Raw genomic sequence first — 71181 nt, 5'->3', positions numbered from 1 at the left:
GTCCAGAGAGGGAGCAAGATAAGAGCTGTAAGAGGGAGAGAGGATGTGATAAAGAAGGTCAGGAAGAGAGAGACCAAGTACAAAAGAAATGAAGGGATCAGTGAGGAGGGGATGAAGATGAAGAGATTGAACTGAGCGGCTCGGGGCTGTCAGGAGGACACTCGAGTCTTTCACAAATTAGAAATGGTGGTGAAAAGAGACACACATACACACATTGTGAAGACACACATACAGCCAAAGCGAGTGCAGGCTTTGATGTGGGGCAGGTGTGATGTCATAATCTGTAAAATACTCTCAGTTAAAGTTAAACCAGGACTGAGCAGCAGGTAGAAATAATCCTCAGCGTTTGTTTGAACCTCCTCAAAGTGCAACAAGACTGAAGATTTGACTGATGACTGGTGATCTGACTTTCCACTGAATCTCTGGAAGAGGATGTCACCACCCATGAGGTGCTCAGGCTACGTCCACACTTAGGCTCTAAAGATAAATGCATGACGCCAGCACCGCAGTCATGTGACACCTATTGCAGGGATGAGCTCATCTCAGCTCATTTCCCTCATCTCTGCAAATGTATGTTTCTGCACTAGTATTTTAGCTGCGTCCACGTACAGAGTCATGCAAGAGAAACAGCTTTGCAGACTATAAACTTACAACAGAGACTCACAATGACCACAAACCAAAACATGTGATAGAAGAGGAGGAGGGTGATAGAGCAGCTTGACTTAAAGTATTAATCTAGAAGATTTTCATGTAAATAAATGTCTCTTAAGTCACTATCTCCGAATGAGGTACCAGAATGCTGATTGAGCCTGTGGCCCACTGATGAAAGCCTTTGCATTTGCAGTATAGGATTATTATGGACTGGGTGTCTGTGGTGACTTTCGCAGAATAAAAATCCCAAGCAGCGCTCAGTTAGTGACGCGTTTTCCATCAGCCAGCAGTGGTTGGTCTGCCAGAGAGGGTAGGCGGAGCTAAGCGGCTGCTTTTCCGGTCTCCGTTAAACAGTAATCTACTATGGCTGAACAAACAAAGAAAAGATGGATGACTACAGATACAACTTCAACAATAAGTGAACATCCAAAGAACCAAGCGTCTACACTACCCTGGGACTTTTGAGCTCCTATAACTGAGACTTTTAAAAACGCAGCTGACCTGTTTTAGTTTGAAAAACCCAGGACTGTATTTTTGTCTCAGATTTTGTAAACGATGTTACACACCCATCTGTCTGCTTGCTGATTTGGTATAATCAGTCATGTCAGGTGCGGATCTTATAAAACGTATGTTTACATTTCAGTAAGAGTTTCTCCTCCACTATTTTTTGCCGCTGCTGTTCTTCCTTCGTAATATTTTCTGCAACCAAAGTAGACAATCTGCTTCCTGTTTACTCTGGCACGCGCAGTCCCATTGTATATGAATTGTCATGATACGCGTTTTCAGCTTTCGAAAAAACGCTGCTAAAACAGTCGTTTGACGGAGATCAGAAATTGTATTAGTGTGGAAGAAGCCTCAGTGAAGGCAAGAAAACACTGAGAACTATTTACAAACTGTTTCACATCATGAGGCTGGTTTGTGTGCAGACGCTTTCTAAAGTGCTGCCAGCCTCAGGGAAGATTAAAAATCCTTACAGATGCAAACACAACTCCAACAAAAACCCTGAGAAGAACTGGATGATGTGTTTGAGGTCAATCCTCCACTTTCACTGTCTGTAAGGCAGGGAACAAGCTGATGTTAGTGGTCGTGATAGAGGAGGCTTGTGTGGGTTGATGAGCAGAGCAAGGCCCGGGTTTATGAGGGCTTAATTTAAAGGTTTGTACGAGCTTTTAAGATGATCAAACACCTGTTTGAGTTTGCCATATGGTCACTTACACACACAGTGAGACAGTTGAGTAGACAGAAGTTCACACTATGGTTTAATATTTGAACAGTGGACTAAGTTGATAATATGTTCAGGGGCTGTTGTGAGTCAGGTTTGTGAGTGAGGGGTGTGTTTGGTTTTGGGTGCAGCTGTGGGGCTTCAGACAGACACACATGAAACAAAACACAAACACTTCAATGTCCCATGCTGTGGTCTAACCTGCGGCCCTGCCCCGAGGCTCTGCACGAGAGTTACGCCCCCGGGCTGCAGAGAGGACACACACACAAACACATTACAGTATGTCCACTACACACACACACACACACACACACACACACACACACACACACACACACACACACACACACACACACACACACACACACACACACACACACACACACACACACACACACACACACACACACACACACACACACACACGACATATAGAAAAGACATCATCACAATGTAAACATTCATTTTTCTACTGAACCAAGAGATGCAATAAAATCTTTTTTGTTTTTGAGATCTGCTCTTCAACCAGCAGAAAAGAAGAGCAGCATTAAAGATGCAAAGCCACAAAAACAATGTAGTGACTTTAGTTTAAAGCCGTCCTGGGATTAACACAGTCCCACAGTAAATTATTCTATCACCCGGACGAGTGAAGTTACCGACATGCATTGGCTTAAAGTCAAGTCAAGTGAGGAGAAAACGTTAGAGTCCCGGTGTGTTAAACTGAGCCGTTCTCCAGGTAAAATGGCATTTACATAAAAGAGCCAGGGACTCAAATTAAGCTAATTGTTATTTACAAAGTTTGAACCTTTTTTATACACATTTATCCATTTTAAAATTAAACTACATTTTCTGGGATTTTGGCTCCAGGTCAGAAAAAGTTTAAAGACATCTCTTTCTTGTTATTGAGAAGGCGACTAATTAATGAGAAAAATACTTATTCTAACTGTTAAATAGATAAAGTATATCTTTTGGCTGGTGAACGATGGTCAGGGCTGTTTATATACTTATTGTTTTAACCTTCACTCCTCTAAAACAGTGCATCAGTTTGCACCCATAAGAGGAGAAGCGGGAGCTTGTGCTCCTCTCAGATCAGCTCGACTGCGACTTCAGAGGTTGGTTTGGACTCCAGGGAAATACAGCAACATTTACATAACGAGCTTAATCAACTCTCATTTACATAAAGGTCTTAATTAGCAGGAGAGGGGAGGCAGTGTTGTGTCCTGTGATGTGTGTTTGGTGTTTTTGATGTGTGTGTGTGTGTGTGTGTGACGACAGGTCAGAGTGACATCGTGTCAGACGAGTGGAGACAAGGGATGGAGAAGGATGCTGCTGTCCTGGTCCTGAAAGATGTTGTGTAACCACAGCAACAGCAGACTAATGACGTGTGTGTGTGTGCGTGTGTGTGGACTTGCCTCTCCTGCTGCCCTGCTCGGGTGTGATGCCCTCTGCAGCTGCACATGGGTCCTCCTTGAACCTGTGAAAAAGCTGCAGGGTTAATATCACCAATTATGTGAGCATCCACTCTGAGTGTCAGCTTCAATAAAGATAACAACAAACACTTTCAATTGTGTTGACATGTCCTCTGTCTCTGTAGGACAAGCTGACGACCTGATGGAGACTCGAAAAGCTGAAATTTGATGTGTTTAGTTTAGTTTTAGAGCTCATTAGTTTAGTGCAGACACAAGAGACATAAAGAAACTGTTTAAAGTCAAAAACGGACCTCTGTAGCTACGGTGTGCAGACAGGCTCAAAAAGGTGCTTCCAGGTTTGAAATGATAAATGTCTGATCCTCAAACATGGTTGAGATGTTCTCTAGTGAAAGCATCTCCCACAAAACACGGTTAGAGCAGAAATGTGAAAGTTATTTGCTCTTTCTTTGGGACTTACTTACGATGCCCCCGAGGTTTGTCGTAATCTTAATACTGCTTAAGTCCTCATTTGTCTAGATGTGCCTGAGATAAATTACTTTTTAATAACTATACAACTAAAGTAGAGCTGCAACAATGACTTGATAAACAGAAAATTAATAATCTGCATTGGATTTATCTCTTAAGTCAGTTTTTTCAAGCAAAACGTCCTTAACGGGTCAAGCTTCCAAAATGTGACATTTTCTGCTCGTCTTTGTCGTATCTGATTGTAAATTCATGTTTGGGTTCTGGACTGGTGGCAAAACCAAACAAGTAATTTGAAAACATCATCTCTGGCTTTGGGAAATTGTAGTGGGCACCTTTCATTATCTTATGGCATTTTAAAGACTCTCTATAAATCAAGAATTTACCCTACAGATTTATAGATAATGACAACAATCATTAGTTGCAGGCCTGGATCGAAGAAATCTAGCACTTCTTGGTGGAACAGTGGGGAGCAGTTAGAGTGCAAAAATAAAGATTCTGGATCACATGAAGAAAAGAAGATATGGTTCCTTAAATAATGATTACTTAAAAAAACATGAAACAACATAAAACCCTCCCCTCCCTCTTCTCACATGCTGTCCGTCTTCTGTGCGTCCCACTCTCGTCTCCACTGGCCGGTGGCGTTGCGATGGCGAGCTAGCCTCTCCTCGTCAATCTGCTCTCGCTCTTTCTTCCAGCGCAGGTACTCCGCTCGCTCCCGGCCGGTCATCGACATCGTCATGTCCATGGAGCCTTTGGGACCCGGCCTTCGACTCTGCAGAGACAGGAGGGTCACATAGTCAAATCTGTGGCAATGACTGGGCCGCCTGGAACTTACACCCCTTTTTAAAACAATGCAGATACTCACGGTCCACTCTTTCTCCAGCTCGGCTCCCGTCTTCACGTTGTCAAAGTCCAGCCCTCCCCAGTTTCGTACATGTCTCCTGCTGCCCTCTTTGCGGTCTATGTCCGGCGCTGGGCCTGAACGTCTCGGGTCGTCCAGGAAGTTACGGAGGGGCTTGTCTCCATCAGGCTAAAGAGAGAAGTTCTCAAAGTTACGCTCCATGTTCATTAAGACCACAGCCTAGTTGGTATAAAATGTATTTGTATAAAATGTTGAAGCCTGGTTAGTCTCTCCACAAAGCTCTATTCACAATGTTTAGTATTTGTATTTTGTTCTACACAATAAAGACTGTGAAGACTGTACAGGGCAAAACATCACTACAAACTTTCTCAGTTACGTTCTATTTGGCGACACCTCATGACTCCTTTTTAGACTTTTGCCTTCATCTGAGCGTCAATTTGTTTCTTTCTCTTGGTTTGTTCAATTATTTTTGAAGTTGTATCTGTAGTCATCCATCTTTTCTTTGTTTGTTCAGCCATAGTAGATTACTGTTGCAAACAAATTACTTGCACTTATTACAAGCGGAAAAGCAGCCGCTTAGCTCCGCCTACCCTCTCTGGCAGACCAACCACTGCTGGCTGATGGAAAACGCGTCACTAACTGTGATTTTTTCTGTGAATGTCGCCACAGACACCCAGTCCATAATAATACTATATACTGCAAACGCAAAGGCTTTCATCAGTAGGCCACAGGCTCAGTCACCATTGTGTTACCTCATTCGGCTACAGATAGTGACTTAACTGACATTTATTTAAATGAAAATCTTCGAGATTAATACTTTAAACTCTGAATAAAAGCAGGCAGGAATCTTTGTAGTCATGTAGGTTTACGATTATAAAACGAATCCAAAGAACTACAAACGCAGCCCTAAGATGAGTAAAAACACGGTCTCTTACCCGCTGTCCTCTCTCATACTCGGCTATTTTCTCCATTTCTTCATTCATCTTCTCGATGTTCTGTCGCCTTTTCTCCTCCCATTCCTGAACACACAACAACAACAAAGCAGGGTTGTGTCATTGTAAACTAAAGAATCATAATCCATCACAAATACAGGAGGTTAACATTTGCATTCAGACTGAAAACAGAGAGGATTTAACAACTTAGGAAAGTTCACAGCAGCAATTATTTTAACCGTCCTCACATTAATCAGCAGGTAAACAAGTGTGTGGTGTTGTTTGACAGAGGAGGTCAAAGCCGGACACACAGGACAAACACGTGGGATACATCAGTATAGTGTCTCATCTGCACTCACCTTGGATTTCCTGTCCATTCCACCTGGTGTCCCTCCTACTTCTCCTCCTCCACCGCCTCCTCCTCCTCTTTCACCTCCTCTTCCTCTCCTTCCTCCTCTACGTCCCGGTCCTCCTGACTCCCCAGGTTCTCCTTCTCTGGGCGTCCGTGGTTCCCTGAGTTCCCTGGGTTCCCTGGGTTCCCTGGGTTCCCTGGGTTCTCTGTCTCTCCTCTCCTGGCGCCCTCCTCCTCCTCCTCTCTGACCTCCCCGACCCATTCGTCCTGACCCCGTCCTCCTGGGGGGGCTGCTGTGGCCGTCGCTCTGCCCTCTGGGATCGTCGCTCTGCCCTCTGTGGCCATCGCTCTGCCATCTGAGACCATCGCTCTGCCCTCTGTGGCCATCGCTCTGCCCTCTGTGGCCATCGCTCTGCCCTCTGTGGCCATCGCTCTGCCATCTGAGGCCATCGCTCTGCCCTCTGTGGCCATCGCTCTGCCCTCTGTGGCCATCGCTCTGCCCTCTGTGGCCATCGCTCTGCCATCTGAGGCCATCGCTCTGCCCTCTGTGGCCATCGCTCTGCCCTCTGTGGCCATCGCTCGGCCATCTGAGACCATCGCTCTGCCCTCTGTGGCCATCGCTCTGCCCTCTGTGGCCATCGCTCTGCCCTCTGTGACCCTCTCCCTGCCCTCTGTGACCCTCTCCCTGCCCGCCGTGACCCTCTCCCTGCCCGCCGTGACCGTCACTCTCCTCTGACGTCTTCCTGCCACGAGGCGTTCCAGGTTTCCAGTCGTTCACAACTCTCTTCTCCTGCAGGACAAACACAGTGATTACAGCCTGGACAGCAGTCATGCTTACGGAGCACCAGATTTTGATTACTTCAGTCAGTATGCAGCAAGCAGACAGTCTCTACATGACGGTCAGCAGCTTCAGGGAGACGTCAGGAAAAAGACATGGTCAGATGATGAAAAAAAAGATACAACCCATCCTCTTTAGATTTTAAGGATAAATTCTATTTTATTGTAATCCACAGAGATTCATAGGCGGCGTTTTTATTGAACATTTTTGTCTCCAGCACGTATCCCACCGGGGTTTGTGGATGTTTCTACCACTAATCCATCACCTTCTTTTATATTTGCCTTCGAATGAAGTGTTGAAATGTTTGTGAGCTCTGAAAATTCAGCAGCCAGCGGACAAATGGGGGGACATGAATGTGCTGCCTCTGCACTTTTAACTCAAACAGAATCAATCTGTAAGATTTGTTCCATACAATAGATTAATCATGGATATGGATTATGCAAAACAACATGATGAACTCAGAGGGAGGCTGGGAGGTGAAGGAGAAGAAGAGTTTCATCAGTTTCTCAGAGCCCTTTAAGCGCAGGGATCAGGCGTCTATTGTTAAGATTCAGAGAAGGTTAAACTGACTAATGAACCAATTGTGACCTTTTGACCCTCAATCAATATCCATTCAATCAGGTGCACATGTGGAGCAGAGCCCCCCCTGCTGTCCTCCAGGGCTGTTTGTCTTGTAACCTTTCCTGGACCTCAGCGGGAGCTGACTGCATCGCTACACCCCCGTCTCTCCTGGACCTGATTAACTAACTGTCCCGCTGCAGCTCACAGGAGGCTGATTAGAGAGTTTCTATGAATTCTAACTGCTACAATTGTTATTTAATGCAACCCAAGGAGAATTATCACCTGAATCTCCTCGCAGATTAACAGAGCTTTATAAAGGAGCATTAGTCAAAGCTGGTGTTCTCTGTAATCGATAGAAGCAATAATATTTGAAATTGGCGCCATAGCTGTGGAGAAAGTTGTACAAACAGCTCGTGGTTTCGTCCATTCTACATTCCTATAACACCCAGCATGCATTGCGCCCCTCCCTCTGAAAGGAACGGCCCAGCGAGAGATGCTGGAGTGAAATACTACTGTTGTCCAGTCAAGGACATTGATCGCTGCAGGCGATGGGTCAGAGCGGTACAGAATCTGAAATACGACGAGAATATGCCGGTGGATCGTCTAAAAAATCTTCAGCCTGCAGTCTACATTTCAAACCTGACGATTTTGAACGAAACATGACATCGGAGGCGGGCGTCCTAGAATGAGAAGGTGTAGTTTAGCAAGCTCCCTGGCCTGGCGGAGGTTTTCCACGGCCCCTTGGAGAAGCGGATAGCGTCCTCCAAAGGCACAGAGAGAAATTGCATTTTTTTCCTACCATAATGGCATTAGCTCCTCATGATAGCATGATAGGACTGAGGTTGAAAATCTGCGAACTGGCCCTTTAAAACGTACAAAGAAATCTTACATGACACTCAAAGCTGCCGTCCTTGTTTCCGATTAAAGTTTGTCAAACAGTTAGTGCAGCTGACAGCATGATCTGTTTGTCCAGTGTGTCTTCATACAGCGCTGGTACTCTGTTTTACGTTAGCGTACAGTAACAGACTTAACAAACTGAACTGAGCTGCGTGTTGAGCATAAGACGACGGATAAACTGATCACAGAGTTTGTTTTCCAGGACGTTTGTGTTCTTTAAATATGTTGATTAAAGTTCACTCTGCACCAGCATCTTTTGTTACCACATTATGTTGCCATAACAGGTACAATCATGTCAGACAACTGCATGAAAAGATTTCCAAATGTAATCTGTGCACAGGAGCGGCAGAGCTGACAACACAGAAACACACTAAACAGAAACAGATGGAGCCTCGTTGCATGAACTCTCGTGTGCTAACTTTCAGTGTTTTCAGCCTGAGCTTTGTTTTATTTTCATGCCAACAGCTTGATTGTTTTAAGCTATTAGTCCATGACGTATTTTTTGTTGTGTATAATGTTATATGTGCGTCTTGTACGCTATTGAGATACAAAAGAGACCTTCAACAAAGATATGTCTTAGGTTATCCCAAATGCAACTGCCAGCCTCCACACATGAGTGGGTTGAGACGTGGGCAGGGGACTGACGCAAGGCATGATGGGTAGACTGGCAGCGAGTGGAAAACAGATCACAGTAATGAGAATCTGTCGGTGTATGAGGTGGATGAAATGTGTGTTATGGATCCATCATGTCCTACCCCAGAAACTTTAGAAAGGTCGACAGTGACGGTGAAGTTATCCTTCTCCGTCTTCCTCCTGTCCGTCTCCGGCTCATGGGGGCGTGGCTTACGGGGTGTTGTCACGGCAATGCCCTCCTGCTCTGCCTTCTTCTTGTCCTCCTCTATTTCCTGTTGAGATTGAGTGACAGCGTGAGTGACACAAGACTAAAGCTGTGTACCAAATCCAAATTCCAGACTTATTCTTTGCACTTTTTGAGCATGTCCACATTGGAAGAGGAAACAAAATTAAGTCTTCTCATAGCCATCAGCACCCCCCCCAAAAAAATAGATTTGGGTTTGTGGTTGACAAACCACATGCTCTGATGCACAGACAGTTATATGCTACTGTGTAGTACTCTCTACCTGGTATCTCTTGACCAGAGCTTCATTCTTCTTCCTCAGAGCTTCGATTCTTCTGTCCAGCTCTGCATCCTTCTCCTCCTTTGTCTTTAGATCCACCGCTGAAGACTGAACACAGGGGAGGCAGGTTAGGAGGCCAATAAAACAAGGAGAAGGTCCGTCGGTCCTAAATTTAATGCTAGGAGGATATTGATAATAATGTAATCTATGTCTAATTAATCAACTGTTAGGATGAGCAACAGTCTTCATAAATACTATTTAGTTGTTAAAGAGGTTAAAAAAGTAACAGTCTTTCAGATTGCATTTAATTAACACTGTGAAAGAGTCACTTTGTTAAGACAGCTGAGTTTTGTTTTTGACATCTTCTTGCCAACATGAATCCCAACTTGACCTCAGTCTACAATATTGTTCTGACAGTGTTTTGGTTTTATCCATTTCACTCACCATGGCTGCCTCTGGCTTGTCTTCATACACAGGTGGCTGACTGCTTGTTCCTCCTGTGGTGAGGAAAATAAGGAGGATACTGATGATCATTTGTCCATTAGTTGCTTTATGCCCCCCCTCTGCCCACAAAGTGTTCTGCATATCGTTCCTTGTCTTGGATGTTTTGTTCACTGTGCAGAATAAGGGATGTGCAGAGTTTATTTAGACTAGTTAACTTCTGTTTAAGGATGTATATCCAGGCATGATTTAGTGACTTTACAAGTAGTTTAGATGGCAATGATCGTCATGGATGAAATATTAATAACAACATTATGTTTTATAATGAAGTATTCGGAATTTTCCACTAAGAGAGAATGGGTAGATTTACAATAAAGGGGGTGTGCATAACCAGACATGTTGTTACTCCAAGCAGAGTCATTTTTTAATAATTAAAACATGTCTGGGTGTGATCCTTTAATTTGATATATAATCGTACTTGGTTATGAAATTACTCATGAGAAATGTGACTTTCCCTCTCTTTTCCATTGCAGAACAGAAACCATAATCCACAGACTAACCAATTAATACTTGTCTACCTGTCTAAAGGGTCCACTGGTTACTGACCAAGGTTAAATAGTTAATCACAGGTGAGGTAACAGCCAGGTGTGTGTAAGTGGAACACAAGAAACCAAATGAATAAATCCTTGATGCGTTGCCAAAGCTGCTGTAAGCGTATTAGAGCTGCAGTCTGGATGCAAATAAGTTACCTGACCCACGATGAAACACTGCACGCATACTGCGCAGGATATACATCACATTAAACCCTCACTGTCCTCTTACAGACAATTACTTTGATTTATCGGTCGTACTCTGGTCTGCTGGGAGAGGTAATGTAACCACACTGAGCCATGTCTGCTCTCATACAAGGCGCCGAAACCGAAACCTTCGCTATAAAAACAACATCGACACAGACAACATACAAAAAAAACACCAAAGCAGATGTTCATGTGTGTTTAAACCACGCTGTGTTTAAATTACCTGTGTTTGTGGCAGTTGTACAAGGTGTAAAGAGCAATGTTTGGTCTCGTTGCTCTTTGCCAATTCCTGCTCCTTAGTGTGTCCTCATTAATCGACTTCCTGTTAGCTGCGGCTAACTTCCTGCCAAATAGTGACCCCCCCTCTCGCTGGCGGTGTTTTTTAAAGACACAGCAGTGTTCTTCAACTCGTAGATTAAACTCACCGTGACCGTGCTACTACGTATTAACTCAGGCAGCTAGAAATTGTTGCCCTAATGACTATGTTACAGATTTGGTGAACTGCTAGAAAGTTAACCGAAACAATTGATACTACGTGAAGTTTTTGAGGTTATATAGTTCGTGAGCTGTCCACCAGAGGGCGCCAGCGCCCAGCAAACGAGCTCGACCTGATGACCCAGCGGTGATGAGGCCAGATCCTGCCGCCAAACTCTTAAAGGTAAACACACCAATAACCACAAGTGAACAAGTAAACACTGAAACTCTCTACCTGCAAATATTTAAACACTATCAAACACTGGTGTACAATAACTGACTACACCTACAAAAGTACTGCTCGTAGTAATCCACGCATAAAGTACTGTCGCTGGAGTATTTCAGTTTTATATCTGATATTTTAAAGGGTCATCTAGTGACAGGCCTTGGAAATCAGCAGTAGCTAAAATGATGGGAAACTTTGCATTTGATTGTGTAATTATTTTGGATCAATACCTATCAATTATGTAAAATAAATAAACAGTACATTGTAAGTAGTAATGGTGGAATGTATCTAAGTACAGTTATTTAAGCACTGTTCTTAAATCTATATTCTGAAGAAATTGTACTTAAGTATTTCCATTTTATGTGACTTTATATTTATTCTCCGCTACAGTTGTAAGTCAAATGTATTATTTTTTACTTCAACAGATGAAATTCATTTTTAGTTCTTATACTGCAGATTTAGATTGTCAATACAAAATATAAATAATCATATATTGAATAAATGCCCAGCAGAAGTAGCCTAATTAAAGTGTCCCTCTTTAACCAGTTGCAACATTCATTCTAAAATGGGTAATTATGCATAGTGAGTATATAAGATAATGCAATCATTTTTTTTTTTTTCTTCTTACTTCATTTCAAAATTGACTTTTGTTTGTTTTGTCTGTGTCACTCAAACATCCTCACACACACAAACACACACACAAACACACACACACAAACACACACAGATGACAGACTATCCTGTGGCCCAGTTTCAGTGTTCTCAGTCAAAACAAACAGCTACACTGTTGTCAGGCAGCACACTGAGTAATGACCACGCAGGATTTGTTAATCACTTGATAAGATCGTGCAACTTGAGCCTGGCGTCTGTGTCATCATATCACTTGCAGACATTCAGAAGAGACCTGCTGCCACGGTACAGGTGGAGACAGGTGGAGGGACACAACAGACGGCAGCGTCAGTTACACTGGTATGACTGATGTAATAGAGAAAACCAGGGTTTCCTCTAATCAAAATTCTTATCATCACAAAGTTTAACACTACTTCACATGACTCAAACCTACTTGTTATAAAACAGTCTGAATTTAATACTAAAGCTTTATATAGGAGCTACCAATGCATCCAGGCCATCAGCAGTAACATTAAAGACTGATGATTTGACATTTGTTGCTAAACAATTGTGACATTAATCACATTGTATTACACACATCACGTGTTATGTTGTGTAATGTTGTGTGGGTTAGGGAAATACTTGATCCTTACATAACATTTTTTCATGTAATCTCGTCCTTCCACATCACATCATGCTTTTTATTTCACAACATGTTACCTGACCGCACATGACACGATGCTATGTGACCTCTAATGACATTTCACTGTGTGACCTGAAAAGGCTTTACATGATTTTTTGCATGATGCTCTGCAGGGTCATGTGAGGTGTCATCTAGGTTACAGCACATTATGCTGTTATGTAAGTTAAGATGTGAAATGTACATTCATTACAGTTATGTGGGACAGAAAGGAAAAATACCAGACCAGCCTTTATTGATATGTAATGAAAAGCTAACTATTGTAAATGTTAAATAATCTGATCATCTTGTTAAAAACATTCACATTATTGTGCTCCTGTTTCATTAATTATGATTCATTATATCACACTGTGGTACGAGGCACCTACGCTGGATTAATCATCGTTTAATTATCCTGGAGCTGGTTTGAAAAGGCAGCCCGGTGCAGAGCTGTGGATCCTCTTTCATGCAGCCTGGATGCTGAGGGGAACTCAGCGATGAGCTCATTGTTGTGAGAGCCAAACAGCAACCTCCCGGAGGGGTTAATATGAGAACCCCTGAGGCTCCGATCACGGACAGAGGAAAGTGACGATGCTTTCTCTTGTTGATATAAACAACCAGCACTCGGGGGGGGGGGGGGGGTTACACGGTGATGTCACTGGAGTGTCTCTGAGCAGAGTTTAAAGTGGGAGAATCTGTCTGTTAGACAGGAAGTTATGAACCTTCCTCATAAAAGTTTGGGGAATACCATATACTCCTTATCCTGTGTTTGTAACATAATGAAGCACTTCCATGTCAGTCATTGTCACTCAAAGGATACAGGAACATTTTTGTCCTTGCAAATTCTCCAGATCCAGAAATGAAATCTGACTTATATCAGATTTAAAGCAGGGCTGATACTGTTCACCAGATTGGTGGACAATTATTTTTCATCCTCCTAAGAAAATGAAGTGAGATATAAAAAGTTACTTTTTATAGTATGTTTATATTTTCTGAAGCAAGTAAGTCTGATGCAGAGGTCACGTTGTTTTATTTTAAACATGCAGCTGCTCATTTATTGTGTTTTTAGCAACTTTACATCACTTAAACATTCACTTTGAAAGGACTAATATTGGACAACATCATCGGATAGTTACGTTTTTTTAGGCCTGTAATCTGACTTTTTAGCCAGTCCATGCTTCAGAGTTGAGCTCAAGCTTTGAAGACATAATCGCAAAGATTTTAGTTTCGTTCTCTTAACGGCGCCTAATGGCGATAAACAGAAATTGCGGGAGCACACTTCCCACATATCCAGACGTCCACGTTTGGCTCACTTTGTTACAGCTGTAACTCTTGATTTTCCTGGCTGACGGTCGCTTTCCTTTTTCCTTTTTTTTCCGTTTGCCTTCATCTGAGCATCAAATTTGTGTCTTTTTCTTTGGATTTTCAATTCTTGTTGAAGTTGTATCTGTAGTCATCCATCTTTTCTTTGTTTGTTCAGCCATAATAGATTACTGTTTACTCGCAACCCTTGCAGAGAGCAGAAAAGCAGCCTCTTAGCTCCGCCTACCCTCTCTGGCAGACCAACCACTGCTTCTGCAAATGCAAAGGCTTTCATCAGTGGGCCATGGGCTCAATCACCATTGTGCTACTTCATGCGGCGATTGAAAGTGACTTAACAGACATTTATTTAAATGAAATTCTTCAAGATTATACCTTTAAAGCTTCCAGATAACGAAGAACACCATTCTTCCAAAAGATTTTCCCTTGTTTGGTGTTCTGATGATGGTGGTGGACGGCGCTCTCTGACATGCCGTCCCATAATCTGCCACAGTTTTTGGACTGTGTTTATATCTGATGAATGTGAAGGCTTTTTTATACTCATGGATTAAGGTTTTTTTTATCTTGGAGAGAGAAATCCCATCAGGATAGAAGTGTTTAATTATATACTATATAAAGGTGATTACGAAGAATAACATTGAATTTCAGTGATCTTTCCCTCTAACGGCTCAAGTGCACAAAAACCAGTTAAATGCCCCTGAAAGCAAAACGAAGCATCGCTTCCCCTCACTGTAGGGATCATACATACACATATTTATTTATATAGATTTTCTTCGGTTTTGCGAACATGTGTATTGACATGTTTTAACAATATAAAAAAAATCTTTTAATGTGTTTTTTTGTGGCCAACTCAGGCTGTCTGAGGGGCGATGAAAATAAAATGGCTACAAGCTTTAAATCACTGCGATCCCAGTAAGAATGAGAAATGTGTTTCTGTAATAACTCGCCTCCTGCACCTCTTTAATGTAAACACACAGGGATCTATCAAACGTAGAGGACAGCCTGTGTGACTCTGGAATGGCACTATATCATGTTTTCTTGCCCGTTGTGCTGCCTTAGAGGGCACTTTCAGTGATATCAGTGTATCAAACAGCATTTACTAATATCACAGAGATTTGAAGATGTGTCTAAATGTTCAACATTTCCCATCTTTCCTGGTGTTGCAGGAGAAGTGAAGCGATGTGAGAACAGACGCGATGTGCTGCAGATGCACATTCCTGCACACTGTGTTGACTCGATTTATCATAACAGGGATTTGGTGGTCTTTCAGAGACGGAGCGGGGCATGGCAGTACACACACACACACACACACACACACACACACATGAACACACACACCAGGTCCATCTGTCCGACTCTGTTTGAGCTGAAACGGTGAGGTAATGGTGTTGCTCTTCAGAAGTCTGACACCTTCTCCCCATCTTCATAAAGCCGTCCACCGAGGTACACAACAATGGGTTTGTTTCCCCAGTTTGTGTTTATCTTTCTCTTCTATTGTTCCCTTTGTCTGTAAGCTAGCAAAATATATAAATATAACATGATTCTTTATTACAGCTTCGACACAAAGCATCTTTATCCCTTATCCCTGCTAACATTACATCTGATAAGGTGACAGTGAGCTTTGGGCTGCCCAGATCCACTCAGATAGTTTTACTCTTACCTGTTGGCAGGTAGCTTTGTGCCTTCTGCCGGCTCAGGCTTCTCTGCAGCAGAGAGGTTTGCCCTGCGCTGCCTCTCTCTCTCCTGTGGTGCCTCTTTAGCGGATAATTATCACACCAACAGCGGGGGCTGATTGTTGAAATGCAGGTGAGAAAAGAGAGGGAGGGGATGATGATCAACAAAGTGCTCAGAGTAAAGGGGAGCTGAGATAAGATATAGGTTTCAAATAACATGAGGATTCAAATCACACAAAACACTACAAGACAGAAGCCATGTAATGAAAAAAGGCTTGGCCATAATGAAACAAAAAGGGCTGGCACATTTTCAGTTTGGGGGTCTTGCTTTTATGCAGGAGGGTCGGGGGGCTTTTAACATGTCTGTGTGCAGGGGCACATCATCTAAATCGTCTCCTGATGAGGTGATGAGGAGCTGGTCGGTGTGTGGAGGGGGTGAGGAGGTGAGGGTGAGATCGATGATGTCATTGTAGCAACCCGAACACTGGCTCAGCTTTCAGTAGTGTGGACTCATGCTGAGGCCTTCTGTTATGGTTACGACAGGACAAATATCAGTGTCACACACACACACACACACACACACACACACACACACAGGACAGGGATTTCTCTGACCTGTCAGAGGGCTTCTCCTTTCCTTAAGGTTCTCACCATGTCCTCGACCTGCCACCCGACTCAGCTATGATAAAAGAGAGAGGGATTAAAGTGTAGCATCATGATAACGTTTGGGACGGACTCTCTTTTGGAGACAGCCTGAAGTGGACGTTTAAAAAACGTTTTCGTCACTTGTGTCTTGGCTACAATTCCGAGCCTGGAGGTTACATTTGGTCCAGATGTGTTCATCAACAATGGCAGTCACACACAGGTCTATACGTAGTGACCTGTAAGCGTGTAGGAGCTCAGGGAACATCAAAATGGGTTTGTTGACTGGGTTTTCACAAATACTGAGAACAGACAGAGAGGAAGGAGCGACCTGGTTCTCCTGCAGGAGGGAGACACAAGGCGGCAGATCTCATTTACATGCTTATCAGAGCTGCAGAGGTATAAATGACCTGCCAGAGAGAGGAAAGCATGGAGTGTGTGTGTGTGTGTGTGTGTGTGTGTAAGAGAGAGAGAGATGCACAGAGACAGGGTCAGAGAGCTGTGTGCTCACCTTATCTGGTGCCGTCATGTCTCTCTGGTTGCATGGCTGCACTCCTGTTACAGTGTGTAACCCCCCCCCCATCACACACTCACTCACACACACACACACACACACACACACACATGCTGCAGGACAGACAACAATGTTAATGATGCGGTCTGGAACTGAAAACCTGGCAGGTGACATCAGCACAGGTGGCACCAGTCGTGGATTGGCCTCAGCAGGTGTTCAGGCTCTTCAGAGTGATGCAGATGTGTGACTGACCCTTTGACCTTTGGCCTGCACTCGTTCTCCTCCTGCAGGAGTCTAAACTATTTATTCTTGGCTGAATATTATCAGGTAGATTAAACTGGGCTTTGTCATAACAAGTTTACATTTCAAACTTCCACATTAAGGTTTTACAATCCCTGTCATCCTTTTGTCTGATCTCTAGTCACCATCAAATCTCTTGACACAATTAGCACAACATGAACCTGTTGTGAACCATTAACGCAAGTTATGTTGTTTTCAGAGAAGATGCAGTCAACGAACACATTTATAAAATGATGAAATTAACACATTTATAGATCCTTTGTATTAATTACACATGCTTGGACAACAGATATTAAAACCCAATAACCAAAACCTGAAATGTAATGTAAGGCCTCTGCGTCTGTAAACAGCAAACAAGCTTCATTAAAACAGATAATTAGAGTTCTTAATAAACAGATCATTCAGTCATCAGACCAACCCTGTGTTTTTACAGCAAGGATACTGTCAAAAGATGATAAGAAGATTATACCTTCAGAGGAAATGCTCCTAGTTGTTGACAGATTATTACGACTGTAACTCGTAGTGATCGAGTAAAAAAAACTGCAACCACATCACAAAAGCTTCGACAGGGTTGTTGATGCTAACAGTCTTGACCCACATTAGCATTCATTATCTAATCTGTGAAGGCTGACTGCTGACCACATGTCATGCAAAGTCTGTCAGTCTCAAAGCTGGCAGAGGATGTTCGCCCGGGCATGTACCTGAGAGGGGACCCCACACCCCCCTCCCAAACAAAGGGGTGTGGAGGAGGTGGAAAGGATGGTGGTGGTGGGGGGGGGGTCTTGAAACAAGCTGCCATTTCCAGCCGATTTAACAGCCTCTGACCCCCGCAGCTGAGCAGAGCCGCCCCTGTCTCATGCCCTGCAGCTGAGGGGAGTGTGCGGAGCACAATGATCTGAGGGTCGGGGGTTAAGACGGCGGGGGGGTCTGAAGTCATTTGGGATGCTAATAACATGCAGGGTTCTCAGACTACAGGGTGTAAAAACTGGAACAAATAAGCTGCTGTTTCTCAGGAAAACACACAATCATGAGTGCAGCCTGAACATCGAGATGTGAAGCGTCAAAGGTTTAAAACAGAAGAAGAAATTCACTGAGGTACATAAAGAAAATGTGCGTGAGAAGGATTCATGAAGTGTGTAAATAACCATATGTCTTAGTCACAGTCCAGATGTGTTTAATGGCTCCATATTTGGATTAAACGATTTGTCATAAACGGATTCCAGCGTTAACAAAACATTCACTAATCCCGGATTATAATTCCTCATGCCATCAAGAGGATTTCTATTGAAGCTTCGAGTGCAGAGAGACCGTTTGCATTTCAAAGAAATTCAGATTTTAAATTCAGATATGCATAGCTAATCATGTTTAATCGCTCCACTGTTCACATCCAGTGAAAAAAATCTACTTAAACACGAGGTTGACAGAGTAACACAATCAAACATAACAGCAATATGACAAATGAGACTTAAACACATTTAAGAGGGCAGATAGAGACACAGGTCCACGACAATATCTAAAGAAGAAAAGTCCTTCTCACTATAAAATCATCTTTCTCATTAAAACTGTTTTTATCTCCCACTAATAAATTATGCAAGACAATCTGCTGGATAACAATCACTCACACCACAAAGCCTGTGCTGCTTCAACAAAAATCTCACACACTGAGTTAAGATTCAATGCAATCATTATAAATCTGCATAATGTTCACGTAAACTACGGAATACTGATATAAAACTCTGTGATGTTGCAAGTGACCTGTGTCTGACCTGTTAAGTAACTACGTACTTCTGACATTAACCACAAATCACAAGATGTGATCATCTCTTTTAGGTCAAACTCATGGCCAATCTGCACCTTCTCTTGTCCCTATTTCTATTTCTATGATAAAAGTAAATAAAGATAAACTCTGAGGCACTTTTGCAGGACTAGATTCCAAAGTTTCATTTACACGTTGCATCTTTTTTGACACCGTAAGTTCACTATAATATTACCTTTTATCCAAGAGGTTGTACAGCTGATCTATTGCAACTTTATCTGATGTCTTTACTACACTTGTTTTGTGAGTATGTAGCGAAACAACTGGAGACTGAATAAATTATCCACTGGACTGAAACTGTGCCCAAGAAAACACTTCTACTTAAGTGTAATCCTAAGATTTCTAAACCTGCAAAGCGTTGTTTACACCCTGATGCACACTTGTTGTTGAGTTGTTGACATGGATGGCTGCCAAACCATCAGAAGTTTATTCTACCTGCATGACTCACAAATGTTAGTGATTATAGGTACTAATGGTTTTGACACTCTGCCTGCACTTACTATGTGTTGTAATAAATAGAGTCAGTGAAACACAGACTCACATTGTGTTAGTTTACAGCTGCTGCAGATGTGTCAAACTGAGAAGGAAATTAGGGGAAGGCCATCTGGGGGGTGGGTGAGAGAAAAGGTGGAGTGTGTTTGTGTGTAGGTGGGGGGATGTTTTGTAGATTCTTGTGTGGAGTTGTCACATGATGAGGAAATTACTTTTTAAAGAGATAAGAGTGTGAGGTGGGTAAATAAAGGGGGTGAAGAGCTCTGACTAAGGACTGTTTGATGACAAGTACACTGGACTAGGTGGATTGACTGATACAGCTGTGGAAATAGAAAGGTTGTTTTTTTTAACCTATAATGCTGCAGGAAATGTAAGGTGTAATGCAAATAAAAACAAGAGAGAAACAAGAGAGAACGAGAGACGTGGAGAAAGTGAGACGGCAGCTTCCTGTTAGGGGGCATGTCAGCACTTGTCGAGGAGGAGAGAGGCGTGGCAAAGGAAGACAATAAACCACGCACGATGATTCGGCCATCAAAATAAAAGCATGAAAACACAACAGGAAGAAGTTTAAATGCAGAATTACATTTTTACATTGTTGCGAGGTATAATTGATGCATGAAAAGATTACTTCATACATAGAAAATATGAATGGCACACAAAAATATCAATAACAAATATAGAAAATTGAAATATACACAATGCCCAACAATATTAACCAAGGTAAGGCTGCTTCTTGTTGAGTTGCATAAGTAGGACAGTCTGTCTACAAGCCAACGATGTATGTGCAATGTCAAAGTGTATATGGTTAATTAAAAATGTAAAATAATATCCCCATTTTGCATATTTTGTCACCATTACACCTGTCAGTCACAAACTCGTTTACATATTACTGCCTGTTCATTACCTTTCTATGTTGACCTTTGTTTTATGTCATTGTTTTGATATGTTGTTTCTATTCCTATGTATTTACATTTAGAGCAATAAAAAAAGAGTCATATTCTATGTATGTGTACACTTATTAGGCCAGTAAAGCTTATTCTGATCCAGGATTAGACAGTAGGTAAACAAACTGGGCAGAGTCATATGATGTTAGTTCACTAGGATGTTAAAATAGCATGTTATCATTAAACATTGACATTTTAAGTAGAACAAACACAAAAAATAAACACGTTTTTTGACTGGGTTCAGGTGGATATTATTTTGAAATTACTCCCCGGAAGTCAGTATTACTTCTGTTGACTTGACAAAGATAGTCGCCTTACAGCAGCAGCAGCAGAAGACCGCTCAGACCGAACAGCCCTGACAGAGAACCGCACAGACAGCTAGCTGCTCCGTTCTCGTCTCATCTCGCGTCGATATTTTTTATTTTGATGGGTTAACCTGCGACAGACAACATGTCGAAGATTAACTGAGACAATCCAAACTGGGAAACTTGAAATGGAATGACACATTTCTTCCCCGAGTGGACTCTCTAACATCCTCTTGTTATTATTCGCCGGTGGTCGCATTAGCTGCTCGTTTTGGCATTTTTCATCCCCTCTGATGTCCACCTGTTACCGTCACTTTCTGACCTGCAGACAGCCTCACCACGGAGCGTCACATACATCAAGTAAGTGCATTACTGTCCATTTACTGTGCATGTCTATCATTGCAGCAGAAGTTGGCGGTGAATTTGACAGCGCTGAGTTGCATCATCTGTCCAGCTGTCAGAGAAAAAAAGCACGCTGGGTTTCTTGCGTCCCGTCTGAAACAATATGCTGCCATTTACTTAACTTTTATTACAAGTTAAAAGACGTAGTTTCGACTTTTAGCTTGACTTCTATTGGTAGTAGTGAGTTAATATTTATTTCGACACGTGCGTGTTTTTATTTAACGTTTGCAACATGCCCAGACTTGTCTGATGCAGAAAATATAGTTGAGAGTTGTCCAAATGCAGTAAACAAATACAATTAAAACTTTGGCCGCACTGGAGGTGTGTTTCGCGGCTGTATGTGTTTGTGGACCGGAGCAGAATGTCAAAAAGTCGTCGTTAACTCTTTGGAGTTTGACAAATGAAAATGTAATAGATTACAATCCAGAGTTTTCTGACCGTAAATTACAGATTTAGTTATTTTTAACTCGTTTTCTTTTTTACGAAGTAGAATTTAAACTTCACCGTATTAACATTAAAATTGGGATTTTAAGTTTTTTGTGACAAAATTATTAGATCACGTTTCAATTTGAGGATCAGTTCATTCTGTTTTCTGCTCGATGGAAGATAAACTGATATTTTCCTTCATACCATCTGTAAACTGCCGTTAAAACTCACGTGCCTCCCTTCTGTGCACGCTGCCTCCGTCGTTTCGCCGTGTGTGTGTGTGTGTGCTTGCTTGCTTCATCGTGCTGGCACGGATTTGTTTACAAACACACGTCTCTCGTGCTCACGGAGGGGAAAGGCCGCTGCCCCCTAGCGGTGACAGAATAATATAGGTCGGTGGGTCACACAGAGGGAGGAAGAAAAAACAATGGAGCTAAAATTAGAAAAGTGGATTTTATTTGTTTATTGCATAAAATTCTTGTTTTTATTAACACATTTTGTACCGTTGAAGATTTATGCTTAATCTATTGTCGAGTAAACTTTCAATTTGTTTTGTTTCTGGTGTTTTATTTTTTACAAGTGGTTGTTTTGGTATTATTAATTTCATTATATATTGAGAGTTTGTACTTTCATTCATTTTCAGATAATTAAGTGTATGAAACTTGATGCAACAGTACTCACTGGGTATCACTTCGTTATGGGTGTGTATTTACATCAGGGCTAATCACTCTATTTTCTTAATCAATTTACTATGTTTGGTCTATAATATGATGACACTGTGAGCCAATGATTACCAAAGCCTGAGTTGGCGTCCTCAAATGTTAACCCAAAGATACATTTTATTGGGAAGAAAAATCTAAAATCCATTATCCAAAAAGTTTGCTATCAATTGATTAGTGAACAACTAATCGATTGATCCTTTCAGCTCGAGTTTTGATGCAGCTGTACTTAATGTCCATCACTCACTTACGGGTGTGTATTGACATATGTGCACGTTTGTATTCAGGCTACTGCTGAGATGGCCCGAGCAGAGACCATCGAGAGCGTCGGGGAAACTGGAGGAGGAGGAAACGGCCCTCTTCCTCGCCACAACTCCTGCCGCATGGAGCTGCCTCGGCCCTTCCACAACTGGCCCAGCTTGCTCACCACTACCACCATCACCACCAGTGGCTCTGGAAGTGGCACCGGTGCCATGCACCCCCACCCTCTGCAGCCTTTGCAGGCTCTCTACCTGTCGTATCCACTGCCTTACCCCCACCCAGAGGGCCAGGACGAGCCCCCGACTCACCAGCAGTTTCATGCGTTATCGCCATCACAGACACCTCCTCCTTCGCTGCACTGCAATCGGAGGGAAGAGAGGGACGGAGTTGCAGTTGCACACAGTGCCTTCTCAGGAGAGCAATCAGGTAAGATAATGGTGTTTACTTGTAACAAAATCAAAATGAGGGTAGAAGCTTAAAAACAGAACTTAAAGTAGAATATAAACCTTACACTGGTAGTAAATGCAAGTGATTTGAACAATGGTAACATTAAAACCAAGTGAATCCGTGTATTATTACACAGATTCATGTGGGTCTTTTCTTCCCCTGTTTTGACTGACAGGGAAAAGGGGTAAATGTAAAACTAAGATCTTTATCAGAGCACACCAGTAAACATTTAACCTGCCAGAACGAACAATAACAGAGCCAGCATTGATTTGTGTCTAACGCTGGCAGGTTCAGCGCTGCAGATATAACAGTTGAGCAGCAGTTGATGCAGGTAGTGATGAAGCACCAACCACACAGCACAGTTTGCCTTTCAGACCTCCACCCATAAATAAACATCCAAGTTATCAGTTAGCAGGAGGGTATCGTTATGTGCATCCCCCGGGCTGTGTTTCCATGACAGGAGACTGTTTGGGCAGTGTTGATGGCGGACAGGTGGAGGGAGGGGGAGGACGGTGTGAGGAGATGAGGAGGAGACATGTTACAGCTGTCACAGAGACAAACATGTGACTCCACTGATGCAGAGCGACCTTTAACCAGCCGAACACCGGGTTGGGGAATCATGAAGCCACTATTAAACTGCCCAAACTGGTTTTGTTCTCCAGACGATCTGTCTGGTGTTGACGAGGTGTGATGGGCATCAGTTCAGATTATGTGATTTAAAAACTCCTCTTTGTTTTGACTAAAAGTTCCCGGAGTGTCCTGGAGGGAAATTCAGGAGTCAGTAGAAAGGGAAATTCAGGAAGCAGCAGTGGCTCGGCAGGTTTACTTTTGGCACTGAGCCGTTGTGTTGTGACAGATTTGTAACAATGTAAACAGATAATTGGCCCCCACCTTAACCTCCTCCTCCTCCTTCTGCTCCTCCTCTCAGCTGTAGGTCAGCTGTGCATCTTGGGCATGTTCAGACATGTCCCGGCACTCTGTCTGCAGCAGAGAAACAATCTGCAGCATTTCCTGCTGCACTCGGCGGCTCAGCCAGGCGGCACAAAGCCAAGTCAGTCAGTCAGTTCTCCTTTGAGTTTTTTACATGCATAAATTAGACAGATCAGTTGGGCTGCAGATTTCTCAGGAGCTCACTCACAAGCCATTCATTAAGTCAAGTAGTTCTGTTTGTTAGTAATCAGGTTGATAATCAGTCGACTCATCACACCTTCAGTGAGTCAGTTTGTTATCCAGCTACTCCCAACCTTCTTAATCAACTAGTCAGACACTTGTGTTCTCTCCAAGTCAATAAGTCAATTAACCAATCAAGCAGAGAGATGACCAGAGATGACGCTCATTTGTAAGCTCTTAATTTCGTCAAGTACGTTTGTTGTTAGTCAGTTTAAGTCAGTCTACAAGTCACAAAGTCAAACGGTGACTTGTTATTCAGTCAGTAAGATAATTATTTAGTCAGCTACTCCACAACCTGCCTAATCAATTTGATACTTATTCTTTGACACTCGGGATATTCTTTGAGCCTCAAAATCAGTCAGTCAAGTAACCAGTTAGTAAAGTAACAACACAACTGACGAATGATCTGCCTTTTATTAGCTTAATTGATCAGTTATTTGGTCCTTTGCATGTGAGAACATGAAAAATCTCCATCAGTGTTTCTAAAGCCCAAAGAGACGTCTTTCAAAGTTCTATTTTGTCCACAACCCAAACATCTTCTCTTCATCCTGCCTCCATATTTAACTGCCAGGGATCTCTCTGTCACCTTGTCAGCCTGTCAGCCTATCAAACAGACAGGTTTATCCCTTAGCCCCGCCCCTTCCATCCCGCCCGCCCAATCACAGCTAAGCCCCCTGCTCTGCCCGCCAATCACACCGAGACGTCTCCAGGAGCGCTTGGCAACAGGCCAGGGTTTTCCCATTTGTTTTTTTTTTCTCCTGCTCTCTCTTGCTCTCTCTCCGTCTCTCTCTCTCTCCGTCTCTCTCTCTCTCTCCGTCTCTCTCTCTCTGTCTGTTACCTGCATCTTTAAAGGATCAGCTGTAATCCTCACCACGAAGCAGATGCTGGTTGAAAAGATGTAGACAAAGTAATACAACAAGCTGGGGACCACAAGGTGTGCCAGAGAAAGAAAAGAACAGGTTGTTTAATCATATTAAAGAGAACTAGTATTAGTAAGAGTACTAATAAGAGAACTAAGGACATAACGCAATATCAAAACAAACAAACAAAACAAAGGCCAAAACATTTAAAGTGGAAGTGACATTTTAAATAGTTTTGTTAGTTTTGTGGGTGTCAGTGCTCGGGTATTCTGTCTGAGGAACCATCACTTCAGCTTTTAAAACCCCTTTTATCTCTTGTAGGTAAAGATGTGTTTGTTATTTAATAGCAACCAGACGGAAGGTACGGGAATTTGTCTGTTTAAAAAGTACAAAGTCTGTAAACACACAAACACACATAGAGCACCTCTCCATACCAGACTTATTAAGCAGATTAAGAGATTACTCTCCCAAGTTCCATGAAGAGGAAAATAAGTCTCCCCATCAGACTCCTCAACTGATATGTGTTTGTGTTTTTGTGCGCGAGTTAAACCAGGGAAATAAATAGCCCCAGCAGGAACCACAGCAACTATTTTTAGTATTTATTAAATGTCAAAGGTTAGACGGACATTTTTGCATGTGGAAAAAACTCGCTCCATCACTTCCTGCTCCGTCTGCATCAGAGACGGTGAACTTTAAAGATATTTATCTATTGAATGCAAGCAAAAACATGCAAGTGCACACGTCAACAGAAGTAGAATATTGAGCCATTCTAGATATCTGTCTATAAACCACTTGTCTGATCAGTAACTGCCTGAAAGCAGGCGGCATTTCCGGGATTGTGTGTGTATGATATTGTGTGAGTTTTTTGGGGTGTGTTCTGGTGTGTTTGCTCACTAAATAGGTGCTTGTTGCTTGGTAGCCCGGCCTGTTGGACTGTTTACCCTGCCCATGTGTTTCTATGTGTGCACGGGATACTCCCATATTGAACCGTCTACATTAGCGTGTCAGGAGGCTGTTAATGCACGCTGCTTTTGAGAATCAATTAAGGATAATCAGACCCTCAATAAAGTGCTTCCTTCTCTGCATACATGAACATTTCTCCTAAAGAGAGAGAGACAGACAGGAAGACAGGTAGTTAAGGCATGAGGAGGAAGAAAGGTACAGACGGGATGAAGGAGCAGGAAAGTCTTTCTTTGTTAGTTGTTTGTTTCTGAATTTATTTTTCCTTTTTCTGCAGATATGTACAGAGACGAGCCCTTGGTCGGCTCCAGTTGGCGGGGACCTCTGCCCGACCTGCTGCCCCAGAACGAGCGCCCTTCCTTGGCCCCCAGAAGAGAGGCAGTGCAGGAGCTGGAGATCAGGAGAGTGGCTCACCAGCTGAGGGCCATCGGAGATGAATATAACGCAGCGGTCCTCCGCAGAGCGGTAAGAGGAGGGGCGGGGCTCCAATGTTGGATTTAGAGTGTGTTTGGTTTTCAACTTTAATTTTGGTGGTTTAAAATCGTTACGTTTTTCTTGAGAGGGGAGTAAAGCTGCTCAGTTTATTCTCAATATAACAGTAAATACATCTACATTCAAAAAATAGTGAAAACGTACCCCTCATATTTTCCAAAACCCCAAAATCATGTATGCACTATTCTTATTGTGACCAACATGACAAAGATATTCACTTTATTATCATATGAGACAAAGAGATCCCTTTATCTGGTCAGACTGAACCAGGAAATGTTTCATATTTTTACTTGAGAAATCAACAAAAGATTTCACTGATTATCAAAAACGTTTTTCAATCATCTCATGAATTAATCAATACAACTAGAGCCAGTACAAACAGCATGTTTACATTTGAAATGGTCATCAGTGCAGAAGAAGCTGTAAAAAGTTGTCAGTGAGATTTTTATTGACACACACATCGTCAATAGAAACAGAAACTGCTGAAGGGAATGACGCAGGTGAATCTGAATAATCTAAAGATAAACATCACCTGAACGTTTAGTCTCATCGCACCGAGTGCAGTGAGGTCGCTGTGTTTTCCCTCCACCTGAGCTGAGCTGAGGATGTGTGTCCAGTGTTCTCACTGTCCTTGAATCAGCACAGTCACATTGATTCTTAACAGCCCAGTGAGTTCTTGCATGACTGAGCATGTGAGTTTGCATGTGAGTAATTATGTGTGTGTGTGTGTGTGTGTGTGTGTGTGTCTGTGTGTTTGTGTGTAAGGGAGGAGGGAGGACAGATCAATACTTGCGTGTGTGAGAGTGAATCGATGTCATCTGTGCCAGTTTTTCTCTTCTTTCCTCCCTCCTGTCCCTCCTCTCACTGACTTCACTTTCTTTCTCTTTATGTGTTTACGTTTATGCTTTTCTTCTTTGTTATTGTTGATCTTTATACAAATAAGTCACACCAAAGAGTCGTTCTCTTTATTTCTTTGCCTGTCTCTTTCCCTCGATTTCTGTTGGCAGAAATCGGAGCACTTTTCTGGCACTAATCACACATATTTCTATCTCCCTACTTCCTCCTTCCCTCCTCACTAAATCTTCCTTCCCCTTCTCTCTTGCTCAACACTTATTATTATTAATCAACAATGTCACTTTTTACCTTAAAACATAAAAAAATACTTTTTACACACAGTACACACATTCAAACAATTTCACTGAAGTGATCCAGTTTGTTTAAACACACACAGATGATTAGATGACTGTCTCTCTTTATTGTCATGTCTTTATGTCGCCCCTCCCTCTGTACTCTACATCGCGTGAGGAGTTGGCAGCAGCTCTCTATCCCTCCACCTCCTCCCCCACCACACACACACACACACGGACACACGCACACACACACACACACCTCCCCTTTTGCTCTCTCTCTCCCTCGCCATCCCTCCCGCCTTATGCACACAAACAAAGATGACGTCACCCACTCTCGGCTCTGACTCAGACGTAGATTGCACTCGCGCGCACACACACACACTTCATGAGGGCGTAACAGCCTGTTTGCAGACATGTGTAGCAGGTTTCAGGGGTTGCTGCCCTAACTGAACTGTCTCCTTCCCTGTCTGTCAGCTGTGTGTGTGTGTGTGTGTGTGGGTGTCTGTGTCTGTGTGCAAGAGCATGAGAAACACAGACAGAGACTGTATTCTCGAGGGGAAATAAAGGAAATTGTGTGTGTTGTTTACAACCCAGCCGGGCCAAAAGCACAGTCAGACTCTTTTTCTAAACGAGCAGTTTGAAACAAAAAGAAGGAGGGAAGGAGGGAAGGAGGGATGGAGATAGTAAAGGGAGGAGATAAGGAAGGAGGAAAGGAGGGAGGGAGGGTTAACCGCAGGCACGTGAGGTTCAGGCAGTTCACAGAAGCATCCTTTACACACAGACACACTTGTTTATCTCTTGTTTGAGCTGTGGCAGACATGTAGTCTGTGTTTTTGAGCCACAGCCCTCTCCTACTCACGTCTGTCCCCACACATGATAGAATTATGTATCACACTAAGTCCTCTCTTTTTATAAGAGAATAAATCATAAACTTAAAGGATTTTTTACTTTCCACCCAGCTAGTTTATTTTTTTTAATAATTGAAAAACGTTTAAAAAATATTCCTAAACTGAAAAATAAGTTTCATTAATGATGATCTGCTTTTAAACAATCCTCGTTCCTTTGATGCCATCTGAGTCAACGTGAGTAGCTTCCTCAGCGGCTGCTGCTCTGCAGGGACAACAGAGAACAGCTTTGAGTTGCCTGAATTCGCAGTCATGTGATTAAATCTTTTATGTTTTATGAGCTGTTTGTAGGTCACTTTGTCAATAAATGCGCATTTTTAGCATCTTGGCTCGCCTAAAAAGGTCAAACATTGAATTATCCAACATGTTTGTGTTTTATTTGGGCTAAATAATGACCTCACCCTCTCGTCTGTGGTTTGCCATTTTGAAACTGCGGCTGTTTGACACAGAAGTGACCATATTTGGATGAGAGGGTGGATACCAAAGAGGTCAAGTTCAGTTACTTCAATTTGCATCTTGCATTTAGCATTTAGCAGACAGCTAGTGATGTCCACCTGTCCCTCAAATGACCACAGCATTAATTATGCATAACAGGGAGGGGAAGTGTATTTATAAAGCACCTTTCAGACACAAGGCAACTCAAAGTGCAAACAAGGAAACATTAAAATTGCATTTACAAAAAAACAAACCATCAAAAAGAAATTGTTTATTTTAAGCTTTAATCAAATTAAAATGGGTGAATTCTATAAAAAATGTCAGTTGTACATTTTTCATGATTAGAGAAATAAAAATGTGCATTTAAACATGTGGCTCTCACTTTTGGACAACCTCAAGTGGCCACTCCAGAAACTGCAGTTTTTGGCACCAACACACTGTCGTTGTTTATCAGCCGTTTTGCACTAACACCTGTCTGCCTTTCTCTCTCGCAGCACGCTGCCCCCCACTGGCAGGACTGGAGAGACGCCTGCAGAGGTTTCCTCAACTTTGTCACACAGACTCTCAGCACTCTCTATAGGCTCACATAGAGAGAGCCGCCTCACCTCTAACCAACAGTTACCATGATGACGTTCAGGACCTGGCCGCTGACTGTCAGACTGTTTCCAGTGAACGGAACAGCTGCAACTTGTTGCTGCAGTGTTTCCATTTGAACCTGGAGGATTATTGCAGCCTGAAATCAAACGTTTACTTGAACAAAGTTTGTCAGGATGAGATCAGCAGCTGGAGGTCAAAGTACCACCAGTGTGCTGGATCAGGGTCCCACCTGTGGAAACTGGACCCTGATGGTCCGTCGGTCAGTCTGCTGGTCAGACTGCTTCTGATGGACTACCTGTATATTTTGTAAAATCCAATTTCTTTCTCTGTCTTTGTTAATGTCTCGGGGGCTGTCTCTTTGTGGAGCAGGTGTGACTCAGTGTGTGTGAGTCAGTTTGTGCGTATATATGTGTGATCGCATGGCAGACCTGGGTCAAACGGAAAGGTTGTGTAAACTGAGATAACATTACAGATAATTCACACCACAGATGAGTCTGTTTCTACGTGAGAGTTTTCATTGGACATTTTCCATTCAGCTTCAAAATTAGGCTTCACCTTTTGTGGAGAGCAAAGACGTCTCCGATTGTCTCCTTCGTATCGTGCATTCATATTGTTTTCTTATCTGCAGACATCTCTGCACCTGAGTTGGTTTAAACTCATTCATTCAATAATCACAGACCTGATTTGACCCTTGTCAGATGTGTGTGTTTCTGTTGTGTCTTTGTGTTGACTCCTGTGCCCCCCACACGTTGTAATAGACTGTGAAACTGGACGCTGTATTTGCATCGCAGGGAAAAGTCGGGTGTTGATCCACTATGGAGCAAAGCACAGAGTGAACCTCTCTCCCAATCTGCTTCATTTCATCGTATGACGTGCCTTTCTGCTCAGCGCTCTGTTAAAGCCTAAAAACCAGGACAATCAGCTGCACACACACATTCAAAGAAAAACACACACATGCTCTCCAAGTGCTTTGGTTGCCGTCACTAAACTCAAGTGTCAGTTGTATCACATTCAAATGATTTGGCATCAGTACGGCTTCAGGTCACATACACACTGTAGATTCCTCCACACCGTTCACACAGCCAGTGTTGGGAGCTGGCAGGTCCGCCTGTGTCTCAGTGTTTATACTTGATCGTTTGTAAATATTCTTTTGGAAGATGAATCTAATTAATCTGAAAATCCAGTGGACTTTAAAAGTACTTATCAAAGCGAGAGCTCACCGTGTTTGTTTGGGAGGTCTTTTGTATTTATGAGTTTGAATTTGAATCCAGTGGATTTGAGACGGTATTCCAAGAGTTAAAGAAATTAAATGATTTGGATCCTTTTGATTGATGAAAAGTATTTGATGATGTTTGTAAAATGACCCCTACTGTTGAGCGATAATTTTCATTGTAGTTTTGGAGAAGATGTTTTAATTGCTCATATTAAGAGCATAATTTATTTTGGAATGTAGCCTTCTGTAGCTTTTTATTTTTTTATGTTGTGTATTATTTATTGTTTTCTAACATTCCTGATCAAAACTATGAATTGAGTTGTACTTGAGTTGTAACTGTTCAAACAGAGATTAAATATGATGGAAGATAAAGACACAAAGAAAGGAGATACATCACATTTCAAATATGACCATTCTTAGAAATTGGCACCACTTGTTAGGGATGCATGATATTGGAGGTTTACCAACTTATTAGTGTTGATTGGAGATGCTGACTACTATTTTAGCTAAGGTTACACTTATATGATAAACAGGCCATGTTTTCTCACTGCCACCTACTGTATCGTCACACTGCTCGAGCATCTTACCGGCCTGTCAGCAGAAGAGTTCATTTGGGTTTTTATTACCAGTTACATGCCCATATTATCATGCATTCCTACCACATGTCTATTGTTCAGGATCAAAACTGTCTCAATCATTTAAAACGGGACTTTGTTTATATGAATTGATCTTATTATAAGCAGCAATATGACAATAAAAACAATGACCTTTGTTATCTTTGTGTTTGGCCCACAAAGCACACAAACATGATCCCAGATTGACCGAATAACTTAAGTGATGTATCGACTTTCTGTGTGTGTATCAGATGTGATGAAAGTGTCAAAATTCTCCCTTTAAAGCACAAAGAAGATTCAATTCAGGCTTCACAGACAGTTTTTGTTCAGACTGACTGAACTGAAATCACCAGGATCCTACTGGTGCTACACAAGCTAAAAACACACACTCATGTACTATAAGGTACTGTGGAATAAATGGCCCACTTCGATCATTTCAGCGTTTATTTCAGGAAGAATTCGACTGATATTATTGACCTATCACCCTTCAGACGTCTCAGAAATTCATCTGTGATGCCATACACTTTATCAAACCACTGTCACTGGGCCTCAGCTGCACTGTTTTGTATGTTTTTAACATTTTCAAAGCCTTGCTGTATAAAGTCACGATGATACGCCAGCCTGCAGATGTTCAGCTAACATGCAGCTACGCAGAGAACAAACCATGCTAGCCTGTTTTACAGCCTGTATATTCATACTTTTAGATCGTTTGCTAGCAGTGCTTTTAGCCATGTTTGCTCTCGTTATTTAATCGCTAACTTGGCACTCTGAGCACGTGCAGATGCTCACTTCCTGGTTGTTTTTCTTGTGAGAGTGCACTTCCTGGTTCAGGGCTCCGTGTCATCACATGCAGTGTGTTTTTGCTGTTTTTCAACCTGTTTTCTATTGTAAACTTTCTACATGAATTTTGTACTTTTTTTCTTTTTTATACATTAAAGATAAGGAGAACGACATTCACGTGTTGTTTCATGTCTGACTTTAGAAGCAACATACTATCTTATGTCATGTAACTACCCTCTATATTAAAAGTTCTTATATAAATAAATATATGACTGGACAAATCCAAGCCACAGCAGGTCAGATAGAGGTAATCCAAAATTTGATTGAATTTACTTCAGTACTGTACTTAAGCACACATATGATGTTCTTGTACTTAACTACCACTTGTTTCTAATACTTTATTATTCCACTACATTTATATTTACATTGCAAACCAAGATTTTTAGACATAAAACCTGCAAAAAGTTTGTATAAATATAATCTCTTTATATATTAAACTACCAAACAGTTCACACAAGCACAGCATAAACCATCGGTCAAGCTGATTTATTTGAAATAATGTAGAAGTTTGGACTTTTGGACAAAACAAGCAGGTGACACTTTGGGCCTTACATAGTGACAACATGTCTTACTTTATTCAGCATTTTGCAAACAAAGTAAATCAACGGATTGATGGAGAAAATAATTCCATTATTAAATTATTAAATTATTCAAATAAAAAGCTGCAGTCCTGGTGGTGCAGTGGTTAGCGCTGTTGCCTCACAACAAGAAGGTTCCTAGTTTGAACTCTGGTTTGGACGTAGTGAGCCTTTCTGTGTGGAGTGTACATGTTTCCACGTGCATGCGTGGGTTATTTTCGGGTACTCCCCTTCCTCCCACAGTCCAACGACATGCTCGTTAGGTTCATTGGTGAATGTGAGCATGAAAGGTTGTCTGTCTCTGTGTGTCAGCCCTGTGATCGACTGGTGATCAGTCCAGGTGTAACCCCACCTCTCGCCCAATGACAGCTGGGATAGACTCCAGCCCCTCGAGACCCTGAACAGGATAGGTGATATAGAAAATGGATGGATGGAAGTTGCAGTCCTATAAAAAAAAAAGTTGAAAATGAGCTCCACCTTTAGCAACTAAACTGGTAAAATCCTGCTTTTACATTAATATAAGATTGATAACAATATTAGAATAGGCTATATAATGATAAATCACATGGGGGATTTTCATAAATGTAATATTTTAGGTGCATTGTTCCTGTGTGTACTTAAATATCTTTAATAAGGACTTTTATTAGAGTTCTTCATCAGTTAAGTGTAAGCACTTTAACTACAGTGAAGAATCACCTGAGTACGTCCTCCCTGACTGAAAGTACCTGAACACGGGTACGTGCAACACAGCTGTCGGTGCATGAAGCAACATATTAGTGTGACATGTCATCTGGTCCTTGACAAAGAGATAAAGAACGATTCAGGGACGGAGTGAAAGACTGAAAGAGCAAACCAGGTGAAGAAATACTGACAGTTTTATTCCACCACAGAGGGATTGAGTTAATAGCCTGTCTGGCAGCCCAGATCTGAGCTGCGTCTCTGCCAACATTTAACACTGTAAAAAAATCTCATTTTGAGATGATGTCGCCCTGACAGGACGGCGAGGACAGCAGCTGTTTATTGTAACGAGGCGGAGCAGATGTTTACACATGTTGGGGGGCTCTGGAAGGGGGGCGGAGCAGCAGCCCCTCTGGCCATGCGTGACAGAGGACGGACAGACATCACTGAGGTCTCCATCGCATCTGGACAGCAACACGGATTAACGAGGTCAAGACCCTCGCTGCTCACACACACACACGCACACGCACACACACACACACACACACACACACGCACACGCACACGCACACGCACACGCACACGCACACGCACACGCACACGCACCAGAAGTGTTTACAATGACGGTCAACATGACAATCTGGTTCAGGCCTGAATCAAAACAGTGCAGAACATGTTTTGATGCTCTGTCTGAGGCCTTGGATGACCCTGGTGTAGCACAGTGACACTGAGTCACTGAATCGTTTATTCATGTTGTTGATAACACACGTGACCCACAGCATGTTGTTCATATGAGAACAGCAGGAAGGTATCATGGGAACAGGAGTCCTTAGTTCCCCTGTCATATTTGCTTTCATAATAATACTTAATATATATTTATTGTCTGGATGATTTATTTTTATACAACTAAGGTAACAGAAACACATCAAGCTCATCACAGGGTTGGATCACAGAGTCTTTTATGGTTGCCTTTGAGTTATAAACTCTTTTTATGGACTAATATGGGTTTGTTTCCATATAATAAACGTCTACTTAGCTGCAGCCACTGGTCAATATACCACACTCACACTGCAGTGACAAGTGCTGACTGTCTGACAAGCTGAACTCATGAGAGCCAGGAGCTGACGTGTTTAATTTACAATAAATCTGTATTTGGGGAGGTTTGGGGGTTAAGGTGCTGAGGTTTGTGTTGTGACATCTCTCTTCTCTCATTTCCTGTCTTCTATCGAACGTCACTGTCATATAAACTATGATGGAGGACGTATACACATCAATTACTGGAGAAAAAGTAGCAATAAAACAGTAAGTCAGTAAATACTCCAGAGCAAGTCTTGTAAAAGCTCTTGTAATGCAGAAAAATGACCGTTAGTGATATAATGTAAAGTATATGGACTAAACTTGTACATCACTTTTCTAGTCTTCCGACCACTCAGAGCACTTTTACACATTCACACACTGAGTACAAATCTCCAGTCAGATCTATGAACAGTCACACACCGATGGCTCTGCCTTCGGGAGCAATTTGGGGTTCAGTGTCTTGCCCAAGGACCCTTCGACATGTGCATCTGTAGCAGTAAGGGATCGAACCACAAACCTTCCTATTGAGAGACATTTATTTATATTGTATATAAATAATATTGGATTGTTATTATCACACAATGATGATAAAACAGCACATGAATGTAAAGTGTGTTCAGGTTGTGTACTTCCATGTTTTACTTGAGTGCAGAACTTGATTAAATGCACTTGATTAAACTCCAGCACTGCTATCAAAGGAATAAAATGCTACACTTTAAGGGTTTAGCACTTTAAAAAGCTATCACTTCTATCTGTACCATGTCTTTAATTTTATATGGCTGTGTGTTGCACTAATCTTGACAGACCAAACAATCAGTCAATCAACAGAAAGTTAATCTGCATCTATTCTGATAATAGATTAACCCCTTTTGTCTTTTTTAACCAAAAACTTAAAACATTAATTGTTTCCACCGTCTGCAAAAAGTCAGGATTTGATGATTTTCTTTGACAGATTAGATTTTAAACTGAATATTTGGGGTGTTACACAGTTGGTCGAATAAAACGAGCTTCTTAAAGATGCCACATGGTGCTGTGGAAAATCATGACAGTTATGTTTCACAGTTTTCTGGCACAGGACAAAATGATTCATCAGTGAATGAAATAAAAGTAAGATTCATCGATATTGAAAATAAGTGTTCATAAAAACCCTGTTAGTCCGTACACAATAAACAAAGGCAAGAATTCAACAGTTTATAAGGAATAGAAGGAGCTTCTGGCAAGCCAAAACTCTCTCTCACACACACACACACACACACTCTGTCTCTGCTGGTCTGTTACTGAGTCAACAGGCAGCATTGGGACCAGATATCCTCAGTTAAACTCCTTGGCAGAACGAGCCAATCATGCAGCTCTCAGGGAGAAATCAGGGATCTGATTGGTTGCAACAACAGGCACAAGTCTTTGCTGCTAAGTGGAAGCGAAACAGAGAGTGACCACACAGCAGGGGCACCGGGCCAGGGTTTAACTCTGTGTGTGTGTGTGTGTGTGTGTGTGTGTGTGTGTGTGTGAGTGTGTGTGTGTGTGGTAGGAGGACTTTAAGAAAAGAAAGAAGATGAAAGAAGAAAAGAAGAAAGAGAAGGATGATGGAGATGGAGAGAGAGAAATAAAGTCAAGTAGAGTCAGCATATAGAGTGCATAAAGAGTGCAGTGAGTGTGTGTGTTTGCAGATAAGAGTTTAGGTTTAATTAAAGGGGCAGAATGAGCTTAAAGGGACGTTCCGTAATTAATCTCTTTCTTAATCCCAGGAAAAGAGCAGCACGGGCTCCCTGTGTGCTGCATCGTTCCTCTCATTCATTCCAAGGCTCCGCTTGTTGTGATGCTCTGCAGTCCTCAACCAGCTGCAAACACACACCACTCCAAAGCACTCTGGTGTTATGTTATATATGTATGTAATGGCATTATTTTCCACCCAGCATGTCTCTCTCTCATCCTGTTACAATTCACTCTACTCTCAGTCTCTCTCTCTCTGTGTTGAACTTGAAATGAACCCAGCATGTGAATGGACTCGTTCCTAATCTTAATTGAAAAAATGGTCACACATTTCTGCAGCAGCGAGAGCATCACAAGAACAAGTCAGGGAGTAAAAATAGATATAAATCAATTTATCATTGGTGGACGGATTCATGAAACCTGGTGCCAAACTGAGAGTCAAATGTAGACATTGAAGCGCGAGGCAGCAAGTCCATCTTTACCTTCTTACAGTGAAATCAATGAAATCTGCCTTTAAAGGGTTTGTGTAATACATGTATTCATGTCTTCACACAACAGACTGGACTCAACTTATTATAAAAGGTGAGAATGAGATTAGTCAACTTTAACTCATTCAAAAGTCAAATCACAAATGAGTTTTATTCAAATTTTGCCCCATTTTGAGACACAAAGGGTTCATTTCAAGTCCAAAATGTCTTTGCTCGATGGATAACACCGTACGAACTTCCTGTTGCACAAAGGTTTCGGTATTTTCAGGACAAAGTGATGATGAAACTGTCTGTCTGCTGGAATTCACAGAGCAGAAGCTTCATTTCAGAGATGTCTCTCACCACGTAAACACCGTGAGGCGAGTCAGAATAAGAAGATGCAACAACCCTCAACACTTCCCACACTTACACCCTCCCTTTCAAGTTATGCTTAAGTTTATGTAGCAGCAGCATCACAGTGCTTTACATGAATACATATAAAACATAGTAATGTATAAATAAGCATGCAGACATGAGGAATGAAAGAGGAACAACTTAACAACATTGGATGACTATAAACCATAAATAAAACACAAAAGGAAGAATGTAACAATCAGAAAGCATTTAAAATGTTTTATGTGTTTCATAGAATTCATGTCACACAGAGGTTATAATACATGCATGCATGTGGCTGTGAATTTGAACTTGAATCAGCACCACCCTGCCTCTGCAGGATCTTCTGTCCCTGCAGACAACAATCAGCAGTCAGCACCTTCAGACGTTTAACGGTATCACAATAAGTTTCCATCTATGGTAAAGCACATCTCTGCAGCTCAGGTTTCACAGGTTCAACCAGCCGCCACTCCCAGGGGCTGAGGTCAGACATGAGACCATGCTGCTGGTTTTCCCCCTGTGATGCTTTGTGTTGTTGTTTTTGTTGCCTTATTTGGGAGAAAGAAGAAGAAAGGAAATGCTTTGAGTTTGTCCTGAGGCTCATTTAAATGCTGCCCCGCCCTTTTACACCACCCGTCACTGAGACGCCGCGCTGCCATGTTTGGTTTGATGAGTCGCATGTTATTACCAAATACAGTCATTCAATCTGCGCTGCAACACCATGAATGTCGGCTGACTTTCCCATTCAAACTCTGTTATATAAATTCCACATCACTGATTTTCTGTGACAACTGAGATTCTCAACAGCTTCATTTAATTACTTAACCACAAATATTCTCACTGTTGGGAGCATGCCTGATTTTACTGTCTGCACCTCTACATCAGATGTTAAGTTAAACATGTGTTACACATCTTTTTTTAATTATCCCCCTTGGAGAAAGTGAAAGCTGCTAAAAGCCTTTTCCTCATCTGTGTGAAGTTTGTATTCCTTTTTTGTTGAGCACTATTTTTACTTAAAATAAACTGACAAAACATTTCAGTCTTAAGGGACTTCCTGGTTTAATAAAAGGTAAATTAGTAAACTAATAATCCAGCTTTACATAATTGGCAACATGAGACAAAGTTCTATCTGTGGTAACAAAGGTTGGATGTTTCACAGTAGATAGCAAAGTGATGTAACAGCGGCACATGAATGCAGCTTAATATCTATGGCTAAATATTCTGACTATAAATGTCAGATATCTAATAAAAGGCATAAATATTCATGTGAATAAATCCAGAGGGCTGAGAAAGAAATCTTTTTGAAACAATGTTTTATTAGCAAACGTAAAAAAAAGTCTACTTGAGATCAAAATGACAAAATTAAACAGATTTATTTTATGGTTTGTGGAACACATACTGATATAAATATTCTGACAGAGCAAACGAAAGAGGAGACAGAAGTTTGCTTTTTGTGTGTAAAACTGGTTTAATTTGGTCCAAAGAAGTCGACCACGCCGTTTCCTTTACGAGCATCGAAGAAGAAGAAGTTCCTGTGAGGAGGGTCTCTTTGGGAGAGGGCCTGAAGGGGAGGACAGACAGACAGAGAGGAAGAGATTAATGATTCATTGAGCTCATAATGTTGGACATTTCCATTCTCACAGTCTACGAAATATAATAACACAAAAGTAATTTTAACCCAGAAACTCAGAAATAGAAAATTATTTTATGGCACAAAATGTTCAGGCAGATAAGTTTCTACTTGTGACTGAGGCCAGCTTCTTCTTCAGACAACACCGTCTGTTCCAGCCTCATGTCTATCTGAGGCAGGTATCAGGTGTGAAAAACATCTGCAGTTGTTTCTGATGTTATGCTGCGAAATCTCCTTCCAGTAACAGCACTCATTTGACCTAGTTGGTGACCTTAGAAGACTATTTCAGCTTGGACTTTGTGCCCTCTGCCTTCACAAAAGTTTAGAAGCTTAAAAACAGTGAAAATGATAAAACGTAAATTATTAATTAGGAGTGCATAAAAAGTTATGGACGAGGACACATCTAAGTGTCTCAGCTGACTTGGATATTCAGCAGAGTTTACTGTAAATGCACACAATGCATCCTGGGATATGTAGGCACTGCCGGCACAGCTCAGCCAGAGGCAGAACTCTGCTTTCTAGGTCAGTGTAGCAGACACAGAGGGATTAATTGGTTCATTTGACTACATTTACCATCAACACTGATTGTGCATCCTCACAGAACAGGGGCACAAGTCCTGGTAAAGTTGTCACAGGATTAGTTTTCTTTGTGTGAGTGAATTCAGTCAGATTAACCCGGCGAGACATCAGTCAGCCAGTTGCAGCAGATTTCATCATAACCATCATCATCATCACAGGGACGGTAAGTTGGCCTAGTGCCAGATTAATGCAGTCTGATCCTGAACTCAGTCCCCTTCCTCTAACAGACACACACGAACACAATCACACACACACGTACACACACTCTCTCTCGCTCTCTCGTTCCCTGAACTGAACTTTACCTCGGCCTGGGGTCAGCGTGCAAACAGCTCAGAGAAAAATGTTTCTGATCTTCTCAGTGAAATTAGGTATGCAGGTCACACACTGTGAAAACTTTCTGTTAGACTTTCTGCATTAAATAATGATGCTGTTTGGTCTGTGAGGTGAATCTTACTCACTGTTATGACCTCACTTACCAGACAGTCTGTGAGCTTAGACGTCAAGGTCAGACATCAGAGGCTAATTTAAGAACTTTTCAATAATTCAACAAAAACTGCGCTTAACATTCTACAAAAACAAAGTCACCACGTTAGATATGAGGCATTATGAGATCTACGAGACGACTTTATTCTCATCAGACTTTCAGGAATGATGAATCTCACTTCTCACTTTTAGGCTAAGGGTGTAAAAACACTGGACGGCAAACAGGATCCATTCATGTTATTATTAGTGATCTTTGTGTTGTGTTTGTATTTCTACTTCACATTATCACATCTCATTATTATTTTTAATTCTATCTCTTTACCATTTCAATGATTTACTTTCCAGCAAAGTTTGCATTTCAAAGTTTGTTGTTGTCTCTACAACTCTGCTCTTCGAAAACACATGTGAATGACATAACGGTTTGTCTTAAAAGTTCCTCTCCTGACATTTAACCCCTAACCCCTAACTAATCTAATCAATAGCAATCATTATGTGTCGCTTACATTAGATAAATCCTGGCTTCTCCTCTGATTCACCTTGTTTTTCTGTAGCACCCATTACCATTATTATTATTATTATTATTTTAACCTTTATTTAACCAGGAAAAATCCCATTGAGATTAACAATCTATTTTTCAAGGGAGTCCTGGCCAAGACAGGCAGCAGCATAAAAAACATAGTTCCAGACAAAACAGCACAAAAAGTGGCAACATTTAAATTACACACTAGAGAACAGAAAAGCAAATCACATTTTAAATGTTATTTTTCTAGCTGTCGGTTTTGCAACCAGATTAAAAACATCTACATCCGAAAGAATCCATTTGGGACAGAAATCATAAAAAGATCCTGAGAGTGCAAAGAGTGCTGCCCGGCACTTCTTAGTGGGATAAGGGTACAAAGGTAGGAAAGAAGCAGACCAAGAATTCCCTTATATATAAAAGTGTACCAATGACGGAGCCTACGAGTGAGATAAGACCACTGATATGAGAACAGAAACATGCGGAGAAGAGAGTGGGGAGTGACATGCAGCAAAGGGCCGAGGACAGGAGTCGAACCTGCGGCCGCTGGGTCGAGGTCTGTTGCCTCTGTACCTGCTCTACACACTGACCTAAACCAGCACCCCGACTTTGACTTTTTGAAAAATAAACTTAAGATATAAGTCTGTGTGGTTCCTGTGTGGTTCCTGTGTGTGGTGTGTGGGTACTGTGTGCACAAACAGTGTAAGTGTAATTATTCAGTCACATGGTATCCATTAGGTTTCATAGTAATGGTCCCATAATGTTCTTATACGGTGCATTATCAATGAGGTTATTATTTTCCCCGAGTCGAGAGGCTGCTGCCAGAGCGTCACACTGTCTCTCTCTGTGGTCACAGTGAAAATCATTTCCAGTCAGAGCAGAGCGGCTGCCGTCTCTCTGAAGCTGACCCAGAAACCAGCAGAGTGGCCACCTGTCAGCTGACTGCCTCGCTCGCACACCAGACCGGCCTCCTTCATATTTTACTACAGCAGAGTGAACATCAGAACATGCATCACAGTTGAGCATCCAAATAAAGCTCCTTTATTGTTGTACATATTCACAGATTAAAAGGCGTCCTCAGGTTTACATAATGCTTACCTTGACCACTTCCTGTCCCAGAACTCCGCCCACGACAGCGCACACTGGAGACAACTCAGAGAAGCAGAAGCTGGGGACAAACAGAAAAGGTAGAGACACTGTGACTAAATACAAAGTGTGATGTCAAGAAACTGAGAAAGTTTACACAAAAATCTCCGCCTGGAGCCGTGTCAGCGCACCAGCTGATTTATGTGTCTCGATGTCTGGCGCCGCCGCCGTGACTGCTGTGGCAGAGTTGAACTAAAGGGCTTTTCAAAGACAGTGGAAGCATAGATTTCTGTATAATCACAGTTTGCAATCGCTGCTTCCCAATGATGGAGATGGACTGTGTTAATCTGGAAGATCTTCTGTCACAGAACGCTGGTGTAAAAATGCTAAGGCCACAAACCGGGAGGGAAGAAATAACATTTCTTAGAGATGAGTGTGAGTGATGGGGACACAGAGTGACAGAGTTAACAAGGTGAGAGGGATAAATAGGGGAGTGGGATGCTGGACAGAGAATGAACCTGAACCATACTGTGAAGGTTTAGAACATGAACAGTATGTTTGGGTTCTGATAACTGGTTGTTTTGTTTAGTAAGTTGTCTTTTAAAACACCACGACTAAACCTTATCGCAAAGTTTTCATTTAATAACCTTTATTTAAATTAATAATCTCAAAGATTTTCATTTAAATAAATGTTTGTTAAGTCTCTATCTATCGCCAAATAAGGAAACACAATGGTGATTGAGACTATGGCCCACTGATGAAAGCCTTAGCATTTACAGAATTACAGACTGGGTGTCTGTGGCAACATTCACAGGAAAAAAATCACAAGCGGCGCCCAGTTAGTGACGTGTTTTTCATCACCCATGGGTAGGCGGAGCTAAGCGGCTGCTTTTCCGCTCTCTGCAAGTGTTGCGAGTAAACAGTAATCTACTATGGCTGAACAAACAAAGAAAAGATGGATGACTACAGATACAACTTCAACAAGAAGTGAAAATCCAAAGAAAAAGAAACAAACTCGACGCTCAGATGAAGCAAACAGTCTGAAAAGGAAAGCGACCGTCAGCCAGGAAAATCAAGAGTAACAACCAGAGCCAACCGTGGACGTCACACATGCAGCCCTGTCTAGATATCTGGGAAGTGTGCTCCTGCAATTACCGTTTATGGCCGTGGGTGCCCTCAAAGAGAGCGAAACTGAGATCTTCGATATTATCACTTTAAAGGGCATCTAAGGTGTATAAATATACTGTATTTCAAGTATTGGAAATTGAGGTAATAGTTCCTTTGGGTGCTGTGGGTTGGCACTTGTGAAATATTGAAGTCAGAAAACAGGTGGAGACGCTTCATACCTCACAAAATCATCATTCAGGAGGTCACTGCTCACAGCCAAGGACTCCAGGACGTCACCACGGATCTGTTTCAGGAGCTGACTGTCCTCTGCAAAGGATTGTGGGTCAGGGTCACGGCCTTTGTCTGTGCGGAACTTCAAAAGAACTGTGGAGACAGAGGGAAGAAGGAGAGGAAAGAGAGAGGGAGAAACATGATCAACAGGAAATAAACAACAGTTTAGAGGCTGAAAACAAGTTTAAAATGTTTCTATGGAGCCATATTTTCCATATTAACTATTTCACTATAGCCGTTTATAATTTCATCACGCTTTAAATGGCTTCCACTGTAAATTATCATTGCATGGAAAAACATCTCATCTTGTCTGCTGCTCACTTTGAAAGACGATAAGATCCGGATGTGGTTACACCATCAACCATGTCATCCGATTAGGCCTACGTTTCCCTACATCAAATTAAAATGTGCATGTATCAGTGCATGCAAAGACACTGCACACACACACCTGCACATGTTCAGTAAGGAAACAGGGTAAAAAAAAGAACACCTTCCTGTGTCGGCTGCAGGACCGCCTGAGAAATCAGAAACATGCACTTTATTCACTCATGAATAAGTTTTCAAACAGCAACCGACTCTGCCACACACATCAACATCTCGCCCCCATGTTTCCTGTTCGTCCATTAACTTCAACCACAAGAGGAAGTCCTCCCACGGTCATTTCCACCAGCTTGGCACACACACAAATACACACACAAATAAGAGTAGCGAATCATTTTAACACCCCAGCTCTGCCCTTTATCAGTGACACTCTGTCTGAAGAGAGTCAGAGCCTGTCACAAGTGGTGTCACACTCAGGAAGGAAATCAAAACAGAATTTCCTAACAGAAAATAATAATGCACACATGGATGGAGCGTTGATCTTATCTCTGTACCCACACATGCAGCAGTGACAGTGATCACAGAATTAAGTGGAGGGGAAATATTCATGATGGCCCTTCATGTCACAACCTGCAAAAGAAGGCCAGATACAAAGACCACACGCTGTCTATTTTTTCTACTAATTCCATGGAAACACCCGTATTTTTAAACTGAAGCCATATTTCAACACATTTTAGGGTCTAATTGACGAAAAAGGTAAAAAGCTTTCACAATTTCTCCAGCTGATTGCTTCAGACGGCAGCTGAGAAACAAGCTGTACTGGCTGCAAAGTAATCATTGAAGGCACAAATGCTTCTGATCGAAGTAGGTCGACCTGTTCTGGAGACAGGGGTGGGCGGAGGCTCAGTCTGTAGGGACATGGCTTGTGTCATTTCCTAGCAACTGTTGAGGTGCCCTTGAGCAAGGCACCGAATCTCTGTCCACATGCAGCCCCCTCAGTCTGACATCTCTCCATTAATGCAGGTCCTGTTTGTGGATGTGTGTATTTCGGACCTGTGTGTGTAGCATGTTTCTAATAACAGAGTGAAAACATTCAATTAATAAAAATAATAATATTAAATTAATAAAGTATCTTATTCTTCTATTTGTTTACAACATAAGGGAGAGAAGCCATACAGAGATGGACCTTTTTGTTAGAATAAGAGGGTTTTTTTAACCATCAACATGTGTTACAGCGCTCGCTTCAAAGCCACCAGACTCCATCGACAAAAACATGTGACTTTGTTGATATTAAATACTCGACCTGCGCCTCTGGCGGTCAGTAAGAATGAAATAGAACAGTGATTTTACCATGAAGAAGATGTTTCTTGTCTAAGGCTGCCTCAGTTAGTTCGTTTTTCTGTGTTATTGTGGGTTACGCAAACATTGTGAGTGATCCAAACTAACCATTTATAACACAAAAAAGAAGCGATCAGGCAGCAGTGGACCAGCAAATCCCATACTCTGCAAGGTTTACCCACAGAGCAGGTAGGAGAATACCTCTACAGTGAACTTTATGTCTACAGTATATTGGTTACCGTGTTTGGCAACAAGATGAGCTTCTTATCAAATGTTGAAGCATCTCTAACAATGGAATAACGCGCACTTCTAGAGGGAAAATAACTTTCTTAATGTGTGCGACACAGTGAAGAGTCTGCTCTAGTTTTATTGATATATTATCTATTCTGTATTGTGTAATAAATAAATAAATCTGGTTACTTAGAATGGGCTCAGCTGGCTTGTCAAACTGGTGGGTAGAGTTATTTGGGTGAGTCAGCTGCAGCTCTCTGGGTTTAGGACATTTAGTTTTTTTTGTCCTCGAATCACTGAGATCTCGCATTGACATGATTTGTTAATGTGAACCGTCCAGATTGCTGCTTAAGTAATTCTGATTTATTATGTTGAAAGTGTTTCTATTTATCTGGCTGCAACAATTTGGAAAATAAAGTTTGACTTGATCAGATTGCATGTCAGAGTACGACAAGTTTTATATACTGAAAAAATTAAATGTATCAATTTAAATATTTCTGTATCAGCCTGATCTTATGTCACACTTGCTTCCATTGCATCTCATCAGGCTGCCTTCAGATAAAACAAACAGAATTTAAAGATAAGACACACACACACACACACCTGCGGTTCAGATCACCCGACTGTTCCTAGTGAGACAGGAAGCAGTTGTAACAGAGGAAGAGCCACTTCCTCATCTGTCGCCTCAAAACAACAACCGCTGGCTCCAATTATAGAAGCAGCAAAGGAATAATAACACTGCCTCCTGTCTCACACTGACTATATAAAAAACAACTAGGCGGTGTTTCCACTCAGAAATTAGCCTGACAAGCTTCAGCCTGAAGACAGGGCGAGGCTGCGGTGGGGAGGTGGGTTTCAGAGAGGGGAGTGATTACACTGAAGGTCAAGGACAAGATGTTCAGAAGGAAGATGTGCAGCGGATAGAAAATAAATACACCCCATTAAACAACATCCAGATTCATGTCACCAGGAATTCAAAGGCAATAAATCTATTATTCCAACTAATTAATACACAGCACCTCACCCCCACCCTTTACTGAAGCATCACTTAAACTATCTAAGGCAGTTCCTCCAAGGTGGCACAGTAACACAAGCGTGACACCTGTGTCGAATCACAACAATTAACTCAACGACATGACAGCTACAGATGTGCCATTGTTCCTCTGTTGGTGTTACAGGCTGATTGACAAAAGACAGAAAGTCTCTAATAAATGTCTAATAACTCTTCAGAATGATCACATGATTTCATATATGTCTTATTCTGACTTCTTATATTTATCACCTTTTGAGATTTGAATGATTTTCACAACCTATTAAATGTTAAAGTAATGCATCGTCCTGCAAAGAGATGCCGGATTATTATTGGAGCGTATTATAAAGTCTACAGGAGTTTAAATATGTTAATACATTTTAATTTGCATTGTTTATATTATTTATGCACTTTTTGTAATGTAGACATCTGCACCTATTAACCATGTTCTGCTTATTTCCTCTTCTTCTTATATGATTCTTGTCATGTGGTGTCATGTAGGTGTCGGGCTGTTCTCTATTCTCTGCTCAGTGCACATGACTGGCCATGGACGGCCTGTGATGGAAACTAGCGTGCAAAGAGTGGGGATGGTGCGGGGCCAGGTGACAGAAGCACATAAACAACTCTAAAGAGAAGGTCATCACACACCGTAAATACCCTGAAAACAGGAAGGTACCCTTCACATTTTAAGGGTCAAAAGTTCCGTCAGGTTAACGGCCCCAAACATTTGACATTTGGTCATATGTCATCATTCATGTGCAACTCAGAGTGATGATATTCTTTCTTTTATAAAAAAAATGCTACATTTTTTATTTATTTTCTTTTCAACAGCTAATTTATAACACTTATATTTAAGAAACTTTATTGACATGATTCTTCACGCCCAAGCAGTGATAGCAGATCAGCTAAATTAGTGACTTTCGGTCGCGCTGCAGAGTTCCTCCACATTTTCGGTTTCTAATTTCTATTCTTTTTTAGACCTCTCAGAATCCTTTGTTTTATTTGATTAATTCTCTGTATGGAAATTCTGTTTGTGTCTTTCCTCCTACACAGAGATCTCAGAGGACCTCTTATATTCTCGTATAGTGCTCAGCTAAATTATAGTTGTGTTGGCAGATATGCACTGTTACTCACCTCATCTCTTGGATCTCAATAAGACTTGAATGCACAGTTCGCCAACAAATATGAATTGATTGATTAAAGACTAAAACAAGACTATACTTTATATTTGACCATTTTTATGCTATGAATCAAAAAGCTGATTAGTCCAAATGTAATATAATGAAAAAACCACACTGGGTAGAGTTGCAACTACTGCTTTTCTTGATTGACTTTAAGTCAGCTTAAGATTAATTAATTTTTGAAACTGCACATAATATAAACAATCAGCAGTTACCAGGGATCACAGTGTCTCACATGTCTTAACATCTGTCTTCGTTTCGGAGAAATGTTCCAAAAAACACCAAAAAGGTGAAGACAGAAATGACAGGAAAAAGCTCATTTTTGAAGTTAGAACCTTTAAAACTTTGTACTTCCACACAATGAAATGATGCTTTAAGTACCGTGAAGCAGGAAGTAGTCCACTGGTGTTCGCTTCATACCGACTTTGGCCTTCTCACTCGTCCAGTCAACCTCCAGAGCCTCCTTCAGGGTGCAGAAACTTGCCGTCTGATTGGTTGGAGATTAAAAAGCAATATCAATAATAAAGTCGACAGCAGGTGAACCCAATGAAAAATAGCTGACAGTTGACAAAAAATGTGTTTTTATATCTTCTTCAAGCTTGAGAGGAGATTAAATGTTAATGTTTGTAAGAAACGACAGAAAACAATTCAAAAGGAAGAAAAGTTGAACTTGAGGAAATCTGACCTCCAAATGTTTAAAAATATTTTTCTATTTAATGAAAATGTTCTCAACATTTTCAACTTCTTGTATCTTAAAATTTTTTTGTAAAGTTCCTCAAGCCTCTATTTCAGAGTTACCACACATGCAGTAGTTTATTAGAGTCAAATAGTTCATCGTCTTTATATAAGACATTTTTTTTATATCAGGTCGAGTAGAATAAAATACTTGTCTGTTTCCACAAACCTTTTTCACCATGGTGGTCTCGTTGGGGTCGATTTTGGCTTTCTTTGCCTCTGGACCATCGTTAGAATTTCCACTCGGTTTCACCACTTTAGGTTTCTCCCTTAAAAGCGAGTGAAGAGAAAGGAAAGGTGAGGATATTTGGACGTAGCAACTTGTCAATCACAAGGCAGCCATGGCCTAAATCATACCCTGCTGTATTGTCTGTTTACTCTTAATGGGACCATCGTTTACTGCATTGATGGGGACTTAAACTAGAGATTGCGATGATAAACTCATTAGGAAATATTTACTGAGGGAATAAATCAAGAGAGAAGGAGGCTCATGTTCCCATAGATTTCAATCAGTAGTCTGAAGACCATAGGGTGACATCGAGGTGGCTGCAAACACTTCTTATATACAGTCAATGATCATATTGTTATATTTGTGTCGCCCAGCTCGAGTGTAATTTCTGATCAGTCCACTTAACCAACAGCAGCCCCACGTGTCCATTGTTTAACCGAGTGACTGTCACGAGTTAAAAACACTTTGAATTACTTCCCACACTTACTCAACATAGTTGTGCTCCTTGCCAAGGTTGCAGAACATGTAACCATAGTAACCGTAGACGTCACCACAGAAGACCTTGATGTTGCGCTGAGAACAGAGCTGGTCGACCCGCACCATCAGGTCTCTGGAGCAGCCTGTCAGACACACCTGAGGGAGAAACAACAGTCAGAGAATCTGCCTACTGCCCAAAGGATTTTCTGATCAATCACCAGTATCACCAGTAATTCCACAATGCTTCTGAGCCACAGCAGCTCACACGTGAAACTGCTGGTAGACAAATGTCTTTTAACTTAATGTGTCATTTCACCAGTCCTTTTTAACCATTTTATCTAAACATGGCAGCTTTATTTGCAGCTTCTGTAAATTATAGGCTATCATTTGCTGTGTCTAAATATCAAGAATGTTTTGTCTACATGGATTTAATCCGAGGTAAGAAGCAAACCGTGTTTGAGAGGCTCTGTCCAAATGATGCAAATAACTCAAGTTCCACATTTGACATTTATGAAACTGAACTCCCACTGTGTTGGTCTGTTGTTTGTGTGCTGTCATTCACTCATTTCCATTCTTATTAATATGACATTAAAACTGCTCACAATAACATCAACTGATGTTGCATTTAATCCCAAAGGGAGAGACAGAAATATTTTACTGCTGAAAATTGACTGCAGAACAAATCTGCAACTTTCAGCCGACTCAGTTCTTGGAACAAACAAACAAACAACTTTAAACGGCTGCTGGTCAGCTGCCAAACTGACCGAGACACACCTCCTGCAGCCTCAGCAGCATTGTGTGATAGTTCTCCTACAGGGACACAGTGTACCACGAGGATGGGCTGGGTCCAGCTTATCCTGCAGACCCAGTCCAGCACACCCAGAGCACCCTCAGCTACTGATAAGAAGGATGCTGCATCTTGGACATCAGTGGGTCTGAGTACACAACAATTACAAAAACAGCTCTACATATTACAGATAGCAAAAGCCATAATCAAAGCATCTACAACCTGATGCATCTTCCTCCAGTAGCTTCAATCTACTTTTAAAAAGATTTGAAGAGATCAGGTCCTTCAGACCCAAATCCTCCTGCAGCAGATTCCAAGCAGCTGGAGCAGCGTACCTGAAACACCTTTTCCCCATTTCAAGACGCACTTCGCAGACAGATAGCAAAATAAAGCCTTGCGAGCGGGTTCCAGAGCAAAGACTGTGGCTTCAAGCATTTTTTAGATTAATAAGATTACTACATAAGTAAGAGGGAAGCAAGTTAAGAATCGCCTTATAAATAAGGACGTGCCAGTGATTTAGTCTATGGTCGGACAATGTTTGACCAATCGTAAGCCTGCAGACGAACAAGAAAAGGCTAGGGCTGCAAGATATGCAAAGAAAGTCTGATTGTGATTATTTTGACAGACTGTAATAATGCTTTATTATTCAGTTAGTAATGATTGTTATAAGCCATGACGACGTGAGCGTCTATATTGCAGCATTACAGTTCTTTATTATATTATTTAGTAACACAATTGACCTTCTTTAAAACTTTGCAGCTTCTGCTATTTTGAGATTATTCAATTTCACTTATATTTCAATTAATTAGCAGCAATACAAAATACATGTTGTAGTATTCAGCTAAATTAACTGTTTTTTGTTCGTTCTCTTCTCTCTAGTAAAGTAGAAGAAGTAGCAGCAATGTGACTTTTGGTGCTGTATTTACAACATAATGAAAGGAATAAGAATTCAAAAACTGTTTGACATTGGTTTTTTTATTGCAGGTGAGACACCCTGTCAATGAAATCTCACATCAATGCAGCTCTGATGAAGTTGATTAGTTAAACTCGAAATTCTAACTTTTAAATTTACATTTATATTTAGTCACAATAAATTAATTTGATGGACAAAAAGTGGGTTTTCAGGTGCTTTCAGTGTGTCAGAAACAGAAAAACAAAGTTGCATAATATTTGGCCTGTCATGTTATTTATGTGGTATTTTTGTGTGCATGAATCACAGCAAAACATAACAAAAAGTTAAACATGCAAAGAGAGCGACAGAGTATCTGTAGCGAGTCAGCAGCACTCCGAGAGCACCCAGATGGACGGTGAGTTTTTCTATTGTATTCATCCCTCTGTAATTAGGACTCTTGTATGAAAACTCTGACCACACTCCAACTGCTCCACTTTAATCACCCTCCATCTTCCTGCTGAGCCACACAGACACATCCGAGGAAGCAGATAAAAGTGACGAGTGGTCTACAGCAGAGAGAGACAGAGACCCCCTTCTGCTTTCTAGATTTTCATTTAATCTCAAGCTCTTTAAATTGGCTCGTCCTCTCCTCCCTCTCTGTCCCACTAACATCTATCTCCTCCCGTCCTCACTTTACTTCGTCCTACTTTTATCTTCCTCCGTCTTCCTCTTATAACACTCTCCCTCCTCCCTCCTCTCGACCTTTACTTCACACCCCCTGAGGGAAGAAACTGCCGACAATTCAGACAAAACAGGAGTGAAAAAACCTCTCTGTTATTCTTCTGAAGATGTGTTCAAATACATTTTGCCTTCAGCGGTGAGAAAAACCTGTAAACCAGTCTGTGTTTAGCTGCTTGTGGATGTGAATACTAAATGCTGAAACTACCATTATAAAGAAAAAAAAATTCACTCATGCATTAATTGCTCAGTGTTATTACTGTTATATTCATTGTTTGTTGTAGTACAGTGAACAGATTATGCCTTTTTGTTGTGCACAAGGTTCATGTAAGTCATTAAATGCATCCAGTGGGAATTAAATTCCTACTAAGGGAATCAAACTCTTCACCCTGCATGCACAAACTATCAGATATGTAAGAAAATCATTCTGCAGATTTGCATTTTCACATCAAAGCTATGCAGTGATTAGAACAGTCGCCTCGTGCATTTTCTTCCTGTGCCTTTGTGGCATTTCTCCAACTCCTCTGGCTTTTCCTTCAGTTCATAGACTTGCATGTGAGGTTAGTTGGTGACGCTAAATCTATATGTCAGAATATTCAGTGTATTACAGGCAATACAATACAATGATTACACCCTTACAGCTGCCTTTTAACTCCAACAGTATTAAATTATGTTTACATCCATATTGGGTCATCAGAGTAGAAACCAAAGCTATTTAACAACAAACCAATAAGAGAAGGGAATGTGTCAATAACACAGTCCTCCACCCACTGAACACTGCTGTAAATCCAACAGAACCATATAAGGTAAAAACAGGCATTTAAACAGCAGCTGTCCTAAGTGTGTAATTATTATCAAGGTAATTATTAGATGACAAGCCAATTGTAAAAAAGACAAATAAAGAATGAATGTAACCATTACTATTGATCAGAGAACAAAACTAAGCTGATGCCAATACTGCAGCAGCACTTGACAGAAATAAGCTTCATGCACATGTTTTGGTCCTGCAGCCAGAAAGAGACACAAGGAGAGCTGTAGATGTTGGATATGTGCTTCAAGCGACATCTAGTGGTCACACTGGGTATTACAACACTAACTGACTAACTGGAGCATCTTTTGATAGGAAACCATGCTGCCCTACAAACTATCAGAGTTACACTGTAGCTGAACTGGACTTCATCTACATTTGGACAATTATCAAAGAGACTTAAAACAGGAGGAGGTTTGTTACAAAAAAGTGCTCAGAGTGGAGCTTTCCTTTAAAAAGTTTCACACTCTGACTTACAAGAAAAGCCACATTTGGTGTACGATGACACTTATGTAAATGAGTGATGATACTCATTTAAATTATACTAACTATACTTGAATGCTGATGTCTTTAAGTTAATCAGTCTGTCTGATGGTCTTGTATAAAATTTCATTTCTACTCACTGCATCAAACTGCAGAAAGAAGTCATCTGGTTTATCTTCCACTCTGTCCGAGTCTGCGTGGACCTCCACCATGGGGTTGAGGTTCTGTGCTCGCTCCAAAGAGGCCTGGGCTCGATTCTGACCCTGAGCGGTCACCGGAACTAGGAACTGGGCTCGACAGGACTCTTCCGACACCTGGTTGAGACACAAACAGAGTATAGAGCAGGTTGGAGAATGTGCTTTCCTTGTAAAGAGCATCCTTAAAGTACCTCATTATCAACATGCAGCAAAGGCTCTATTTCATATTAGTTAGTTAAAGATTATTTGCACTGTAAGGAATGGAATGGTTTCTTGAGCGGGAATTTAATGTTTCCATTCTTTAAGGAAAATAATTGTTCCAAAATATGTATCAATTATTCGCAAGCTGCAGACAAAAAATCAGCAGCGAGTAATATGAAGCCAGAATTAAACTGTTGTCTGGTTTGTGTCCTCAAAGAGAGGTGAAAATCCTTGAAGGTATTTTTCCACAGGCAGCATCTAGAGGACATGCAAATAGTATCGTGAAGGCTGAAGTTCCCACATAAGGCCTTCTACTATTCTATTGATTTTGTGGGCCACAAATACATCACACAAATATGTCGTTAACAGCTGAAAGCTATTACTTCTTGATTGAACCTGAGAATCAGCTATGTATGATCTTTATGCTCTGATGAGGTCAGGAAAAAGAGCATCTGAGCATGTGTTTAGGTGTGTATCTCTTGCACATGTACCTGTTCATGGTCAAGCAAAGTGAGTCCTTTAACACCAGCAAGGATTAAGTTCTTGGCCACTTCAGCACCCAGCCCACCCAGACCAGCCAGGAGCACTCTGGACCCTCGCAACCTGTAAAAAAAGAAAAGACACAAACAAAAATGCAGACTTCATATCATGTTGATCAAAATGTATTTGTTCAGTCTATGCTTTGGGCTGTATGGGTTTGTAACAAAGTAAGCAATAACTTTAGCTGAACTGTGGTTTTAATTAAAAGGAAACTTTGCACTAAAGATACTTAAAGAAGAGACAAGTTTAGCAACAAAATATAGGTTCAATAAAATGTTACTACTGTTATAATTAACAATACATTTCACACTTTCTAAATGTCTAACATGCATATGAAAGCAATACATCCATATCTGTTGTTTTAAATTTGCTTCCTTTTGTAAAAACTGTGTGGACAATACAACGACCCGAGCCTATATGGATATAGTTATCTCTAACACTGAACATACTTCCATCTCTAATAACTATTTTAACCTAACTATCCGCCATGCTTAAAAAAAAAGAAGTAAAAATCAAAGACTTTAGTGAAACCCGGTGCAGCAAGAGTGCTCTGCTCAACTCTTCCGCTGCACAGATTAGCCTCTGGCAGGCTAACTGAGCTAACTGACCTCTTTTGAGCATCTAGTCCCCACAACCGGATCTGGCGGTCGTACTGTGCTGCTTCCTCCTCACTGATGACCGGGTCTTCCTTCTCGACCATATCAATCATTTTCGCTCACTTTAAAGACTGAAAATACGCCGCAAAGAAGCCTTTTTTATGCAGCTACAGATGTAGCTGTTTCAAATGCCGCGACAGTCGCGCTGAATGGGCGCCGGATGATGACGTTGCTAGGACTAAACAATAGATGTTTTTTCTTCGTTTTATTAAACCGCTATAAAACATATAATCGATTTCTGGATACCGTCGTTATAATTTCTTGATGTATTCATTGAATTACACCCTCCATTTATATAAGAGATTTCTCTGTTGCCGTGTTCGTTATAACATTTGTATTTATATGTGTATTCATTACGATCTTTAAAATAGGTAGGGAGCCTACCTTAATTAATTTGGTTTTTAATGTATGCCTCGGCCAATGAGCCCTCAGATGTAAATTTTAAGTCCTTGGAATAAATCCAAAGATATAAAATTGCTACCTTTACAATCCTCAACGGTCGATCAAGGATGAGAGGTGGGTAAATTTTTCCCTGGGTTTTGTCTCTTACGAACAGTTTCACAGCCTTTTTCAAATGACTTTTCTTTTTATTGGCCTTCAGATTCTATATCTAGAAGGTGCTGTGAAATATGCAGTAGAATAATTGGGGGGGAAAAGTTCCAATCTTTTTTATATGAGTCCTACCTCGGCAGTATCATTATAGCTAGTAACGTTTATTCTCAAGTTTGTATTTTGCACACTGCAAATATACTTCAACCTTACAACTGTTAACTTCCACATTTCTTCCACAAAACCGGAGACCTGCGGCTTGTTCATTAAAGTAAAACTCATATTGTTTTTATTTTTTAATTGCGTTTCTTATATTTTTTCGTATTATAGTGTCTGTTTTCTACTTCTATTTCTTGACTTGCAGTACCTGCATCCGTCTTTCTATATGTTTTTAATTTGCTATTTATGTGCTAGGGGACCAAGACAAATTCCTTGTATGTTAATCCTTGACAATAAACTGTGTTATGATATTTGATGAGAGTACTGGAGACTGCCGTGGCCTTTCGGGATATTGTTCAGTATGTTTTCTATTTCAACAACTAAAACGTCATTACACATCTATTTTCCATGGAAAACCTGTCAATATATTTATTTTCCCCTAGAATGCCCTAAAATAATTTATGCATGATAACATTTAAAAAGACAGGAGTCTATTTACTGAAGTCCCCATTGCATGGAACAAAATAAGCACAATGTAAAAGGTAAGAACATAATTTGTATATTTTGGATAAATACAAAATCATTTTTTGAGCAGCTTCTAAAAAATCTACAGACAGCAAACATGTACTGTACATATTGTAATTCAGCATAGCCCCATAAAACTGGTTACTTTGCTCAGTATGTCTAACCTGAATAAAAGTGAGGTTGGTCCTGACGAGTTTGCTTCTTGTTCTGCACACCCATAAGCATTATTGTAATGTATAAGGCAAAGAATTTGTCTCTCGTGTAGGGGGGGATATGATGCTCTATAGATGCAGTGTAAAGCATCCATAATTGGTTATGATTATATTTAAATAGGCTACTTTGTAATAACTACTTGGTCTGCCGTTGCACCTGCGAGTCAAACTCGGGGGCCTATTTCATCCAGCGATCACCTTTCGGTTATTTCCGTGAGATGCGTACAAGAACGTTATTCGTCATGATGTCATTCTCGTACATTCCGCCCCTTTTTCTCCTAGGAGAAGACAGTCAGCCATTTTAAGTTTATCAGTCGTCATTTCACATCGCTACAGTAGGACGGAGAACGTCAGGACTCAATTTCATCATATTTCTCTTATAACTTAAATGGAGAATTGCCTACTATGAAAAGAAACTCTTCCTGAAAACAAAACAAGTAGATCCTAGTGAAGTGACGCATAAGCCAGTAGATTCCAGTGTCGAGTTGTAATTTTTTGCACCTCAATGTAGCTAGAGGAAATGGCTGTGGAAAGCATGACTGTCCATCCAAACTCCCCAACTACCAACCACGAACACAACAGTCTCCTGACTGACGAAAGGTCGAGTAATTCTACAGTCATATTTAAATGAAATTATTTATTTGTCCTGTGCTTTTACACAAAAAGCCTGGGGTTTCTTTTTCTTTTTCTGTCAAAGGGATTAAACTCGCCTTTTCTGGAAAACGAGTACAGAGGTAAAGAACGCCATGTTGACACGACAACGCCAACTGGGAGGCCAAATAGCACCTGGGATAACGTTATTCCCTTTATTTTATTACGTTATCAAAATCAACGGTCAATCGACTCAAGCCAAGTTGTTTGAAGACAAAAAAGACGAGGTCGAAACAGCTGATCAATCAAACTTTCACCGCCATTGTAGCCAATTCAACGGTTATAAAGCATCGGTTGACTACCTGCCCCATGTTAACAGTTAGTTTACTAATTAACGTTAATTCCATTAATTGTGTGGGTGTGACAATAACGTTAATGCCGGTGGCCAAAAAAAACTTATAATTGTCTTTTGTTAATGGTGGGCCTATTTTCAGGCTAACGTAGCATCATTAGCTTGTTGGCTAATGTTAGCAACGGCTGCAGTTGGCAAGAGGGAGAGAGGCTAAGCTAATTGCTAATGGTTTCGTTAACGGTTATTTGTTGTTTTTTCACGCGTTCATTCGCTGCATCGTTGAACTAAGTATAGTTTTCATACCAGCTTGTTTGATTTTAATCGATCAGATTGGACTTTTAAAAACATCTTATGTATCGTTTCAAATATTCCGTTTAGTTGGCGTAATATTACCAAAATGAGGAAACTTCTAGTTCTGTCGACTGTTAGCTCTACGCACTTCAAGAGATACTCAAGTCGAGGTCCTTTTATCTAAACAACAATCGTAATAAAGTCAAATTTGAGTCCTAATCAACCATAAGTTATTAGGATTTCTGCGCCCAAGTCTTAAATGCTTGCTTCAAAATTTGTATTTAAAAAAAAAAAGACAAATCTTAAAATCAGCTTTGCAGCCTTTAACACTAGCTAGATTTGTAAACGCGTTTGTGCAACTTGTTTGTCATGAATATTTGTCTAACATATTACTTTTTCACAGTCGTGCCCACACTGACTCGTCCAAAACATCCACAAAAGTCCCCAAAATGTGTAAAACGTCTGCAAAGCATCCCAGAAGTGTTTCCAAGTCAAACACATAGCTCCCTTTTTCCACAGTACCCAGTTGGCAATGTGTATTTACCCAGTTATCCCCACTTTCAATTCCCTCAGACCCCACCAGTGTCCCTAAAAGGTTAGGGAAATAACCTTTTTCAATGGTTTTGATTGCAAAATGTGAAGAAAACCGGTCACAGTAAGTATTCCCCATTTTAATCATGGCCCTTTGCTTATAGAATGTTCTAAGCTATGGACTCATGCACTCAGCTAATAATGTACCATAATGCATGGTAAATCCTTAAAATACAAGAATAATCTTTTGCTTTATTGAACTTTCTGAACTTCTCACAATTGTTTGCTAGTAGAATGCGAGTAGTGTTAATGTCTATAAATTCAAACCTGGATGACAGACCTGGGTTTCACTGTAGTCAGTTGTCAGTAGTGCATTCATACTTGTGCAGGGTATAATCAATAGCTTACTGAGTGAATAACGGCTCTTCCTCTTCACAGGTCTTCTAAGCCTTAGTTTGTGCTGGTAGACCTAAACAATATTAAGTTAACAATGACCTGATGCCATGTTTTTCTGTCTCAGCATAGAGAAGGCTTGATGTAGTTTGTTTGCGCTGGATGTATTTTTTCCAAAGTGGCACACTGCTGGCAGAAGGTGATGTGCGTGTACTGTATCAGGATAGGCCAGAGAGGCCACTGGCTTCTAAGTGAATCCCAGCCACTCCCCATTCATGACAACCTGGTACCATAATGCAGCCAAATCCCTGTGCTATGAAAGAGAGCCCTCCATTGTGTCAGGAAAGTTTTCCTAGTGATAGGTTTGTGTGCCCCCAGCCTTCTAGCACATGCCAACAGTGAGGTAGAGGAGTGACTTGGTTGCAAAGATGAAACTCCAAAGTTTGTTGTGTTTGGCTTCAAAGCTGAGAGCCTGTGCAGGACAAAGAACCTGTTAGAGTTTAACCAAGTATTTAGACTGAGGAGATAAAGGAGAGTGTCGCAGTTAAATTATGTTAATGAAAACTGCACCAGTTTTGTAACTTTTGTGTTGAGCCAGTATTGTATTTTTTCATCAATTTTGCAAATGATAAATGAGGAAACATGCTATAAGAAACTATTTTCAGGGAGACTATAGCAAGTTTTGCATTTCCCTCTGACTTACTTTCCAGAGCAAAATCAAATGTGCCCAAATATGAAAAAAGATTTTGTTGTTTGATTCTGTGCTCTCTAACAAACAGCAGATAACAGGGGTTTGTTAGCGGAGCATTTCCAGGTTTTGTAACAGGGGCCTGTTTAATAAAACATAATTACAAAATTATCTGAATATCTTTGCTAATTTAAAATTTGTTAAATCCTGATGAGCTACAGATAATAAGCTCTTCTCTAAGCACAGTTATCCAGATAAGTTAGTAAACTATACCCTTGGAAGGGGCTTTGATAGTTTCAATCTCTTCAGTGGCTTTAGAGTCAGCTTCCTCTGATGGGACTTTCCTACAATGCTCAAATATGATGATTTTACAAATAATCTGTCTGTTTTGGTTTTGTTCCGAGGATGAAATTTAGTAATGAGGAACATTTGCTGGTAGCTTAGGTAGTTTGAAACAGGTTTATGAATCAGTCATGGCGGTCTTGTTTTGCAGATTCATATATTGTTAGTCTAAGAGATAAATTACTATTTGAGATTATTAAGGCAGATTATTATGTTTATCCAGGATGAAGCTTGTATGCTGAGGATGTGGTATGGTGCAGTGTACACATTCAGTGCAGCTGACATTTCCCTCAAAGCAGGTTCTTTACCCACCATCTGCTTGGTCTCAGTTCACTGTATGATCTTCATAGGACAAACCATTCTTTGAGGAGTCAGTTATAGTATTTGCAGTTTTTAATGCCACTGAATAAGAGGAATCCTGCTCATATCACCCTGGCCCCAGGCCTCACTGCAGACTGTATTTGTTAACCTACATTGGGTGTGTCAGAACCTATTTAATCGAAAAGGGATTCTGATATGCTTTGCCTTGCTTATGCCATAAATCTCATCACATCCTTGCCAGTTGAATAAACCTGGCACATCTTCTAAGGTATAGCTAGTAGAGGAAAATACAGTACATGCTTTTATAGATGCAAAAAATGTGTGTTCCAAAGTGGATCAGTCAGTTTTCCAAATTTTCCCAAACGAGTATGCTTCCTTGCTCTTGTTAAAATAGAATATTTTCATCAAGATTTAGCTTTTTAAAACCACGCCGTCCCTTTCACCTGTTCTTAGTGTGACCCCCCCCCCCCCCCCCCCCCACCTCCAAATACACACAGTCACTGCAGGAATAGGCCTGCATGTCAATTAGGATGTCATGGTTTTGCTCACATTCCCTTATGTGATACTAGTAATTCCTTGTTTGTGCATAATATTTTTTAGAGTAAGGATCCCCAAAGCCCTGGTAATTTTGAGGATTTGACCTTTGACCTTTTGTGTGTGAGGGTGCAAAGGACAAACTGAAAAGTATAAATTATAGCCACAGTGCAGGAGATCTTTTGTTTTTTATCCTAATGCTTTTTGAAAATATATATATAACCAGATATTATACACTGCAAAAGTGCAGAATGTGTTTATTATGGAGTCCGACATTTTTATAGCAACCTTCATCTGGTTTATGTGTTAATGGTCAATATTGGTTCACTGTTGTTATTTCAAGGGCAGTTTTTTAAAGTCATGTGAGGTAGTGGACTCTGTGCAAAAGTGTTCACCAGTAATTTAAACAGGAAAACATCTGTAAGGAGTGGAGGCACGGTGTAAATACTCCTGGCAGCGTCACAGGAAAAAACAACATCATTTTATCCCCCAAAACATTAAACTAAAATCACAGTGTCTATTAATCAAACCAGCCTGTGTCCAAACCAGGCGTTCTCTTCAAATGAAAATACTCAGCCTTGTATATTATGCTGTTTAGTATCATAACTCTCAATGACAGAAAATAAGTGCTGCAGGTAATCTAAGAATTTCACTTGGGCCACAAACTTTATTAATCATAGATTGCCCTTAAACTAATATGATTTTATTTCTTCACTATGTAACAGCTGAAAGCTTTTTTTTCTCATTGCTGTATGTAAAGATTAAGATGTTTCTTTAGTTTAATAAACAGCTTTAGGAAACCCTTGTTTGAGTTACAGTAGTGTTTTTGATTATGAATCCTTCAACTAACAACTTAATTTGTTATGTCAGATTTTAGTCAACTTTTCCCAGCCTCTGTACTAGTTTTTCATGTGATTTATCTGCGTCTGCTGAAAACAAACCCTGAAATGTTCATTTTATTTTTTCACTGTTGATTTTTCCTTATTTTCTAGTATATTAAACATTTTTAAATGTTGTAAAACTTAAGTGGTGGTTGGCCCAATGGACCTCATCCCATGTGAAGATGAGATATCTAACCTTCCACATCTTTACATATACAGGCCAGAGGATGGAGAGCTGGAGGAAGGCGAGCTGGAGGATGATGGGGGAGAAGTGGAGGAGAAGGAGGTCGGTGGAGGAACGTCCGCAGCAGGAGGGGGTGGAGATGGGGTTGAAGAAGCAGGCGGAGGAGGTGAAGCAGGCGGGGAAGGGGCTGCAGAGAGGCCTCAGCGAAGTCGGGAACGACACGGCAGCAGCGAGTCGGACGATGAAAGATCCCACCGTCGGAAGAGGAAGAGGAAGAAAGAGAGGGAGCGAGAAAGGGAGAAGAGGAGGTCCAAGAAGAAACGCAAATCTAAGCACAAAGTAAGAATGTGGACGAATATATAACTGAAATAGATGCACCTAGTTATTTCCTCTCCTCTGTCTCTGTCTGAAAAGATGAACCTGAGTCTGGTTTAACTTCTGAGTATGTTTCATTCTCTCTCAGCGTCATGCATCCTCTGATGACGACCACTCAGACTTCAGTGAGGACTCTGACTACAGTCCCAGTGAGAAGAGGAAGTACAGAGAGTACAGTCCGCAGTATCCCCCCACTGTAAGTGTCAAGAAGCAACTTGTGTTAAAATCTTAACAAATGTTTTTTTGTGTAAATTTATCAGTATTCCTGTTCCGATATCGAATAGATATTTTTTATTTTGAAAGTAAAACCACCTAAAATGATAAACCTGTCTTCAGTCTCATGGGGGCTACGGCGGGTCAAAGAAGGGCAGCTACATGAAGATGGACAAGCAAAGCTATGGAGGCTACGATGAGTATGAAGAAGAAAACTTTGAGGGAGAGGAAGAGGAGGACGTTGGAGAGGAAGACTATGACGACTTCACCAAGGAGCTAAACCAGTACCGCAAGGCCAAGGAGGGGGGAGGCCGCGGTGGACGAGGTGGGTTCATGGGTCTCTGAAGTTGTATCGTACATTTTGCTGCATGCTAAATATTTGCCCAACTCAGATTTAATCCAATTCCTGCCAAATTAAATAGCAGATAAAGTTGTAACCTGGGATGAACTCGATGGCAGAAGCCGGTTCGTTATCACGTTTGCTTGCTACTTGCTACTCGGGTCCGTTTGCACAGTGGTGGAGGGACAAAGGAGCTTATTTACCAAATGTTTCTTATCAATCTAAATTCCAAAGACACATTTGGAAGATATCTGCCTCTGTAGCTTGTTTCATTGCCCTCTTTGTCTACACAGGGGGTCGAGGTCGTGTGAAGAGCTTGAGAGGCCGTGGAGGAATGAGGGGAGGAAGGAGAGGAAGAGGAGGAAGCAGAGGCAGAGGAGGTCGAGGCGGAAAGATGGGAGGAGACAACGATGATGGAGACGGCTACGGAGACGAGATGGAGGTGAAGGTTAGAATTCATGATTAAACCTTTTGTCTGTTTGCTTTGGTTGTTTTTCTCTCGCTGTATATTGTGTAATTGGACAGTTGTTTAAAAACATTTCACAGCAAAACAAGTGTGTTAATAAAAGACACTTTGAGTCATCGTCACTTTTTTATGTGAGATAGTATTGTTTATTTATTCTTGGTTGGAAAAACATGGAATATGTTTAGTGTGGATTCTTTCCCTATTCTGTTCAGCACTGGGAAATCGATCTTGTTGGTGGTCTTTGGAATACTACTCATTTCACCATTAAAGGGATAGTAATATGAATCACTAATAATAATTGTTTTGACATCCCTCAGTAAGGCCAGGAAAGAATATCTTTATATTTGGCACAGATGTCCTCTTCCACTCGAGGATGAACTGATTACATTTGTTTTCAAAGGTCAAAGTCACCGTGACAAATTGTTTTGGCCATAACTCAAGAATCCATTAACTAATATTGAAAAAATGTACACAACTGATAATATCTAAGATAAATAATGCCCGAGAGAATAATATAATAGGCAACTATTAAAGGAGGATTTGAACTGACAATCACATTCTCTGCAGAGGAACAGAGAGCTGTTCTCTGGTTTTATGACCGTCCTGTAAATGATAGTGGTGCATCCTCTCCTGTTTAATGTAGGCTTACTTATACCGTTACTTTGTTATCATTAAAATACTCCCATTTGACAAATACAGCCCCTGTCCCGGCCACAGTCATTCTAGTTTAATAAAATCCTTGTCATCACCTTGTACTTGCTGTTTTCTCATTTCCCTAAACAAACTTGAGAGTCCAAATTGTTACTTTAAACAAATCAAGCGGTTAAACGGCCTTCAGCAACTTTGTAACTGCCGCATAAACTCTGTGTTCGCGATGTCTCAAAAACTTTCATGGTGCTTAAAATCTATTAAATTACTATTTAAAAGTGTGTACAAATAAGCCAAGTTTATTTTCATTCCAAGCTGATGCTGAAGTTATATTCTGTGAAGCCTCAATAATCAGTATTTATGTGACACTTGTGCAATCTGTCCTCACAGTATGGAGAGGAGGACTACGACAACATGGGGGATGATGACTACGATGACTACTCCAAAGAACTCAATCAGTACAAGAAGTCCAAAGACAGAGGCAGAGGTGAGTTTAGATCTCAGGTTGTGTGTGTGTGTGTTTTATACTTTTAAACTGTGGCCAACTCTGAACGAGTGTATTTCTGCGATGCCTGTGCCTGACAGTGTTGATTATTCTTCATCTGTTTATCAGGAGGTAAAGGCGGTCGCGGGCGAGGGAGGGGTAAAGGAGGGCGTGGCATGATCAGAGGCGGAAAAGGCCGAAATCGCGGGAGAGGAAGAGGAGACATGGGGAATGATGACGACAACAACGGAGACATGGACAACGGGGTAACTCTTTTGTGATTCTGTTATGAGATCAGGGACCTGGTACTGCATTTGTGTTCCCTCCTTTAGCAGATAGCCTGTTCTCCAACAGCTATTATTTAAGACTGCCTTTTTTAAAACATATTTTATTGAAAACTTGTGGTGATAAAACCCTAATAGGAATTGTAATCAACCTCAATGCAAAGTAGGTCAATGTAAATGGATGAAAGCAAAGGCCGCTTCACATGAATTTAGTTGCCTGAGGCCAATTGCTTTACATATATTATACTTGAGGAATAAAATGACATGAGCCGCCTTCTTGCTTCACACTCTTCTTCTGTTTGTGTTTTATTTCAGGATGGAGGTGGAGGAGGCGATGGACCGGGAATGGGGAGGAGGAATCACAATGAGAAGCACCAGGATAAGAAAGGAAAGGCCATCTGCAAGTACTACATCGAGGGGAGATGCACTTGGGTACGTTGGTTTTTAATTTGTCTGACATAATTGCAAGATTGTAGGGAATTTTACATTACTGTATTTTATTTTCTATTTTAAAAAGAAGATTGAAAAAAATGCAAGTGATTTTTTTATTAAGCCACTCTCTTTTTTTCTGTCTCCTATATCTCTTGGTTGACGAGTTCCTTCATTTTGCTTTTCTATTTGTCTTAATGTCATTATAAATGAGAGTCAGCCCTCAAGAATCTTTAGAGTAGAAATATATATTTCTTGTCATGACCCCGCAGACACACATATAATTTTGGCCTTTTTCAACCACCAGGGGGACCACTGCAACTTCAGCCATGACATTGAGCTGCCTAAGAAGAAAGAGCTGTGCAAGTTCTACATCACTGGATTTTGTGCCCGAGCCGACCACTGTCCTTACATGCATGATATCCTTCACTGAATTTTGTATATTGATTAATGCCTGTTCATCCAGTCATGTGAAACTTGTGAAACAGTAATGCCAGTATGAATTTACATCATGCCTGCACCAACTGTTGTATGTTAAAAGTTTGTGAGTGTTTCTCCTTGACTCTTATCCTACGTGAATTTCCTTGTAAGCTGTTCCACACCACGGGGAACTGTGTCAACGGCGATGAATGCATGTTCTCCCATGATTCCCTCAATGATGACACCCAAGAGCTGCTCAACAAGGTAGAGTCCTTTTGTAACACTGCAACCTGTTCACTCAGCCATTATCTGGACTCTGTAGATCTTTATAAGGTCTGAAAAATATCTGTAATACGGTTAAAACATGCTGTGTTTAGGTTCTTACAAATACATCCAGCCTTTATATTGACTCATAAAATAGTGAAATTGTTTAGGTTCAGGAGCTCTGTGGGTTTTATAAATGCCTTGAGGAAACTTTTCAGCTGACCTATGACCTTGTTCTTGTAGATGTTGGCAGAAGATGCAGAGGCCGGAGCCGAGGATGAGAAGGAGGTGGAGGAGCTGAAGAAACAGGGGATCAACCCTCTCCCGAAACCTCCGCCTGGCGTTGGTCTGCTCCCCACCCCCCCTCGGCCTGTCCCAATGGACACCAACACAGGGGCTGGGGATTTCGGTGGGCCTGTGACAGGTGACTTTGGGGGGCTTCCTGGACCCAACCAGGGACCCATTCCAATCAAATGCCCACCAGGACCTGGACCAGGACAAGGGCCAGGGCCAGGGCCTGTTCCTGGGCCTAACCCTTGTGCCGGTCCCCCTATCCATGGCCCTGATGGAAATCCTTTCCAAGGAGGGCCCCCAAACCTGAGTTGCCCTCCTCCTCACATGGGACCCCCTCCTCCTTGTGGTGGAGGTGGCGGTGGGAAAAAGATCCCCTCATTGTTTGAGATTAAAGTTCAGCCAACAGGACAGCTGGCTCAGAAACTGGCCGTCAGGTAAGAGATCTGAAAAACAAACATAAAGAATGAATGCACATGATAAAATGAGACTTTTGAGAACTCATCTGTGACCACTGCTCTCCCTCCTCTATCAGGGGCCAGACACCCAGCAGCAATCAGGGTCAGACTCCAGCCCCTGGACCCCAAGGTGCCCCCGGTGCACCTCCCACCCACTTTCCTTCCCCCCCAGGCATGATGCCCCCTGACATGCAGAACATGGGCCCCAACCTTGGGATGAACCAGGGGCCGCCCAACATGGGCCCCGGTGGACCGCCCATGATGGGAGGATTTGGTGACGGCCCTCCACATGGAGGTGCTATGCCTCCAGGTCCTCCTCAGGGTGGAGGAAACTTCTTCAATAACTTTTTCAATCAGCAGGAGGGGATGAACATGGAGGGAGTGGTGCAAGAAGGTGAGAGGGAATTTCAATTATTAAACTGAATGATTAAAATTTAAGACACAAAGTGCCAAATTGGCTTTAGAAAAACAAGTTTATGTTTCTGTACTGATGAGCATGCTCGCTGTTCTCTTTCAGGTGACAACTACCAGGGTTTTGATGAGAGAGGAGGGCCAGGGAAATTTGGGAATCAGTCAGGTGGACAAGAAGGCTGTGCTAATGGAGCCCCAGCCAATCAGGGAGGGATTTCTGTGCCTGACTTCCTGCCTCCAGCGCAGCGTGTCCTGTTCATGAGGATCCAACAGAAGCAGCAGGAAGAAGAGGAAAGAGCTCGCAGGATGGCTGAGGGAGGAGCAGAGAAGAGCAGAGACACTGAAGGTAAGGAAAAGCCTCTGAGCCTGTTGGTGTATAACTAGTCATTCCTTTGTCAAAGTTGGTTGTCTTAGAAATGTGCCTTTTCATGTCCTCATAGCTATGTCACTTTATCTGTGAAAGGAATTCTTCAAGAAAGTTATACAGAAAGTACTCCATCATTTTAACCAATAATCTGATGTCCAATTAATCTATTCAGGGTTCATCTAAATCCAGATTTAAAACCCAAACTTGTCTGTTCTTATTTCCTAGGTGACTCAGGTAACTGGTACTCCAGTGAGGATGAGGATGGGGGTGGGAGTGTGACCTCCATCTTGAAGACACTCCGTCAGCAGACCCAGCCTCCTCAAAAATCTGACGGCCCCCCAAGCGATCCCCGCCTCCAGAAGGCGTCTCCTGCCAGTGCTCCTGCTCGCCCAGCAGACCCCCGCTTGGCTCGAGACCCACGTCTGTTACGCGGTGCAGAGTCTTCTGACTCCTCCCACTCCATGTCTGCTCCATCTTCCTCTGGACCACCTGCAGACCCCAGGTTAGCCCGGCTTGCTGCTGCCTCAACTGGGTCCCCCTCCCTCTTGCCTCCTGCTGCTAAATCTGAGCCTCCTCTGGTCTACAAGCCCCCGCCACTTACAGCCCCGCCTGCGGAGGAGGAGGAGACAGAGCGAGTTCTACGGGACAAGCCGGTGCCGATTCCTCTGGACCCGCTCATGGGTATGGCTCTGAGAGACCCCCGCTCACAGCTGCAGCAGTTCAGCCACATTAAGAAGGACATTGTTCTCCACATGCCGGCCTTTATCAAAACCATCACCTGGTCACCTGAAGATCTCCTTCCACTGCCTATCCCCAAGCAGGACCTCCTTCCACTCCCCCCAGGCATCCCTCCCGTCTCCTCCATAGACCCACGTATGTCCCGCGCTCAGCCCCCCCTCCACACACAACAGCCTCCCCCCTTACAGCCTCCTCCAACTGTGGACCCCCCTGCCCCGTCTTCCTCCACATCTTCCCTCCCAGACTTTGAGCTATTGTCTCGTATTCTGAAGACTGTCAACTCCAGCCCATCCCAGACTCCCTCCCCTCCTCTTTTAGCCACCCCTATTGCTCCTCCCTCGCTTCTAGGCCCACCTCCCCCCATTGCCCCACCTGCAGAAAAGCCTGTAGACCCCCGGATGGCCCGTAAAGTCTCCGCTGACCCCCGTCTCCAGCCTCAGAAGTCAGCACTGAAGCAACCCTCAGAACCCGCACCACCTCCTGTCTCCTCTACCTCTCCGGCAACAACATCGAGCTCCTCCCCTCCTACCATCGCCCCCTACGACCCCAGGCTGCTCTCTACAGGTGGGGCAGGGCGCGGTGTCGGCACTGGGTCACCAGGGGGAGCCAGTGTGCTGAGCAGTATAAGTCTCTATGACCCTCGGACTAACAAACCAGGCAGCCCTGGTACCAGCAGCGGCTCTAACAACTCCCCCAATTCAGCCAGCACAGAGTCTAAACCCAGTGACCCCCCAACCAGTAAGCCCAAGTCCAAGGAGCCCCTGTTTGTTCGGAAGTCTGCATTGGACCAACCGGAGCCGGAGAAAAGTGGAGAGCAAGGGACCGATCGATACAACAGCTACAACAGGCCCCGGCCCAAACCAGCACCCTCGCCCAACTCCACGGCCCAAGGAGGGTCTACTGCAGGTGGAGCAGCCACTAGTGGAGGTCAGGGTGCTCCTGGCGCTGCTGGGGATCAGGGGCCCTCGGGGGTCCACAACTTACCAGTGTCCTCTTTGTTTGGTGTGGTGAAGCAGGCGGCAAAGCCTGGCGGGACAGGTAGTCCCTTCGGAGGCAGCAGCCCGGTGCAGCCCGACCAGGCAACCACAGAGCAGGACAACGCCTCCTTGAAGGAGGTTTTCAAAGGCTTTGACCCCACAGCCTCGCCCTTCTGTCAGTGACCCCCCCCCACTCCCCCACACACTGAACCCTAAAGATCGTCAAGTGCTCAGCGGTTGGCTTGTTTTAACATTATTGAACGCTGAACAGATCAGTGAAAAGGAGAGCACTGAGGCGACTGCCTGTAAGACTGGTAAAGAAGACAAACCTTTGTGAACAAATTCAAGCCACACAACTTGTTTCAGACACAAACACACACACTCACACACACTCACACACACTGACACTCTTTAGCACAGTGTTGCAGATTCAGATTCTATAAAAGACTGCTGGGTAATGGGAAGGGTTTAAAGTAAAATCTCTAAAGCTCTATTTTAAACAGACTTATTGATGTATAAATAAATGTATTCTCTTCATCTCAATGTTAAATGAAAACAGTTATTCAGACAGCAGCAAAAACTCATTTATAAAGAATGAACATTTTAGCTTCATGTCTTTTTTTCATTTATAGCCTTTATCTCAGATCCTCTGCTCATCTTTTTCTAAACTTTCTCCTCATCTTTAAACATGCGTGTCTATATTTGGAAGGTCAAAGGTGAGGATGCTCTTGGCAACAGATGAAGAGTCAATTTCTCTCCTCAGAGAAATTATTTATTTGTGGTGTTCTCGTGATTTAATGATCAGCGCAGCTGCGACTCCCTGAACACAGCTGACCTTCAGAAACAAATCACATCTATATCGCTGCCTTTGCATTAACTGTCCTCTTTCACCTCTGTGCAAACTGTTCACTTTTGACTTAACAATAGCAGATGTTTTAACATTGACTCATGTTGTCACTCTTTCTGCAGAAACTATTGAAAATACTTAAATCTATATTCAGTTTTTTTTAGTATTTATTTTTCTACTTCTTTGCACTGTTGGTTTTTGTCCTCTGAGGGACGTATTAGTGATTTTAATGTGTGAAGCTCCTCCAGCTGCTCACATACTGTTCCATTTCATTTTTATTTAGCTCTTACTCAAAACAGGTAACTCACCTGTAACCTTTCAGTCCTGCCTCTTTAGCCCCTACGCCAGTGTAGATGTGTTTTTCTCCATTTACACGTCTCCACATGAACATTTTGTTTTAGAAGTCTGTAAATTGGAGAGCCTCCATATCACAAAGGAGGTCCTGTAGATTTAAGACGGAAAAGAGGTCAACCTGACTGGAAGATATTAGCTCAATGATGGTTAGTCGTAGCGTCCGTAGGAAACAAGTTTTTTTCCTGCTGAAAAGTTGAGTTCAAACAGCTTTGCCTGGTTAACACTTACCGTCCTACCGTTTTTACTTCATCAGAATAGGACACTTGGATTTAGAGTTCACCATCTCACCTTCAGCTTTTAGTTGATTTTGTTTTTTAAAACTGTTTAAATATTAAGAAACTAAACAGCTAAGAAAACTTACAATGCCAGGCTGCAGATTTCTTTGAGTAGTTGGTTAAATGGATTTATTTGCAGCCTCACAGCATCATTCATGAGCTTTGGCTTTATTGGCTGGTAAGATGGTGACAATCGAAAGCTAGAGTTGGACCCAAAATTCTGCTAATGCATGAATCTGCATCTGTGCAGGTGCTCCCTCTACTGTTAGCCTGAGCTCTGCATTAAGAGGACAATGTGACTGAAATAACACATTTTAACATGAGCTGTGTTAAAAAGACAGACTGAAGATGGTTTTCTGTCTCAGGCTACAGCTAAAGAAGTGCCCAGCCCACGGTGGAAACTTTAGTTTGGGATGCATTCACAGTTTTGATGCTTGTTTAAAATGTTAAATTCTTCCTCCGGCTCGTCCCTTCTGAGTTTCTTTCTCTTACCATTAACCATTGCAGTCAGAAGGAGGGGCATCCTCAGAATTAGGGTGAGCATAGGCAGTTCTGATTTTCAGGTGTTTGTTTGGAGATCTTTCACCGCGGGGTCGCTGTAGTGGAGCTTGTAGAAACCTTTGACTTCCAGAAAGTTGTCAGGATTGTCGTCAACCGTCTTTGTATAAATGTTGATCATTTTAATTTATTTTTTATACTGGATTAAATAATACTTCCTCACTTGACATTTTTGAACTGAATCATTTTATACGCCAGGAATATGTGATAAACGCTCACCTCGGTGGGATGTGAGGAGCCTGCAACAGTGTAAAGAAAGGAGAGAGAGAGAGAGACTATTTTTTTATTTGGTTTTGTGTATAAAGATTCAAACTAACAAGAGATTCACTGTTGCTCCTTCCTGCCAGGCCACGAAAAGCCTGCTGGGAAGTGTCTGCTACACCAAGCGTGAAATTATTGTTGATTTGTTTTCTCCTTTAAAGCTTTGTTGTTTTATAAGTTTTTTTCCTGCTCTGTAAATTGACCAGTATCCTGTCTTTGGAGGAGTGGAGTTTTCTAACTGTACACTGTAGGTGAGGTTGTCAAAGTATTTAAATAAAGTTGATACATCATCAACCACTGAAAAACATGTTTTCTGTTGTTCTGTTCCCTCAGTTAATTCGTTTGAACAGCTTATATCTGGCGTGGTTGGGATGACATGAATATAAGGAACAGTCTTGGAAAAAGTCACTTGTTCAGCAAATCAAGAGTCAGAGGAGAAAAAAGTAACCGAGGGATACACATAATAAAACAGACTATGTTCTAGGGATGTAAATATAGATACACTAGATTAATGTGATAACTGTATCACTCTTAATGTTTTACTTCTCTTCTTTTACATTTTTGCTGATCTTGGCTAATGATAATAGTAACTGATGAATACAAGTGACCCCATTGGTCCAATTTAAGACAAAAATCACCTCAGATGCAGCTCTGGGAAAGAGACCCCTTCAAATGTTCCTTAAATCAGCATCTCTCTCTTCATGTCATGTCCAGCCCAGTCTAGATGTGAACCCCATTAAAATCCCCTTGACTGTTATCAAGTGGAAGATGGATGGTCACAAGCCATTGAACAAAGCAAGAGTGGCCTAACCTCACCCAACAGCACTGTGACAGACTGATGGAGAGCATGCAGAGATGCATGAGAGCTGAGATTAAAAACCAGGTTATTCCACCAAATATTGATCTGTGAATATGTCATTAGTATTCTGTTGTTTAAACGTGAACATGAACTTGTTTTCTTTGCAATATTCGACGTCTGATAAACATCTTTTGGTTTTCTTAACCAGTCGTCTTCTTCTGCAGATAAAAGACCTCAGTGAGAATATTTTATTTGGAAGTAGGAGAAATGTAAACAATAAAACAAAAGTTAATTTGACACAAACACAAACCTATAAATAGAACCAGAGAACCAACCTTGTTTAATATTGCACAGTAGGAGAGCAAAGAGTATACATTATTGCACAGAATACTTATCTGTTCTGGGGTGTAACCCGAAGAACTGCCTCACATTGATGATGAAGTGTGGCTACAAATATATGATCTTAATATTGTTGCAGTCTGTTGACAGCAGAAGCAGAAAAGGATGTCAAACCTTCCATGTCTGTCGTCCTTCGAGCTAAAATAAAATAAAACCTTTGTCTGGTTTTGTTCCCTTCTCATCTAAAAATATACACTTTGAATGGGATTGTGTCGCAGTGTTAATTTTTCCTTTGTTTTCTGAGTACACATCTTGCAGACAACCACTGACACTTATTTAAGCTACTTAGAGAGCCAGACGGGTGGGGTTTAGTAAATCAGGACAATTCAGGCGGGTCAAAGCCGAGGTCGCAGAGCCGACCTTTCTCTGCTGTGACTATTTAATTTCTTTCCCTCGTTCTGTTATTGTTCTGTGTGTTTGGTCGTCAGTTAAATCATGAATGGCCTTTGACACACAATCAGTCCTGAATCTCTTCATTTTT

The 71181-nt window shown here is 41.7% G+C and overlaps 4 protein-coding genes across 7 annotated transcripts in view; 2 read left to right on the top strand and 2 right to left on the bottom strand.

Annotated features, from left to right (window-relative positions):
• ccdc9 (coiled-coil domain containing 9) overlaps positions 1-10894 on the bottom strand; it is a 22687-nt gene extending 11793 nt beyond the window's left edge. The window contains exons 1-10 of one of the 2 annotated variants that reach the window (XM_069668508.1): positions 10808-10894; positions 9791-9843; positions 9350-9454; positions 8966-9115; positions 5922-6704; positions 5566-5649; positions 4634-4798; positions 4359-4540; positions 3286-3347; positions 2075-2119 (exon numbers count right to left, since the gene is read on the bottom strand). In XM_069668508.1, the coding sequence (XP_069524609.1) occupies positions 2075-2119; positions 3286-3347; positions 4359-4540; positions 4634-4798; positions 5566-5649; positions 5922-6704; positions 8966-9115; positions 9350-9454; positions 9791-9793 (1579 nt within the window). In that variant the 5' untranslated portion in view covers positions 9794-9843; positions 10808-10894. The remainder of the gene's footprint in view (positions 1-2074; positions 2120-3285; positions 3348-4358; positions 4541-4633; positions 4799-5565; positions 5650-5921; positions 6705-8965; positions 9116-9349; positions 9455-9790; positions 9844-10807) is intronic. The other variant, XM_069668509.1, reaches the window with a different exon arrangement.
• Positions 10895-20887: 9993 nt separating this feature from the next.
• Positions 20888-29423, top strand: bbc3 (BCL2 binding component 3). Its single transcript, XM_069669145.1, has 4 exons — positions 20888-20938; positions 22413-22812; positions 26101-26288; positions 29280-29423. Exons 2-4 carry the CDS (start codon positions 22425-22427, stop codon positions 29373-29375), a joined length of 672 nt encoding a protein of 223 aa, XP_069525246.1. The 5' UTR covers positions 20888-20938; positions 22413-22424; the 3' UTR covers positions 29376-29423.
• An 8871-nt stretch (positions 29424-38294) lies between these two features.
• sae1 (SUMO1 activating enzyme subunit 1) lies at positions 38295-53618 on the bottom strand. The gene is made up of 9 exons (XM_069668582.1): positions 53442-53618; positions 52785-52896; positions 52036-52209; positions 48198-48343; positions 47651-47750; positions 47128-47233; positions 42594-42738; positions 41260-41329; positions 38295-38513 (listed from the first exon to the last, which is right to left on the bottom strand). Exons 1-9 carry the CDS (start codon positions 53540-53542, stop codon positions 38421-38423), a joined length of 1047 nt encoding a protein of 348 aa, XP_069524683.1. The 5' UTR covers positions 53543-53618; the 3' UTR covers positions 38295-38420.
• Positions 53619-55259: 1641 nt separating this feature from the next.
• On the top strand, positions 55260-69807 carry zc3h4 (zinc finger CCCH-type containing 4). Of its 3 annotated transcripts, none has more exons than XM_069668463.1 (14): positions 55260-55534; positions 60078-60381; positions 60506-60613; positions 60754-60955; positions 61264-61412; positions 62475-62571; positions 62698-62834; positions 63168-63284; positions 63589-63700; positions 63856-63965; positions 64209-64693; positions 64792-65108; positions 65232-65471; positions 65718-69807. In XM_069668463.1, exons 1-14 carry the CDS (start codon positions 55455-55457, stop codon positions 67388-67390), a joined length of 4131 nt encoding a protein of 1376 aa, XP_069524564.1. In that variant the 5' UTR covers positions 55260-55454; the 3' UTR covers positions 67391-69807. The 3 variants fall into 3 exon arrangements, with proteins under 3 accessions (XP_069524564.1, XP_069524563.1, XP_069524565.1); XM_069668462.1 differs by having other exon boundaries at positions 61264-61418; XM_069668464.1 differs by lacking the exon at positions 55260-55534 and adding an exon at positions 56452-56823 and having other exon boundaries at positions 61264-61418.
• Positions 69808-71181: the final 1374 nt, after the last annotated feature.

Source organism: Semicossyphus pulcher, unplaced genomic scaffold (assembly GCF_022749685.1).
Source record: "Semicossyphus pulcher isolate SPU_LCO1_2020_fin unplaced genomic scaffold, fSemPul1.0.p SCAF_19, whole genome shotgun sequence".
NCBI lineage: Eukaryota > Metazoa > Chordata > Actinopteri > Labriformes > Labridae > Semicossyphus > Semicossyphus pulcher.
Note: the sequence above shows the minus strand (reverse complement) of the source record. Positions and strands in the feature narration are given on the sequence as shown.

Coding starts and splice junctions, on each gene's coding strand:
- sae1 (XM_069668582.1), bottom strand. CDS start 53,542: ATGATTGATATGGTCGAGAAGGAAGACCCGGTCATCAGTGAGGAGGAA. Junction 47,234..47,650: donor AGACCACCATGGTGAAAAAG/GTTTGTGGAAAC, acceptor CCAACCAATCAG/ACGGCAAGTTTCTGCACCCT. Junction 41,330..42,593: donor CTGAATGATGATTTTGTGAG/GTATGAAGCGTC, acceptor GTTTGTCCCCAG/CTTCTGCTTCTCTGAGTTGT.
- bbc3 (XM_069669145.1), top strand. CDS start 22,425: ATGGCCCGAGCAGAGACCATCGAGAGCGTCGGGGAAACTGGAGGAGGA. Junction 22,813..26,100: donor CTTCTCAGGAGAGCAATCAG/GTAAGATAATGG, acceptor CTTTTTCTGCAG/ATATGTACAGAGACGAGCCC. Junction 26,289..29,279: donor CAGCGGTCCTCCGCAGAGCG/GTAAGAGGAGGG, acceptor TCTCTCTCGCAG/CACGCTGCCCCCCACTGGCA.
- zc3h4 (XM_069668462.1), top strand. CDS start 55,455: ATGGCTGTGGAAAGCATGACTGTCCATCCAAACTCCCCAACTACCAAC. Junction 62,835..63,167: donor ACGGAGACATGGACAACGGG/GTAACTCTTTTG, acceptor GTTTTATTTCAG/GATGGAGGTGGAGGAGGCGA. Junction 64,694..64,791: donor GCTCAGAAACTGGCCGTCAG/GTAAGAGATCTG, acceptor CTCCTCTATCAG/GGGCCAGACACCCAGCAGCA.